Source organism: Rhamphochromis longiceps, linkage group LG7 (assembly GCF_057381845.1).
Source record: "Rhamphochromis longiceps isolate RC_006_pf linkage group LG7, R_longiceps_female_GT1.1, whole genome shotgun sequence".
Lineage (NCBI taxonomy): Eukaryota > Metazoa > Chordata > Actinopteri > Cichliformes > Cichlidae > Rhamphochromis > Rhamphochromis longiceps.
In genome coordinates, this window is record NC_140563.1 from 60,705,184 (window position 1) to 60,762,614 (window position 57,431).

The 57,431-nt window shown below is 40.6% G+C and overlaps 1 protein-coding gene across 1 annotated transcript; it reads right to left on the bottom strand.

The window, feature by feature from the left end:
- Positions 1-6,710: 6,710 nt before the first annotated feature.
- Positions 6,711-21,751, bottom strand: det1 (DET1 partner of COP1 E3 ubiquitin ligase). Its single transcript, XM_085414675.1, has 9 exons — positions 21,565-21,751; positions 20,624-20,946; positions 20,205-20,471; positions 19,901-20,113; positions 19,595-19,818; positions 15,617-15,746; positions 12,863-13,053; positions 9,486-9,677; positions 6,711-7,550 (listed from the first exon to the last, which is right to left on the bottom strand). The coding sequence occupies exons 2-9, from the start codon at positions 20,870-20,872 to the stop codon at positions 7,361-7,363; spliced, it is 1,656 nt and encodes a 551-aa protein (XP_085270801.1). The 5' UTR covers positions 20,873-20,946; positions 21,565-21,751; the 3' UTR covers positions 6,711-7,360.
- Between the last annotated feature and the right edge of the window lie 35,680 nt (positions 21,752-57,431).

Consider the following 57,431-nt stretch of genomic DNA (forward strand, 5'->3'; position numbering starts at 1 on the left):
AAATCAGTGTTTGTGTATGTGTACGTGTTGGCACCCAACTGGGTGTGTCTGGGCCAGAAATGAAGTCAGTTAGAAATGATCTCCTACAGTCAAGCTGTGTATTTGTCTCAGCAGGGTGCCGGGCCTGAGGACTGTGTGTGAGGCATCCACCTCTCTCTGTGCACGTCAGAGACGGCTGTAGCGCATGAAGGTGTGTGTGAGCACACATCTACGAGCCGGGGGACACCCCGACCTTTCAATCAAGTATTAGCTGTCAATATTTGGACCTCCTTCCTGCTCCCCCCACTCATTAGGTGGTGGTGGTGTGATTTCATGCTTCTCACCAGGAGGCCTTCGCAAAGTCTCAGTCTGCTGTACAGACGGATAAAGTGCTAATTTGTGTGATATGAAATGTTGACACTGTTATAGTGTTATATGTTACAAGGAGGGACAATATGAGTGTGGTCAATAACATGACAGATGAAGGATATGAAAGGTGCAAAGGCAGAGGTTGTGTGGTGGGCTCTAAACCTCATTGATTTACTATATTAATTCAGAAAGATAAGCACAGACAGTAGAGACAGCCAGTTTCAAGAAGAACTGTCGGTTCACATTATCTATCTATCTATGTATGTATGATTATTTAGAGAAACCAGAACATTGTTACCACCTTATTTGCAAGTTATAGTTCTTTAAAAGAAGGAAAACATGGCTATGTAAGAGACTAAAACAGAGTAATACAGTTGAGAAATGCAGCAGTCATCTGCAGTGTAATAAAACTGTGGCCCTTCTCTCATCATTGGGCATTCAGTCTGCTCTTTATATGTCACAGGATAATGAAATCCCCTCCTGGTAAATCTGTTCTGACCTTTTTTCCCCCACTCACCTAGTATCCATATGATTATCTGTTCTTTTCTTCACCAGCCCGCTGATGTTTTTCACCAGTCTGTAGTAAACTTGAGCCCCACGTTCAAGTGGCTGCCTCCTTTGTTTTTTGGCATTCAAGCTTTTCAGTGGAACACAGCATCAGGAAATTCTGTCCAGGTTTCAGACTGTGGATGTGGTCATTAGATATATGGTGTGTGAAACAGAACAAGAACACTTATATAAATAAAATTAAATGCAAGTTGTGTCATAATCACATCTGATGTCTAAAGTTTGAAGTTGAGCTCATTTGAGAGGCTCCATAATTAATCAAAAAGAATATTTTATTTTATATATTTGAAATTGATATCTGTCCACTAATCAATAAAAAAGTAGAGAAAATTATTCCTGAACCCAACTCAGTACTTCCAAGTTTGACCCCAAATTACAAAAATTATCTATCTATATTTATTTATTAACTTTAAAATAAATTATCCATAAGACAGAAAATATGATATTTCTTCAGCAGATCTCCAAGCCCATTAAAATATCTATCAGGTTATAGAACATACAAATAATATGAGTCCACTGCGTCCTTCACATTACAAGCTAACTCCTGATAAATTTTCACACAGTCCCTTAAATAACATGTCTAAACGTAAACTTTACAGCCTCTTGCTATTGCTAATTATTAGCCTGTCAATGTGCACCATGGTGACTTTGCTCAGAAAGGTGCAACAAACAGACTTGTACTTCACACAGTGCTGTTCATATTATAGTTATGACTCAGAAACACTAACAGACTTTGAATGTGCTCAGTAAGTACAGGGAGTGCAGAATTATTAGGCAAATGAGTATTTTGTCCACATCATCCTCTTCATGCATGTTGTCTTACTCCAAGCTGTATAGGCTCGAAAGCCTACTACCAATTAAGCATATTAGGTGATGTGCATCTCTGTAATGAGAAGGGGTGTGGTCTAATGACATCAACACCTTATATCAGGTGTGCATAATTATTAGGCAACGTCCATTCCTTTGGCAAAATGAGTCAAAAGAAGGACTTGACAGGCACAGAAAAGTCAAAAATAGTGAGACATCTTGCAGAGGGATGCAGCAGTCTCAAAATTGCAAAGCTTCTGAAGCGTGATCATCGAACAATCAAGCGTTTCATTCAAAATAGTCAACAGGGTCGCAAGAAGCGTGTGGAAAAACCAAGGCACAAAATAACTGCCCATGAACTGAGAAAAGTCAAGCGTGCAGCTGCCAAGATGCCACTTGCCACCAGTTTGGCCATATTTCAGAGCTGCAACATCACTGGAGTGCCCAAAAGCACAAGGTGTGCAATACTCAGAGACATGGCCAAGGTAAGAAAGGCTGAAAGACGACCACCACTGAACAAGACACACAAGCTGAAACGTCAAGACTGGGCCAAGAAATATCTCAAGACTGGTTTTTCTAAGGTTTTATGGACTGATGAAATGAGAGTGAGTCTTGATGGGCCAGATGGATGGGCCCGTGGCTGGATTGGTAAAGGGCAGAGAACTCCAGTCCGACTCAGACGCCAGCAAGGTGGAGGTGGAGTACTGGTTTGGGCTGGTATCATCAAAGATGAGCTTGTGGGGCCTTTTCGGGTTGAGGATGGAGTCAAGCTCAACTCCCAGTCCTACTGCCAGTTTCTGGAAGACACCTTCTTCAAGCAGTGGTACAGGAAGAAGTCTGCATCCTTCAAGAAAAACATGATTTTCATGCAGGACAATGCTCCATCACACGCGTCCAAGTACTCCACAGCGTGGCTGGCAAGAAAGGGTATAAAAGAAGAAAAACTAATGACATGGCCACCTTGTTCACCTGATCTGAACCCCATTGAGAACCTGTGGTCCATCATCAAATGTGAGATTTACAAGGAGGGAAAACAGTACACCTCTCTGAACAGTGTCTGGGAGGCTGTGGTTGCTGCTGCACGGAATGTTGATGGTGAACAGATCAAAACACTGACAGAATCCATGGATGGCAGGCTTTTGAGTGTCCTTGCAAAGAAAGGTGGCTATATTGGTCGCTGATTTGTTTTTCTTTTGTTTTTGAATGTCAGAAATGTATATTTGTGAATGTGGAGATGTTATATTGGTTTCACTGGTAAAAAATAAATAATTGAAATAGGTATATATTTGTTTTTTGTTAAGCTGCCTAATAATTATGCACAGTAATAGTCACCTGCACACACAGATATCCCCCTAAAATAGCTAAAAATAAAAACTACTTCCAAAAACATTCAGCTTTGATATTAATGAGTTTTTTGGGTTCATTGAGAACATGGTTGTTGTTCAATAATAAAATTATTCCTCAAAAATACAACTTGCCTAATAATTCTGCACTCCCTGTATGTCCTTACTGCTTCTATAGGAATTAAGAGGGTAAATATATTAACTAATTATAAGCAAGTATCACCAACTCTGTAAAAGCAGAACTTTTGGCACTTTTCTGGTCTGGATCATTTAGTTGTGAGTTAACACAATGTCACAACCTGGGAGTGGATGTCCCAGCAAATTCACCTCAACACCAGATTGTGCAATACTCCCAGAAAGTGTAACAAACAAACAACAACTAAAAACATGTAAATTTAAAATTACGGGCCTCAGAACATGTTAAATGTTAATGTTCATGACATTACAATTAAACAATAAAGGAACAAGGACGGCATGTTTGGAAAGGCTACCAGGAGAAAGCCTCTCTGAAAAGCAATAGTTCGGTTTACAAAGTTGCAACTGATCAAACCACAAAACGTCTGGAACAATGTCCTTTGGAAAGATGAGAGCAAAGTGGAGATGTTTGGCCCCAGAATATGGTCATCGAGTCATTGCAGTCATTGAGTCGACCATGAGCTCCTCTGAATACGAAAAGTATTCCTGAGAAATGTGAAGCAACTTGTCTGACAGCTAAAGTTTGGCCCAAATTGGAGGACAATGATCTCAAGCAAGCAGAAGGACTGAAAAGTAAAAAAAATCGAGGTGTTGCAATGGCCCAGTTAAAAGTCCAGACTTCAACCTGATTGAAATGTTGCAGAACCTTAAGAGAGCTGTGCATAAATAAATTCCCACAAACATCAATGAATCAAATCAACGCTGTAAAGAAATTCCCTCACAACCAAGTGAAAGGCTGATAGTAATACAGAAAACAATTACTTCAAGTTATTGCTGTTAAAGGTGGTTCCTCAAGCTACTGAATCATGGTGTGTATGGTGTGTACTTAGTTTTTCACAGGACTGCATAGAGACCTGTGAAGAGTTTATTTTTCACATGCCTGTATGATATGTGCAGTGAGCTATGTTCTCTTTGACTAACAGCCTCCCGGGCTGAAACAGGACCAGACACCATATCCATCTTTTCTCATGCACCAATTATCTCATTCCTCCTCTACATGTCAGTTACATTTTTGCAGTTCTCTAAACCAGCTGTGCATATGTGAAAGTCCCCACACTTGTAGTTCACAGCTTTTTTCCCTGTCCTGTCAAAAAAAGAAGGAAAAAAAAGAAAATCCAGCATCCGATTGCCACTTGTCAGATTTCAGATTTAATCTTTGGAAGTTAAACTAACTCTATCCTTTTAGTTAATTATTTACCATTTAGCCATCAATCTGTCCAATGCTGTATTAATTATTATAAGCGAACTATTTGAACCATTTGTTAAAATCTTTTTAGTTTTAACAATGTATCCATTTTTTTTTATTTTAAGATAAATATCTCACCATTTATTAATATATTACCTGCTGTTGCTGTTCTTCTCATTTATCCACCAGTAGTATAGACATTTAGGGATTGAGTGTGGAAGGAGGTGTACAGTCCTAAAACATTTAATGAATTGGAAGCACCAATTTTGACCACAAGCAAAGTGGAGAACTTTGTATGACGATTACTACCATATCTCTGGTTTGGCCTCAAATCTACCTGAGCTATTAACTCCTATTTGCTCTTAGGTGCAACATTTTTAATAGTTATCAAAGTTTATAAGTTCTATTTTGCATATTGAACTTTGGAATCCGTCGTTGTGTACAGTCAGGCATCTTCAAAATGTGTTTTAAACTTCAAGTTTTCATTCACACTTGAGTCCTGTGAAGACATGAGGCTGGTCCAGTTCAGTTTGAGGTGCAAAACGTGGTTTAAGGGCAGCATCAGGGTTACATCACGAGTTAGAAACAAAAGAAAGAACGTACTCTGGAGTGATGGAAACACATCTCTGTGCATGAATTTCCTAATGCTTTCATAACATCCCAAAGCGCACACAGCTTGAATCATTTTTGCTTTGATGATGAGCTAACAAAATAACATCACCTCAAAACAAAAAATGTAGAGAATCTGGTCGTTGTGCATCTGTGACTGCTGTGAACCACACTGAACATGGAGTGAAGGGCTCAGATTAAACAACAGAGTAACGCACAGTGCTGCACCAGCCTGCACATTTTCACTGGGTTCTGCTGTCCGAAACATTAAATGCAGCTGTGTGCAGTTAGATCTGTGAAGACTAGTGCTGCAACAGGAAACACTTAGGATTGTGGCCTTTTCTGGATTACATTGGTTGCGCTGTTGCCTAGACAACAGTAATTAGAAAAGACTAGGTTACCAAGCAGAGAGCGGTTATGTTTCCTTAGCAACCAAGGTCAGGGAGAAGGCTCTGTGTTTACCTGATTCTGAGGAAGGAGACAGATACAACACATCTGTCATTGTAGTAAGTACTGGGAGGCGTCAGATTCATGCAGTCATCTATTTTCCCTGCTTGCACTGAAGACTGTAACTTTAGCACCACAGTAACCTGACTGCTTTTTAATTCATCTGTGCAGAAAATAGAGCTTGCGTCAATTTCCAGCCTAACTGTCAGTGCAAGCTTTAAAACACACGGAGAATACGAGGGGGAAGGAATCTGTTACGAGAGCTGAGGAGAGCACACATTGTGTCCTCCTATATGTAGGCCTGTGTGTGCCCGCTGCGTGCTCTTCCTGTAATTAGTTGATTATCACAGCTTGTCGTCACACACAAGCTTACACAAACACGCTATAATGACAATGACATAACACAGCCTCCTTAAGTATCAGTCTACCGTTTTGTCACTCCTCTGCTCACTGCTTCTATCATCCATCTTCCCTTTCCCTCGAAGCCCTTTTAGTCCGTCTGTCAGACAAAGACACACACACACAAGCTTCCCATGTCCACGTGTAACCAGAGGCTATGAGAACACTTAATCCCTCAGCACCTGCTTTCCATACTACTGTGACCTCTCCGCAGCTGGCTCGGTGTGTGCCTTGTTGCCTTTACATGTTCATATCAGTGCCAGGAAGGAGGAGAGAGGTGTTAATTAATTTGCATATTTGTAGATTTGTTTGTATCCGTGCATTTTAGTGATACGTTTAAGCTTAAAAACATGGCCAGCGCTGTAGTGCGGAGAACAGATGGAGTGGGTATAACATGGCATCGTTATGATCCCATACAGTGCAGCAGAACAGACTGCAGGGATCAGCTTTTCAAATTAAATATGATGACACTTACACTGTGTCCTGTCTGCTCTCTGTATGCAGGTCCAACGAGTGCCAGCATCACTTCTGGTGCTTTATAAAGCCTCTAAAGGCACAGCTAGTTAAAAAAAAAAAAAATTGTTCAGGTTTAGAGATGAAAAAGGAAAAAATATAGAAAATTTCATTTGGAGAAACGATGCAGATTACTTGTTTCTGCACTCTAAAGTGTGTGAATAAATGAATTCATATAGAAGAATCTGAAGCAAAGAATAAACAGGGCAATTATTTATAGGGGACAATAACGCTGCTTAAATCTACACACACACACACAAAAACACACACACACACACACACACACACACACTACCCAAAATGTAGATCATTTTATTGCCATAAAATATATACAAACAGTAGCATGTAAATTAAAAAACAAACTGTAAAACTAATCTAAAATAACATGACCTCTTTCCACATCCATGTGAGGAAAAAAAAAAAAAAGTTTTCTTGACTGCTGCTCACCGACTGGATAAGAAATTCGGACCTGAATGTGCACAGCAGGAAAAAGAAAACACCTTTGGTTCCTTCTAAGAGGTCCGGCTACCTACAGCTCCCACCTCAGCTGCACATCAATCACTCTCTACACATCTCCATTTACACTTATTCCACCCTCTCCTCCCTACAGGTCGCTCTTTGTTTGGTGGAGGAAGGGGCAAAGAGAAGGCAAAAGGGAAATGGCAGAATTGCAGCCTTCTCACCGAGAGAGAAGAGGGGCTGAGGTGCAGTGAGTGCTGCGTGATGGCAGGGGAAAGAGGAGAGGAACAGTGGTTTCCATCAGGAGAAGAATGCAGAGAGAAGGCTGCTGATTTCTCTGGAGGAGGAGACGGCGACTAAGAGAACAAAGTGTTTTGTGCCTCCCGATGGAGGACATGTTTGTTGTATTGTCACCAGTAGCTGCTAACAGAAGCCCAACAGGCCCGCAGTTTATCTCCAAGTGTGAGTCCATTTTTACGCCAGCTCCTCACGCACACACGTGTCTCATGTGGAAGTTGACCACGTACTCTGCGTTGGTGCGCTGGACAGAAATGGCAAAGGGTTCAAAAGGGTGGAAGGTGAAAGCGACCAGGCGACGCACAGCGTGATTAACCGGCCGTCCCAGCAGGCCCGCCTGGATCTTAAACTTCAGCAGGCCGGAGTCACGTGCATAAAATCTGGTGGGTCAGAGATGAGAGACACAGAAGCGGCGTTAAACTCATTTAGTCCAGTCTCTTCTTTTCTAGAACGCTCTATGATGAAAATCCAAAGTATTGTTCTTTCATCTTTTTTGGGGAGCAAGCGGCTAAGACTATGACTGATTAACCTGTCAATAATTTTGCTAATCAGTTGATAAGCTTAAAAAAAAAAAAAAAAAAGGTGACAAATGGCCCTAATAATGGGTCAGGCAATCATAGCCTAGCTGTGAAAACAACAGTGTCCATTGCTTATTTCAAATGACTTTAAATTTCAGTGAATGTTTCTTCTGCACTTGGCTCCAGTCTTACTAAGAATTGACTGGTGTGACAGCATATCACAGCTCAACATTAAAGAATTTAAAATTTGCTAATTCTCATATTTTTTGAATCAAAGTGTCTGATCTAACAGCGGTTTTTATAACGGCACGCACATCACCGCATCCAGCGCCTCTAAGACAGAAGCTACAACTGAACGAAGCTGGTTATGAAGGCACCTCTACAACTCTTATAATTATTGGCCAGAGCGTGCCAGTCAGCTGTTTTTAATGATTTCAGTATAGAGTGCATAACTGAAAATGATTTCATACGCTGTAAATAATAACAGTCTGTTACATTTTGCTGATAGGTCAGTGAATGGTAAATCTAGAGAAATGATGCGGATGTGATTTTAGCTCTAAGTTCTCCACAACAGACATTTTGATGTGTAATGACAGGAAAAACACAGGTGTAAGTTTGCTACTGCTGCCAGCTCTGGTGCTCTCTAACGAATGCCAGGTGAGCTGAACGGTGCTGGTCTGTTAGCACAGGTCCCACTGAAGGACACCAGGCTCTCACTGTGGCCTCATGGAGTTTGTTTCTGACAGTTTGGTCAGACACATGGCACGTGAGCCGTCCGTTTTAGGTTATTATGTAGGGGTCTGGTAGTGCTGCTCCTCGCAGAAAAGAGCAAATACTGGTTTCTGCTGCTGTGTTGATGGCCTTCTATAGCCCCAACAGCTCCCTCTTGTCTCTGTATCCTTGCATTTCTTCCACACTGTTGAGACTATGATAGGAAACAGAGCAAACCACGCCATGCTGGAGGATCTGAACTACCTGTGCAACCTGCGAACCAGCGAAAAGCAGAACTGGAGAAAAATCAGTCAGGACATATAAGGACACCGCAGTAGTCTATGGCCAGCACCTGCAAAGCCATTGCCTTTTTGTGCGTTGCCTGTTGCACATTCTGCAGTGCACCTGTTGTCACTTCATTTACTCACACAGGTGAAATGGGCTGACAATGGTTTATGGTTTCTAACCAGACAGATTGAGATCCCTGAGCCATTCCCTTTTTATCTTGAGTAATGTTTTATTTTCACGCCTATGTTTTCATTTTATTACTGGGATATATAAAGATAATGCCAGTGGGAACAACAAAAATGGCCTCAAATGATTATTTTTTTCTAAACTAACAAAAAAAGAAAGTTACCATGTGAGAAGTTTTGTTAAATTTTCTTTCATATTTTGGTTGTTTTGCATTTTTCCAGAACATTTTATCGAAATCGTTGATGTTTAATTTACAGCTGATTAACCATTTAGTTAAGCGACAGTGTGTCCTCCACATCACTACCCAAGTTTCATAGTCAGTAAGGCTGCTGGATTACGGCACAAAAACCACCATCACAATTATTTGGTCAAAAAAATGTTAATCTCAATTGTTTATCACAATTATTTATTACGTTTATAAACACAAAAATGTCCTTTGGCACTGGATTTCTTTAAATATGTAAATGAAAAACAATCAGGATAAATTAAAACAAGATAGTAGTGGAAATCGCAGTCAAGAAGGAGAAAGCCTAATTTCTGGACATTAATTAGCATGAATCGCGTCACGCATTAAGATTACAAGAGGACTGGTCATCCTGATGAAGTCCATACCTGATGGGGTGGTCTCCGCAGGTCTTAGGCCTCTCCATAACTGACACCCACTTGTCATCATAGCTGAAGAGGGAGAGGTCGAGGTAAGGGCTGCTGCTGTAGGACTGTGCGCTGATGGGCAGCTGACCCAGCAGCCGACGCACCGCTTCGGTATGGCCGCCATATTTGGCATTCACAATAGTGTCCTTAAATCTGAAGCGGCAGACAGACAGCTCAACATTAGCTGATCCTGAATTGTCTCGTTTCCACTGCAGCTGAGTTTATGTGCAAATTCCCCATTTATTGAATAGATTTCCATAAATGGCATTTAAAATAAAAAACACTTTTCTGAGAACTTCTTATAAATTGTAGTCTCCAAACTCTCACTATATATTTCCAGCACTCAGCAGTGACTCAGTGGTCTCACTCCTCCTCTCTCCCTTCACTCTTCTAAGCTCGGGATCCATATTTTTCAGACGTGCTCTCACTTTGTTTCATACTACATTATCTCCAGTCTTACCGGCCTGTCTGTTTCACTCTACCTGGCTTGTGCTAGACTGAAGCCCTCTGAACTGGGCTTCACTGCCAGTAAGTAGAGATGGCACGATACCACTTTTTTATGTCCGATACCGATACCGATATCATAAATTTGGATATCTGCCGATACCGATATGAATCCGATATAGTGTTTTTTAATCAACAAAACTGTTTTTTAAAATATCTTGCTGCATTTTGCAAGTCTGCAAGTTCATACTCAAGTTTAAAACAACAACTACACTAAAGCTATTCTGTTATACCTGTATACAAAAAAAATATTTCATAGTTCAGCAATACTGATCAATCTAATAAACTTAGACCTACACCATCCTCCCTATTCTGGTATTTTAAAGAGTACTTAGCGTAAATATTAAGCAACCTAACTAATAGGGTTCCAACTCCCAGCAACAACAAACATAAATAAATAAAAAATAAGGAACCACCCCTCACGCGCCACCTCATGATGCTTAATCGACGTAATCAACCTTAATTTGATGCAGTGTGAAAAAAAATGCACAGAAATCAATTATTTTTCAAGAAATATTAAATAGATTCAACATCTTTCTTCAACAAAATTGCAGACTGCACAGATGGTACCTTCCCAAAGTAAAAAGTACTATAGCTTACTAGGGTATATATTAGACTTAATAGTCACTATATACAGTAATTGACTTCTATTCATTTTACATCAAATTAAAACTTTGGGTGTCAGATAATTATTTATTAAAAGCTCGACATTTTAAATGAGAATAAGAAAGAAAAGTATGTCTTTGTGCCCCCTTTTCCCTGTTCATGCCCTATCGGCCCCCCTGGCTAAACTTTGCTAGATCCGCCCCTGCACAGTTACCAGCGTCAGCTACGTAGAAAAAGATCCTGGAGTAGAAAGTAATATTAAATAAATTCTAACAACAGCTTATCAAGCTTAAACGTGCTGCTGTTGTTCAGCCGCTGGTTTCCTCTTTCTGGTGCAAAGTGGGCCAAAAACAAACAAGAGAGACGGACTCGCGACAGAAAAGCCGATCAGCTGATCATTTAAGCAGTTTCACGATTGAAGTAGCAGCCGGAGAGCGAGAGGCAGTCGCTTGTTAAGCTTAACGTGGGACTGCTTTACAAACATTCAGAGATGGACTTACACACTTGCTTTACTTCTCTCGGGGATAACTTTGTCGGAGATGAAATGCCGGGTTGCTAGCGAAGCTCCAAATGCTATCCAGACCACCAACAGGTCCGGCATGCCACAGCCGCTCTATCACGTGATGCATACTGCTCCGACTGCTAACGTTCTGAGGTGAGTTACAGCGTGTTGCAAGTTTTGCGAGGTGCTTTCGTGATATTTAATGGATCGGATTACATTTTTTATTTTTCTCCGATATCCGATCCAGTAATTTAGGTCAGTATCGGACCGATACGTAATATCGGATCGGTCCATCTCTAGTTGTAAGTGGTACAAATCGGGTTTGCGGAATGTGCTCACCAGCTTTCAATTTCTCCCCTCCTCCTGTCTGACATCAATTTTCACCACTCTAAAATCCAATTCTGAGCTCTTTTCCTCACTCAAACTATCCTTTATCGTCTCCTCCTTCTCCAGCGCCCTTCCTTGCCACCCCATTCTGCTTTACCCTCCACAGGAGGATTTTGTCACCTATGCTGGCCAGTCAAACCACCAAATTCAATCACAGTTCCTCCAGCCACACTAACCGTCTTAATGTCTTTCTTCTATATCCAGATTAAGTCCTAAAACTCCTTTCCTCCCTCCTTTAGGCGATCGTTGCTGATCTGCTTCACTTCCTGACCACTGTCTTAAAATCCTCCCTGACATTTGATGCTGTGTGGCATTAGGAACATCTGTTTATAGCTTGGGTTTTGAAGACAAACATGAATATATTTGGACTAGTTGTCAGCTAATGCTAGTAAGCTTGGTTAGCAGCAGTGTCCACAGATAGCATTATGGGTACATAACACAGATAGTGGCTAATTAAATAAAAATACAAATAAAAATGTCATGACACGTCCAGAGACCTGATTCACAGCTTTTTAATGCCAACATTACAGCCTGGAACAAAAAGTGGTTTTGGCCTGTATGAACAGTTTCTTCCTTCATAACAACTGTATGGTGGGTAAATGTCTTATACACTGACAGAGAGCTGTAGCTAATAGCTCGTAGCTTGGCCTCATCTTCATTAATGTGAGTCACTGAACTGGTTGTATTTGTACTGTTGGTGCTTTCTGGTATCTTTCTTCTCTTCTTTGATCCCTTGCTGGCATTAGGTCTGGATCGACTCATGCGCTGCTGTGGGTGCCAATGGTTGTCGAATTTCCTTCACAACCCGTTTCCATGCATTGCGATCATTGGCCTGGCCTCGTCGAGATTTATTCTGCAATCTCTGATGTCATCTTCTGGTATATTATCCACCAAATAATACAGCTTACTGTGTGGTGCAGTTGTTACTGTTGTCTGTTACTGTGTCTCTCTGTTAGACCAATACAATCTGTATTCGCTAACCAGGCACGTTAGAAATAGATGGCAACTTAGCTATCTAATGCTAGATGATCTATCATCATCTTGTCCAAAATATGGTTACTTCTGGTTATAGAAGAAACCAATATGGCAGTGATCAAAATGCTAAAAAACAGCTCCAAGAGTCCAAAACTAGATTGTGATGGTATGGTGGCTTATGCCGTTTTATATATACAGTCTAAGGTAAGAATCTTAATCTTAACTGAAGCCTAATCTGCAAGACTCACTTTGGCAGAAATCTTCAAATGAGATAAAATGTAGTTTTTGGCATTATGCACCGACTTTGTTAATCATCACCATGTGGCTACTTTTTCATCATTTCACTTTATTTTTTAGTCGGTACCTTCTCTGGACCTGCCGTGCGTAGTTATTTGATGAAGCAGAGCAGGGGAACTGGACAGCTTGGCTGTGCAGGGTAGCATTTCTGAACAGGTCGCAGAAATTCTCAAACAGCTCCAGCAGCTGGTCGGAGGTGTTCTCGAAGACAGCCAGCACCTCCGTGGACACCATGTTGTACACAACAAAGAAGGATGGCTGTGAGAGATCCAAACAGGGGAGTGGAAATTTAGAGAAACACAACAAATCATTCTGTAATTATTTACTTTAATTAATTTAATCGGTAATTAATACTTTGATGTAGCTATGTTTTTCAAAACCATGATCAAGGCCTTTAATGGAGAGAACAAAAAAAAAAAAACCATAGTCAGACACGAGACATTCATTCTAGCATCATTAAAGCTTTGAAAGCTTCAGCATGTTTACATTACAGGGTCACTGCAAGTTGAATATGGCAATGTTTATAAAGTCTTCAAGGTAGGGCTGCTCGATTATGGCAAAAATGATAATCACGATTATTTTCACTGAAATTGAGATCACGATTATTTGACGATATTTATTTAACCCTTTAAGACCTACTATGGAACCAAGTCCACCAGAGCTTATATATATATATATTTATTTATTTATTTATTTTTACATGCTGTAGTGCCATTTGTGGGAGCATTTCAAGTTGCTATACATCAATACAACTGTTATAGCCCATATTTTAATAATATGTATGCATTAAGTCCATAGTAATTACATAAATTGCAAAAAAGTGCAATAAACTACAAAAAAAATTGAAAATCGCTTTTGTTTTGTTTACATATATTTCTACTTGGAGAAATTTAAGAGGTTTATCCCTCAAAACTTTAAATACAATAAAGTTGCAAAAAATAGTTTCCCACCACAGGAAATTTATTTTGAGTGTCTTCATAGTTTTATTTTGGAGATACACCAATTTTTATATACTGCAGGAAAAACAAAAAACAATCCTATGATGCAAATTTGCAAAGAAAACAGCAGGTGCATCATTTCACTGTGGGAAGTGTTACGAACAGCTGATCGGATCGGCAAAGCGTGTTTCTGGAATATTATGTTTTTGTTCCTGCAAGCGCTTTTTATGCAATTTTTGCAAAGCTATATGTGGAAGGAAACCATGACCGAGGACAAGCTGATGGCATAAGATGTAAGTACAACTCCTCCGGTTTCATATGCAAAACAAATTATTGCGCTAGCTTACACGGTTCAGGTTCTACAGGGATTTAAAAATAGTTAGGCAAAACGGAGCGTGCTGCTCTGACCGGCTTTAAAGGGTTAACAATGACTTTAAAAAAATAATATAAAATAGTGTGCAACACCACTGAAGTTTTTTTTTTTTTTTAAACTCTCTTTTCAACCAACGGCAGTCACTCTCCAAATAACTTCTGCTTAGCTTTCCGAGCTTCCCTCGGGTCCTCTTAATCAGCGGTCTCCAACCTTTTTTGCGCCACGGACCGGTTTATGCCCGACAATCCGGTTGTTCAGTCTGACGTCACTAGCCGTGTCTGGGTCTAAACTCCGCTGCAGGTCCATATATCAAACGATCACTATGGCATTACTGAGAGTTGAAAAACTGTCTAAAGTATTTCATCTTTAATAAAATGATCAGCCTTCTCCTCTACCAGGTGTAACAATTGAGTTTAACATCCAGGCATCCATGAAAACGGAATTTATGACATTTAACGGAGTTAGAAGTTAGCAGGGAGTTAGCTCGCTAGCTTCTATCTAAATACAATATAGCATGTCCTGACTGCGGGGTTTTGGAAACAAATTAAAACGTACAGCTCTGCTATCACTTCCAGCATAAATGAAGACAGAAAACTAAACAGCAGTGACGTTTGTAGGGTTACTGAAGTTGGGCTAGCTGGTATATAATGATGTGCTACGTGACCGCTAGCGACACAGCTATGTTAGCATAATATAAACAAGCTAACTTTTTTTCCACTCGATAAAAGTTAATGTGAGTGTTCTCGGTGGTCAGGAACAAATGTAATCGCATGGCAGGATGCTGTAAAAGGACCAAACTTCAGCCAGGAGAACAACTGAGATAATCCATCCACAATACGAGGTTAGTCATTCATATACTGCTGCATGGGCTGGGCTGTAGTTACATCGTAAGGTTTTAAAAACTGAGCTTAAATAAATGATTAGCGGTAATAAAAGCCGAGGGAGGTCAACAGTGGTCGCTGACTGTTTTAGGAGCTTTTTGAGATCAAATAGAAGAAAATACATAACATTAAACATGTTAACAACACAAAAGCCATATTAAACGCAGACTACTTTAGACCCGGAAGTAGGATTCGTCGCGTCATCACTGAACAACCGGATATTTTCACGGACCGGCCTTTAAGGTGTCGCGGATAAATGAGGGAGGGGCTAATAATCGGCTCAGTCATTTTTAATGATCGTTGAAAGCCCAGATCGTAATCGTGATTAAAATTCGATTAATTGAGCAGCCCTACTTCAAGGGTAAATTAAAAATGGCTGATTAGCTCAGAAGTCAAATGTGACATTTCTTGAAAATAAACTGAGCATTAATTAGGTCTATTTGTTGCCACAGTGAATTCAGAACTGAACAGAATCTGTAGGACAAGCGTATCCTTGGAGACCTGAAAGAGGAATTCCTGTTACACAGCACAAACAACAAAGGACAGAGAGAGAGAGGCTGGGGAAAGCAACAAAGAGAGGAGAGGGAGGAATTCAAACTCAGATCATATTTTCTGTGTGCTCTCTCTACCTGCGAGGGGTCGGTAACTCTGAGCGTGACCACGTCTTCGCTGGTGTATTTGATGAAGAGGTGATGCTCATCCAACAGCTGCATCTTCCACATCCTTAAACGTTTCAGCTGATCAAAAAACTGGAAAAACCTGCGAGAAAAACCCCAAAACAAACAAACAAGGAAACTTACATGCTGGATGGCCTTTAATTAATCATAGATGCACAGTGGACAAAATCATGAAGAGTTTCAGTGCTTCAGCAGTTAATTTACTCACACAGCATTACACAGAAAATAAGATAACACTAAATAAGCTGAGCTGAAAAACCTTGCCAATTACACAAGTCAGAATTTTGCCAAGCAAATTTAATTTAACTTTTAAATATGAATATTTGTCTGCTCTTTCTTTCTTTTTTTAAATTTAACACAGTCACCATCTTACACTTTATTAGACAGTAAATGTGAAGAGCCAGAGAGGAAATTTTGGGTAGAAAAAGAAGTGGACTGGCATGCAGTAAAGGTCACACGAATACGAATTAAACAGATATATGGCATGTGTGCCATGTATGTATAAGGCCGCCCCTACTTCTTTTTAAATCTGTCTGGCAATCAGAAAAACATGCATGAATTCAGTGATAGCCTGATTCTGTCTGAGTGTTTTTCCTGTTAAAAGGGAGTTCTTCCTTCACACTGTCCCCAAGTGCCTGTTCAAAAGACAAATGTCTGATTGTTGAGGTTTTCTCTCTGATATTGTAAGATCTTTGCTATACAATATAAAGCGCCTTGATGTGACTCATTGTGAAGAGGGATATAAACAAATCACAGGAGCAATGAGGGAGGTGTTCTGGTAGAGCAGGGCGATATGACCAAAAAATATTTATCGTGATATACATTTGAAAATTTGCGATAACGATAGAACTGACGACATAATTGTCACTGGACAAAATATTTTACAACTCCACAACTTTATTTAAACAAGCAGCTGTTTTTTGTGCATTAAAGTAATATAAAAATTTAACAGTGCAAACGCAAATTCCTTGCTGACAGTTTAACCAAAAGGCATTTCCAGTGGAAACTGGCCGACATATCCTCAGCATAACCATGTATAATATCCACTGAGGTTAAAAAGAAGTTATACACACACAGTACGGTAATATTATGTTGAAGCACAGCATATATCACTCCGCGAGGCTCCTGCCTATGATAGCCGTAATGCTCCGACAATCCATCAAGCGGTGCGGGTTCGTAGCTCAGCAAAGTCGTACTAAAACATTTGACAGATTTTCGAGCGCCGTGTACCACATAAAATCGTTTCGAGGTCAGTAAACACAACCAGAATTCATACATAAAGCACACGGGATTATAAGGGGCACTGTCGATTTTCAGAAAAATCAAAGGATTGATTTTAAGTGTGCCGTATTTTCCAAAAAACACGGTAATGACGACGGCCCGCTAGCATGCTCTACCAAAAATTGTGCTTTGTTGTGTATCTGACGGACGAAAGCTAAACCAGTTCCACACTGAAGTTGCAGCAATTTTACAAATCAATTCTGGTTCATCTGTTTCATTCAACGATCCGCTTTTGCCCTCCTCATTCTCCGTCGCCGCCATGCTTTTTCTGCCATGTGCATATGAAAACAAAGGCCCTGCGCGTTTGACCCATATTCTATCGCAATATTTCATTTTCTTATCGTTGCCCAACATTATACCGGTATAATATGGCCCAGCCCTAGTTTCTGGGAATTATAGTATACATCGAGTGTACAATGGCTTTACTTTTCAGATCAGAATCAACATCCATGACTTTGTATAAAATTCAAAATGGAATTGACAAACAGATGAAAATACATGCCAAGGAACTGGAGATAATTGTGTCACTCTGTGACAGCCAAGAGATAAGACGGTGCTGTTTCAGGCTTCAGATTTGAGCTACAGCTGATGATTAGTTTTTCAGTACTGACTACGACTCAAATCAACCACTTGATAGATAAAGTTTAAAAATGCGCATCACAATTCTCCAAAGCCATACATACCATTTGATTTTAACGTTGAACCAAAATTAAAATACCCCCAAAATCTTTACTCTAAGTTAATCTAAGATTAAAGAAATGTTCTCATTAGAGAGCCTGGAAACAATCATAAACATCTATCACAACCTGTGATGACATTTAGTACAACTCCGTCTGCAGACAACAAAGGCTTTCTTATTCGTCCATACAGGCATAGAGATACAAAATATGGCAACCAATAATCAAGAAAATTGAATTATTTTTCTGATAATGGAATTTGAGTTGATAATTACATCCAATAATGTGGAGCCTCCTCAACATCCGGCTGAGCATCTGATTTTTTTGCCTCTCTCTCCTCTGCCATCTTTTGCTGCCCATTTATAGAAGGGCGGAGTGCCTCGCATGCATTGAGGACATAAGTGAGTGAAGAATGGCTGGAGTGAATGACAATCGGGCTCTTTCTCCATATTCAGCAAAATCCAACACTGAGAGATGGCACAAACAATTTATCGTTTGAAGAAGAAGAACATAAACACGGCGAGTCCTATACTCGCAGCTCCTTCTACATCCACCTTTGGTGTGCTTTCCCAGAAGTAGATGCAGAACCCATAAACAACATACAAGCAAACACACCCATCATGAAAAGTGCGTACATATGTCAGGATGTCAGTGGTGCAGTTTGAGCTTTTGTTGGCAGAGTTAGGACCAAATCTAAGGAGGCAGAGAAATAATTTCAGACAGCCAACTGTCCTGGAGCAGAATCTAGCTGTGTGTCTAAGGTAACATAGGATTATAACAGCGTTATTTTACCATTTCCATATCAATGTATATTCAGTGGCAGTCCGCATTTTGAGTTATAACTGCGCTTGTTGCCAAATGCAGTGGTCTGATTGGTCCGATTGGTTTATTCGCATATTGAAAGGATAAAAAAAAAAAAAAGCCACAAATTTGTTCTTTTAAATTATGCAGTTAGTGTGAACAGCTGCATTAGGAACAGGTGAGTCTGAAAGATCTTTGTGACACACAAAACATTTGCATGATTTTTTAGTGTCCGTGTTTAAAGGCCTCAAGGCTCTGTCAGCATATTCAATTCAATTTTATTTATACAGCGCCAAATCACAACAACAGTCACCTCAAGGCGTTTTATATTGTAAGGTAGACCCCACAATAACACATACAGAGAAAAACCATAAACCAAAAACAATCATATGACCCTATGAGCAAGCACTTTGGCAACAGTGGGAAGGAAACAGGAAGAAACCTCCAGCAGAACCAGGCTCAGGGAGGGGCGGCCATCTGCCGCAAATCCACGGCAGCATATCCACATAGATATACATTTTTCCCTGTCCACATTTGTATGCCATTATTCTCCACAACAAAGGTTATTTTTTATCAGATCTTAAATTATGGAGCGGTCCTTAATATTTGGCTGTTTGGATATAAATTAATTGGGTCTAAATATTGAAGTATATACAATATCAGATTGCCCTTGAACTTGAGCTTGACATCCCTTTCACTCAAAAGTGCCTAATCTTGCTCTCCTAGCAGTGCACAGCAGCATTTTCCCCACATACAAACTTAATAATAAATAAGCAAATAGCAAATTACACTTAGCGGAGATTCCACCTCTACTGTCTAGAAAAGCAGCTCACAGTTATTCACCCCCTCTCGACATCTGCTACAAGTTAGACAACCATTTTAACCACAACCAGGTGGAGATCTGATGCCACCACACTCAGCTTATCAAAACTGCAGAACAGGCAATAAAGTTTGAGTCTGTCAACAGTTTGACAACATATTGGAGAAGAAGATTATTATCTCTGCAGGAAATGCTGCACAGGAACAGGAAGCTCTCCACCCTAATGTTTTATGTGGCTGAGGATTTAGTTTTAAGTTATAAGTAAGTGAGTACTAGAGATAAATAACTGTAAAGGGCTTTCTGTCACTATATGCAGTTCATTCAAGTCGACTGATCCAACATGATCACTACCTCCTCTTGGCTGTGGCGCTGCCGTCCTGCTCTGCCCTCCTCCAGAGGTAGACCAACAGTCTGTGCTTGAGGGAGTTGATGGTTTTGTCGGTGTACAGACGGGCGAAGCCTGGCTGATTCTCAGCTTGAGTTTCCGTATAAACAGCTGAAAGAGTCAAGAGGTCGTCCTCATAACAGAACCGACCGATAGTCCTCACATCCAGAAAAGTTCCGTCTGGAGTCACCTGACACAGCCACAAAAGCAAATTATTAACGCTTTATATCACAGACTGTCCCATCACTGCAACATGCTATTTAAGCACTCACCTGGAAGACATGGATGGTCTGCTGCTGGACCGACAGCACAGCCAGGATGTTCCTGTAGAGGTAGAGGCCCTGGTTGTGTGACAGGATGATTTTGTCACACTTAAAGGACCTGGTGTCACATAGCCTACCAGTGTGGAGATCGATGATGTGGAGAGAGTAGTCTTCTAAAGGAGACCGGGGGTTGGGAGTCACGGATTCATTGTTGCGGTACACCTGGTGGGAGAAATGTAGATGAAAGGAGCAGCAGGAGAAAAATAAATCATTTCTGCATCTTCCTTTTTTAAATTTTTTACTAAGCTGATACCTCAAAGAAGAATGGGGGCGGCTCCTCGGGAACATAAACAGCCGATCCGACAATGACATAGCGGCAGTCGTCTGTGAAGAGGCTGCACTCCCGGTTCAGGTGCTCTCCATTCGAGGCCACATTTGTAACGTGGAGCAAAGAGAAAAAGCGCTCAAACAGGCGTCCTCGTATGTTGAGGGAGCGCTGATCGTTGGTGGTGAGAAGAGTCTCTCCTTCTTGGCCTCTAAGCAGATCCTGAGCTGCCTGGCAGCCTTGGTATTCGTATATCTGTATGATGAACAACAACAACAATATTTTCTGGTGAATTTCGTATTTCAACAGATTGTGTGAGTTACACTCTGGACCAGATGGAAGATAAGAATCACACAAGATATTTGGTTTAGGGAATGTGAAATAATAGAGGGTTTGTCTCCTCTTACCTCTAGGGAGGTTTGGTCAGAGGAGAAGGCGATAAAACAACGTCCATCTGGTGAAAATTTTCTGAGGAAGCAGGGTGGCTTCTCCACATTAACCACAGTGAAGTTGGGGAACAGGTTCTGGTGGAAACAGCGCACTCGGTACCAGTGAGCTCCAGGTCGACCGGAGCAGATCCTACGCTTCTCAAGACGATGGACCACATTCTGATTTTGGATGCGTCTTGGTTTCAAGGTTGGGAAGTCCTCATCCATAGTTGTCTGACTCTTAAACCCCCTCACAGTAGGTAGTTGGGTTGTTAGCAGTTACAGGTAAGCAGCTACATCACCTGTTACATGTGTGTTTTAAGGGAAAGTGAGAGATGAAAGTGTTAAATGGTTTTGATATCTGTCAAAGTGTCAAAGTTTTAGAGATGGCGAGTTTTACTTTTACATGTGCACCTGCTATTATGACAGAAAGATAGACTATAGCAAACTACGCAATCCAAGAACTTGTAAAACCTTTAAATTTTCTTCCTGTCTTCATGTTCAGGCCTGTGAAACAGACTGTGTGAGATTTTGGAGATATATGCCCAAACTAAAACAAGAGTGATTATTTCACTTTAACATCCACGTATGGCCCATACCATCAGTAGCTGTCACATTTAGGACAACACAGATGGTTAACAAAAAGCAAACTTAACAAATGGGTCCTAACATTTTAAGACAAACATACGACATATAAAGAATGGGCTAAGTTAAGTAAACCATCTGTAAGACATGGTTTCTTCTCTTTTTTGCGCCTTCTTTGAGCCTTTAACGTAAATTGCGTACCTGGACGTTTGATAAAATGATCAATAAAAATAAACTGTTGCATGTCTAAAAAGAAGCTTTCTGTCTTCTCCAAGTCCAGCAGCTTGTGTTAGCAACAGCGTTAAGTTTGGCTGACGAGATCGAGTTTAACTTACCTCCGAAGCGTTCACAACTAGCCACCAACGTGAGTCTCCTCTTATTCGCATACGCTAAAATAATTTCATTCAGCCCACTGAGTCATTGTAACCTGCCACGTTTCTCCAAATCCCAGAAAGCCCGAGGAGTCTCTGGATTCATGAGCCGCTGTGCTTGTTGTTAGACAGCTTATCAGGAAACGTAGAAGAAGACCGCAGACGCCAAAGGGCTGCCATTTAAAACAGCGCCCCCACGTCCTTCCAAGGTGAAGGAGGATATTGCAGTCTGTGACAACGAGGGACTACAAAGAGTATTGTGCAAAGCTAATCTTTGACATGGCTGTAGTGATACTTTTGTACAGTGTAGAAAACTTGCTCAGATCTTTGCCCTAATACAGATGTATTAGCATACATGAAAAGCTTGAAAATTATTTGGTTTTTAACAACTTTTTTGCAAGACTCTAGAAAAGAGAATGTCATAACCCTCTAATAAATGTAATGTAGTGTACACTCATTGACATTTATTAGGTACAAATCGCTAATACAGGGTTGGGCCCCCTCAGAACTGCCCTAATTCTTCATGACATTCTTCATGACACAGATTCAACATGGTGCTGGAAACACCTGAGAGATTTTGGACCATATTGACATGATAGCGTCACACAGTTGTAGCATTTTTATTGGTAGTACTAGCACATCAGTGATGCAAATTGTGTTCCACCACATGTCAAATGTGCTCTGTTGGACTGAGATCTGGTGACTGTGGAAGCCATTTGATTTGGCCAGACAACATTTTTCCCATCTTCTACTGACCAGTTTTGGTGACTCAGTGCAAACTGTATCCTCAGTTTTCTGTTCTTACCTGACAGGAGGGAAACCCAGCATGGTGTTCTGCTGATGTAGCCCATCTGATACAAGAAGGACCAAATCATTGTTTGTTCAGAGATGGTTTTCTGCAAGAGTTTATATCTGATTTACTGCTGTCTTCCTGTCAAATTATACTGGGGATACTGTCCATGATTTAATAAGCCAGTAATCACCATAAACAAAGCAGTACATAATTACTTATTTACTGCTTTGTAGCATTAAATAAGTAAAGTAACAACAAATGTAAAAAAAGAAAGTGACAGAGTACACAGTACTATATTTGTCATTGTAAGATTTTACTATACAGAATACCAATGCTACTTATTAAAACACAAAGTTCACTTTGATTTTTAAAAATTATTAAATGGCAGTAACAGACATACCTTTGTGAAATAAATAAATAAATCGATTATTGTTATCAAATGACACGTTTGTGATTACACTATATAAGCTAAAGTGTAGCCAACTTAACTTAAATGTCTTTAATCAAATGACAGTTTATTTTTCCCCAAATTTTATTAACAATATAGAAAACATACAGGGGCCGATCAGCAGTCAAAAGCAACAAAAGGAGCAACAACACAAGCTGAAGTATAAAAATATTCCAATGCCAGCTAGATAAAAACAAAGGAAATGCAACAAAATAAAAAACGGTGCTGTTTATCTTACCATTACTGTATTTTAGAAGCAAATATAGTGCCTTGTACTCTATAACATTTCTTTTTGTATTTTACTCATTTTAAAGATTGACTGAAAGGCATTAAGTCATTTTTGCAATAATTCCAAATAGGCTTAGTTTACAAATACCTACATTTATCAATGAAAACTTTACTGAGAAAATTAAATTACTAATCAAAAAGTCCAACTTTCAGTCCTTAATACACATTTTTAAATTCACTTTCCTTTAATGTTAGTGGGGCCAGCACTCCAAAAAAACTCCACTGACAAAAAACAAATACACAATCCAAAAAACCAAAACCACAAACACCAAAACAAACCGGTGGTTGTATAAATCATGTTAAAAATTTTTTAAATGTGACTTTATTTCAATAGCCTGTTGTTTCAGAAAACCTATTAGCATGATTTGGAACATACTCTCTCACTAACATTTCATATAGATTAAAAAAAAAATCACTTTATCAGCTTTTTGATTTGCTTTCCCCCGCTGCCCGCTGCTTTCCTTCTGTGAGCATCTTCCTTTTCTTCGGCTTAGTTAGCTCCCGCCTGTCTGGTGCTCACTCTTTTGATAATTCTGCACGTGCTAATGCGGACATCAATCCTTAGCATCAGATAGCGAACTACGAGAGGAAGTCGGTATCGATATTTTTGTCCCACCATTACTACTTCATTTTTCTGAGCATCCCAGTGTATCCTTTCACTGAACTCATTTTTAAGTGGGTAATTGCAGTGGACTGCATTTTGATGAGAACCTTATAGTGGCCAAAAATGAGCCAAATGCACACCTGCTGATTTCACTGAAGTGCCAATTTGCTGATCGGTAGGTGGGTTTGCAGGTGAGGAGCAAGTGCTCCCAAAGACTTTGAACATGATTATAATTGCTTTGACTAAATTGGCATAACAACAGACCTTTGGCCACTGAACCTACAGTGTATATAACTGTCCTGTTTGTTTAGCCTATGTCATTTAACTGATTTGTTTATAGCAGCACGTAGCATACGTGAACCCAAGGTGACCTGTGCTTTGCTCCCCATAATGATAGATAATTAAATTATGATTATCCTCTTTCAATGAGGCATGTTCTTGAGGATGGAGAATAGCATTATAAAAAGAAAAAGAAAAATGCTCAGAGCACATTGGTCTTGGAAGACTGCTAATGGTTCTTTGTGCAATTATCTCTGACCAAAGAGTCTCGATTAAATGTTGTAATTTTCCATAAAAGCACATGTAGTGGGCATAAAAGGCCAGTTTGAAAAGAAAAACGAAAAATGAATGGAGAGAAGAATGTGAAATTATCCACTTTAAAATCTAATGGCATTTTCCTTTTCAGCTATGTCTGATTAAACCTTCGCTTCAAGATGTGGAAGACGTGTGTCTGTATGTGTGGTGTTTGCGTCCGTGAGCGCTCGTGTTTGAGCGGCGCCCGCGTTTGTGTGCCTGAAAATTGTACACGCCCGCATATGTACAGGTTTTTGTGTGCTGCAGCAAAAAATCCACACGGGAGTAATTCAAAATAGGAACTATGTACCATGCTATGGTTGTTCTTCTGTTATTTTCCCTCTAATAAAGCGCAGTACACAGGACACTCGCCTCAGCTTTTAGCATCAGCCCATGAAGTAGAGAGGAGATGGTGAGTGTGCATCTGAGTGTTTTTATACACTTTTTTTTGGCCTCGCTACGAGGAGACACAGTGCTTATTTAAGATCATTTTTTCATCCCTTTGGGCTTTTTACAGCCCAAAATGGATGGTCACTATTTTTCCTGCTTTTGTCCACATCTCTTTCTCCAGGTGAAACAGCACAGATATTTTGCTCTTAACTGCATGCTCTCGGCACAATCAACCTACCTCAGATTCAAGAAATGTGAAAACTTTAAATTGTCCTCTTTTCAGCAGACTGGGGGAAAATGATGGGGAGTAAGAAAACAAGATTCTAATGTACGGTACTGTGCAAAAGTCTTGAGCCACCCCTCATTTCTTTACACTTGGCTTCGAAAGGAGGCAGATTTTCTTTCAATGGTTTAAAATGGTCTTGGATTTCTATCAGAGTTTTTCTATGTGTGTTTGCTGCTTTTTCACTTATTTTCAGTCCAGGCCTTGTAGCCGACCATTTTTAGAATGTTTTTTTGTTTGTTTAAGCCACTCAACAACATAGACTTGGAAAATCTGGAACTCTTACCACTCACCCATGAATAATTAAAGCATGAAAAAGACACCTAACTCAAGGGATGGACTAGCGTTGTGTACATAACTGCACATAACAGATAATTTTGCAAAGAACAAAATTTTAGGCACTCTTATTACTCACAGCCTGTTACAAAAGCACATTGTTTGTTTGGATTTATTTAGCTGAATCTGTAAGAAATGCCAAAAGAAAACACAGTTTGACAGACATAAAATAGTATTTTTGCACTCTCTGATTCCCAAAGAGTTACTAAGAACTTGATGTGCAGCGTATTCTTAAAAAATATGATGAAACGGGACAAGAAGAGGACAAAAGAAGAAGTGGCAGGCCTAAAAAACTATCCACAGGAGAGGAAATCTGACAGTCATGTCCTTAAAAATTGGAAAAAACACAGTAAAGGCCCAACACAGGACCTGAGACATCCATCTGCCCCTTCAGTTGATCTACCATCCAGCTACTATTCAGTGAAGCCTCATATGAAATGGTGTCAGTGGGTATGTCGCTGTTAAGAAGCCATTCCTAAGGAGGGGAAACAGGAGAAAGGTTGAGGTATAACACGTGATGCAATGAATGAAGGTCATAAATGAAAATTTGAAGTCTTTGGTTCAAATCATCATTATTTTGTCTGGAGGAAGCCAGGAGAGAGGTACAGCAGTGAGTCTGTACATGTGTAAAACATGGTGGAGGTTCTGACATGTTTTGGTGTTGGACATCCAAAACTGATTTTGTAATGAACACGGAAAAGTAGCAAGACTGTGGCTCAGGTCGTACAACAGGTCATCTACCAATCAGAAGGTCAGTGGGTCGATCTCCAGCTCCTGTTCCAGTATGTTCATGCCATCACTGGAAGCAATGCCAGGCTGCAGAACACAAAAAATTAAATCATTGGACTGTAATATGCATTAATCAGATGTTCATTAATTGAAGGCGCTGGAATGCCGCCCACTTTAACCCCTGGTTACCTCCATCTTTACATGCAGTCCATAGTGGTACAAATATATATATATATATATATATATATATATATATATATATATATATATATATATATATATAGTCAGAAGGTAGTCAGAACTGAGGGGATTGAACTACCAGAAGGCAACATTGCAGACATAGAGGACAGTTACAAGTACCTGGGGATCCCGCAGGCAAATGGGAACCATGAAGAGGCCGCTAGAAAGGCTGCAACCACCAAGTACCTGCAGAGGGTCAGGCAAGTCCTGAGGAGTCAGCTGAATGGTAAGAACAAGATCCGGGCCATCAACACATACGCCCTGCCCGTGATCAGGTACCCTGCTGGGGTAATAGGCTGGCCAAAGGAGGAGATAGAAGCCACTGACATAAAGACAAGAAAGCTCCTGACCATGCATGGAGGGTTTCACCCCAAGTCCAGCACCCTGAGGCTGTACGCTAAGCGGAAGGAAGGGGGCCGGGGACTGGTGAGTGTCAGCACCACAGTCCAGGATGAGACAAGGAACATCCAAGAATACATTGGGAAGATGGCCCCAACTGACCGAGTGCTCAGTGAATACCTCAGGCAGCAGAAACCCAAGAAAGAGGAGGGAGACGAGGAACCATCATGGAAGGACAGGCCCCTGCACGGTATGTACCACCGGCAGATAGAGGAGGTGGCTGATATCCAGAAATCCTACCAGTGGCTGGACAAAGCTGGACTGAAAGACAGCACAGAGGCACTAATCATGGCAGCACAAGAACAAGCTCTGAGTACAAGATCCATAGAGGCTGGGGTCTATCACACCAGGCAAGACCCCAGGTGCAGGCTGTGTAAAGATGCCCCAGAGACAATCCAGCACATAACAGCAGGGTGCAAGATGCTAGCAGGCAAGGCATACATGGAACGCCATAACCAAGTGGCCGGCATAGTGTACAGGAACATCTGTGCCGAGTATAACCTAGAAGTCCCGAGGTCAAAATGGGAGATGCCCCCAAGGGTGGTGGAGAATGACCGAGCTAAGATCCTGTGGGACTTCCAGATACAGACGGACAAAATGGTGGTGGCTAACCAACCGGACATAGTGGTGGTAGACAAACAGAAGAAGACGGCCGTAGTGATCGATGTAGCGGTTCCGAATGACAGCAATATCAGGAAGAAGGAACACGAGAAGCTGGAGAAATACCAAGGGCTCAGAGAAGAGCTCGAGAGGATGTGGAGGGTGAAGGTAACGGTGGTCCCCGTGGTAATTGGAGCACTAGGTGCGGTGACTCCCAAGCTAGGCGAGTGGCTCCAGCAGATCCCGGGAATAACATCGGAGATCTCTGTCCAGAAGAGCGCAGTCCTGGGAACAGCTAAGATACTGCGCAGGACCCTCAAGCTCCCAGGCCTCTGGTAGAGGACCCGAGCTTGAAGGATAAACCGCCCGCAGGGGCGTGCTGGGTGTTTTTTATATATATATATATATATATATATATATATATATATATATATATATATATATATATATATATATATATATATAAATAAATCACGACTAGGGTAAGACTTTTGCACAAACTTGTTTTTTTAAGGGGGAAAGGACACCCTGTTTTTGGCACAAAAAAGTAACGGCGCTGAACAAAATGCATTTGCCATTATTATCATCATTATAATAGAAATTTTTAAAAGAGCATTTGCATTAAAGGACATGTGGATGAAAACTATAGAGCAAATTCCTTGGCTTGATAAAGCTCCTATATAATGGCACTTAGAAAAGGTTATTCGAATCTTTGGGAGCAAAGAGAAATACATTGTTTTACCATTTCCTCCAGCTTTTGTTTTTTTTGTTTTTTTTAACTTCGACAAGTGTGTTTGGCATTTAACAAAAGCTTTTAACTTTTCGATCCAGTGTAATTTCAGAGCACAATAGGACATTTAAACACTGTAACTTTCCAATCCTTATGCACCTGAACTTTTCATGTCTTTTGTGACAGTGGATGATTTCTGCTTTTTTTTTTCTGAGAAATTACAGTGATCACAAATGCATTATGGTGGACCAGTTTGCTGCAGCCTCTTCAGTGCTGCAAAGTGTAAGCTGCCGGACTGTGTAAGAGGTGGAAGTGGAGAGATGGGCGAGGGATGTACTTTTGTGTGTCTCCTTTATGCACGGACTGCTCAACGAACCAAACCCGGTACATGCTCAGGTGCTTAAGGAGCCACCAGACCCCTAAGACTGGACTCACATGTACTGTATGCATCTCAGGCTTCATGTTTTTTTTTTTTTTCATTCTGTATATATGCAGATGTTCATTACGTTTTTTTTTTTTTTTTTGAACTTTTAATTGCAGAGCAGGAAAACAGCAGTCACCAGCATATACATACACAGGACAAAGATGCATCTACATGTATAGCAGGACGTGGGAGGCAGAAAGAGAAAGCCAACAGCAATATTAATAAACAATGAAAAAGGTTAACAATCGTCCCTTTGTTGCCAGGCTAAATCCCGTAAGCCCGATTTCAACCTCTGAGCAGAAGGAGTGTTCAGGTGGGCCAAAAAAGGGTCCCATATGCGATAGAAAAGGAAAGGTTTGTCCTTAAGTGCTGTAGAGAAGGCTTCCATTGGCATGATACATATCACAGACTGTAGCCACTGGTTGACAGATGGGGCCTTATCAGAAATCCACAGTACCATAATGCACTTTCGAGCGTAGTGCAGCAGTATGTGAAGGAGATCTTTGCTGCGAAAGCCGGCAGGTAGCTCATCGTTCAGTCCTAACAGGCAAGTCCTTGGACCCAGATGCAGTCGGCAATTAAATATAGTACATAGCTTGTCTATAAGTGATCTCCAAAACTGTAGAATAACAGGGCAGCTCCACAGACAATGAAAAAAGGAACCAACAGCAGACTGACATTTGTTACAGAGATTAGGCAAAGCTGGATACATTATGTGTCTCTTCTCGGGTGTAATATAAAGCCTATTTATAAGTTTAAACTGCCTTTCCCAAATAGAATTAGATGCCAAGGCTTTAAAAGGACGACAACACAACTCATCCCAAGCTTCAGCATCTATAGCGCCTACGTCTGATTCCCATTGGCCCTTGATTTTGTTAGAGTTATCCATTCTAAGATCAGAGAGAATGTTATAAATCTTTTTAGTGATACATTTTAGTTGGGTAGTTTTTACCATGAGTGATTCTATAGGAGAAAGACCAAACCCTCCATTCAAATCCTTCAATTTAGAAGTAATATAGTGCTTTACCTGAAAGTACTTCAAAAAATCCTTATTGGTCAGACCAAACTTGCTTTTCAGTTGATTAAAAGTAAGAAGAGAGTTCTCATGAACAAGATCACCCACTGTATTAATCCCTTTTTGAGACCAGTCCGCAAAACCAGCCTGAAGACCAGGTAAGAAGTCAGGGTTTTCATGAATAGGAGTAAGAAGGGAGAAACAATTATAATATCCTTCCAGGCGCCTGACTTTGCGCCAAATAACGAGCATATTCTTTAGCACCATATTATCTTGTGTTAGAACTGTGGCTTTACCTGAGGAAATATATAGCAGGTTCCGCAACGGAATGCCCTTTAAAGAAGCGGACTCAGCGCTGAGGTAAATGGAATCCGGATCGTCCATAAACCATTCTGTAAGAAATTTAAACTGTGCAGCCAAGAGGTATTGTGGGAAGGAGGGAGCGGCAAGACCGCCTTTCTGAACAGGCAAACACAGAAAACTGTATCTCAGCCTAGGTCTTTTCTTACGCCATATAAAAGAAATAATTGAACCATTTAATTTTGACAAAACCTTTTTGGACAGAGCAAGCGGTAACATCTGGAATAAATACAAGAGGCGAGGGAGGATATTCATCTTGACCAGATGAATACGACCTAAGAGAGACAGAGGGAGGCTGCACCACCTACCCAAATCGCGATTGATGGTCTGAATTAAAGGGGTGTAGTTCAGACTATACATTTCTTTTAGATTCGGTGAAATCTTTACCCCTAAATAAGTGAAACCGGAGGGAGACCAACGAAAAGGCTGAGAAATGTTTGGATCAACCTCATTTAGAACAGAGAGGGGCATAGCCTCACTTTTAGAAAAATTGATCTTGTAGCCTGAGAAGGAGCCGTATTGGGAAATTAACGCAACTAATCTAGGAATTGAGTGAGCAGGAGAATTTAGAAAAATTAAGACGTCATCTGCATAAAGTGAAATCTTATGTTGAGAATTGTTCAAACAGAGTCCTTCAATAGCAGCATCCTTCCTAATGGCTGTGGCAAGGGGTTCCATAGCCAGGGCGAATAACAAAGGGCTCAGCGGACAGCCCTGTCGACTGCCACGTTCAATACTGAAATTGTCTGACCTATAACCATTGGTAATCACTGCCGAAAGAGGGGAAGTATAAAGGATCTGGATCCATTTAACGAAGTTGTCACCTAAACCAAATTCTTGAAGTGTGAAAAGAAGAAACGGCCATTCCAGACGGTCAAAGGCCTTTTCAGCGTCAAGTGAGATGACTAGAGCCTCAGGGTTAAACAAAGATGAGTGCTGAATAATGTTAAGTAGGCGCCTCACGCTATGTGTGGAATACCGCCCTCGTATAAAACCAGTTTGATCATTCTCAACGATCGAAGGTAGTATTGGCTCAAGACGTACAGCCAGGACCTTAGCAAGTATCTTCAAATCAAGATTTAAAACAGATATAGGCCTATAGGAGGCGCATTCTTCTGGAGGTTTCCCCTTCTTCAGAATTAGCGAAATATTAGCCTCCATTAAGGAGGGGGGGAGAGTGCCTGCCTCAAAAGAGGACAGAAGCATCTTATACAGTGGGGAAGTCAGAATCTTACTAAATTTCTTAAAGAATTCCCCCGTGAACCCGTCTGGACCCGGGGCTTTGTTATTTGGAAGCATCTGAATAACTTTCAAAATTTCACTTTGCGTTATAGGTTTACATAAATCATCCCTTTGGATTTCAGTAACTTTAGGTAAATTTAGTCCTAAGAAGAAGTGATGCATACCTTGTTCCAATGTTGGTTTAAACTGGGAGGTATATAACTGCTTATAAAAAGTTTTAAAAGTATCATTAATAATTAAATTGTCATATTTAGGTAAACCAGATGAGTCTCTAACACATGGGATATTACAACCAGCACCCTTATTATGAAGAAGATTGGCCAGATAGCGGTTAGGTTTATTAGCAAACTCATATAACCTCTGCCTCATGAAGAAAAGAGATTTCTCAGCCTTTCTTGTCAATAGTGCCTCCAAAGCTGTTTTAACCACCTGAATTTCATTCCTTAATTGCTCTGAAGGTGATTCATTATGTTTAGCTTGCAGTTCGTGCAATTCCAGTTCCAATTTCCGTTGTTCCATCTGATTTTTCCGCTTCAGGCCTGCTGAATATGATATAATCAGTCCACGGGTATAAGCCTTCAGGGTGTCCCAAAGCAGGCCTGGAGAAACTTCAGGGGTTGCATTGACCTTTAAAAAGTCAGGCTTCATGTTTAACTTTTTCAAGAACCAGCTAATAAAACCACCATATGAAAACATCCTGATAGAGCAGGCAGGGTGCAGGTTATCTGTATCACAATGGAGGAGAAGCTGATCACCGAGGTGAGTACCACTATGGACTGCATGTAAAGATGGAGGTAACCAGGGGTTAAAGTGGGCGGCATTCCAGCGCCTTCAATTAATGAACAAGAAAATCTGATTAATGCATATTACAGTCCAATGATTTAATTTTTTGTGTTCTGCAGCCTGGCATTGCTTCCAGTGATGGCATGAAGATACTTGCACGGTAATAAGAAAATAATGACATCCCACAGCCCGCTCATTACATCCCTTTTTCCTTCTCGTCCCTGTGATGCGTTTGCAAAAAGTTGTGGTCACAGCTGTGGTTCAGCATCTGGCTAGAACTACAGAAGAGAAGAAATCGTAAAGGGAGTAATATTTTAAGTGTCAGGTAATTTCAAACAAGTCCAACTAGCAACTTGTGCACAGCTTGTCTCACAGTGTGTCTGTGAGCTAAATGTACAGCTGCTGTATTTCACAGGAAGAGAGAGGAAAAAAAGGTTTATGTCCCCTGAGACGCAGAGAAAGACCGGACAGGAGAGGAAGATGAGAGATTATTTTCAAAGGTGGGGCCTGGCTCAGCAAGCAGCATTTCATAAACTGGAAATTTAAAGCTTATCTGTAATGTTCTAGTTCATTTTAGAGTTTTTAAATAAGATGTTGGATCTATACGTGATGTGTTTTTGAAAAAGAAATCCTTCAAAGCTTGGATAAAATTGCATTAAAGCAAAAGTTATATATATATATATATGTGACTTATGTATGTATGTATGTATATATATGTATATATTGTACTATTCTTAGTTAGCGTATTGTCTGTCTTGTCTTAATGTTGGTTTAAAATGGAGCACTGTAACAAAAAATAATTTCCCCCAGGGATCAATAAAGTATTCTGATTCTGATTCTGAAGTTGTATGAAAATACTGTAATAGGCATGTTAGTGCAGGCTAAGCGGGTTCTTTTGTGGTAATGCAGCATGTTGGATTGATGGTGTTCAATGTAAGATTACAGGAAGGTTAGCAAACACAAGTTTATAATCAAGGTGATGCTGATTAGATTCACTTGCTGAATTTTAAATTTTATGCCAGTCTTATATGTCGGAAATCAGCCGTAAATCTGAAACATCTGCACAGATCTTCTTGAATTCAAGACGTCGGCTGAAAGCAGCATCACATCTTTCTACCTAATCCACCAGCACTCACAAATTAATACCACATTACACTCAATCGTAGGGTTCCCCCACCTGCCAAAATCCCACTTACACCTTTTTCATCTTGGTGTGGCAACTGAAGGCTGGATCTAACTGAGAGACTGAAAAGACACGTACACAATCAGTCATACGTCGGGTAATTCTCCTAAGCAGCTGATTTGTATGTTTACTGTCAATCGAACCAAAGCAAACATTTCAAATGATTGGTGTAAAATAAATAAATAAATGGAAAAAAGCTTTTTATTTTTTAAACAGAAGTGTTTTTCACACATTGTTTTAAAAGCAGCTCCTCATGTCCTCAAATCTCTGTGCAGAGTGCAAAGTTAGTCTGACACACAGAGGGAAAAAGTCACATTAACTGAAGTACGGCAGCTGGAATAAACTATTAGTATAATAAATAAACAGCAATTTGGAAGCTATTTTTGGTGTTTTATGGAGTGATGCTTTCTTTGGTAACTCTATATTTGTCAGACAGACAACATCCAGTAAAGAGCACAGTTATTTCCTATCTGTTGCAACAGGCTGGGAGTGTAAAGTCACACTTTTCACTCTAACATAAAGAGTGATTGAACTACACGAAGACTGCAGTGATATGTGTTGTTAATAAAAATAAATGCAATGCAACAGATACAAAAATAGAACATATAAACCGAAAAATAAAAGCACACTGCTGATTTCAACCTGGGAGCAAAATGCAATCAAATAAATTACAACCCACTCTGATACATAATGCCTCTCACCATCTACCCTCGGCCTCGTGGCTGAAGGTGTGGGTGTGTTTACAAAGAGTATTTTAGCACATGTGATAAAAGACACATTTACTGACATGAAGCTGTAAATCTGAGTGTGTTTCCTGCTGCAAGATTTTGGTTCCACACAAATTCCATCCAGCCTGCGGCGTGGGGAGGGACAGGCCAAGTGTTACTTTGATATTTAGTGGAAAATTTGTTTCCACCCACAAACACATCTCATTTAGACAATACAATAAAATAAATAAATAGAAGTGTTTAGGTTACCACAGAATTTGTCTCCACTTGTTTTTTTGTTTTGTTTTTTTATCCATCATGAACAATTTTGATCAGATACTTGGTTAAAATAAAAAATAAAAAATCATCTTTGAACGTGACTTCTTCTTTTTTTCAAAGGGGGGGGGGGGGGGATTAAGCTTAATTAATTTCCACATCTCTCTCAATTAATCATACATTTTCTCCAACCTTCTGTTATTTAGTTTAGCCGAAAATAACTCCTCGGCTTCGGGAAGCTGCGTTCTGGTTCTGTTGTGTAATTGGTTATGAGGAACCCTCCTGCTAAATGTTCCACATTTTCAATTTCAATTTTCTTCAACTGAGGCATAATTTTAGATGTGGGTTAGCACAGGGGGGTAAAGGAAGCATAGTGAAAATGCAGCTGGTGCTTCTTTGTCAGTATGCAATATACTTACTTGGCTACATGCTTATGTAATGTGAAAACTTCCAATTATCCATTGATTTTTCTTGATTGTTGCATATACCAGGAAATTGCCATCTTACAATGACAGTTATAATTTCCTCAGATAGGCATGCGTCCCAGTTTTTCCATTGTGTTTGTGGGCAGAGCAGAGAAGAAGCACGAGACATCAGGGCAGTACTGATCATGAACAGGACGCAGCCAGTTCCTTCCACAGGGTCAAACTTTTCCCTCACTGAGGTTACCTGCGCAGGATGAAAAGTCAGGGACACAATTATCGTGCCATTTTCCTCCCCCTAAGAAAAATAGACTATGCTCAAAGAAAGAGCTTTAAAAAGGTCACCTGAACTTGCCTTACTACCCTCTCACTTTCCCAATTCAGTCAGGGGCGAATGGCCTTGGTGGGGGACCGAACGGCTGTACACATTACAGCCGCGTCTCAACGGCTAGAGCCGAAGCAGGTCTGTAATTTCTGCCATTTGAGAGTGTGAGCTGAAAAGCAGAGTGATGGCCACTTTTCTGTTATTATTCCTTTGGTGGAGTGCTAGCTGAAGGAAACAACCACGCTTTAAGAACATGTCCATCAGTCACTGGCAGTATTTGGAAATGGTATTTGTAAAAGTAACTCTGCTGTGTTGTATCGCTAGCTTTGAAAAGCATGTCCAGTTGCACATGTTATAGTATAGTATAATATCCCACCCTGCATCTGCCTCCCTGGCCTCCTGCATTATATGGGAGCAGCTGCAAAATGGCAGAGTTTGCTTTTTTAAGATCCAGTGTCGACAGGTTCTCAAGAGAGTTCTTATTACTTGGACGTGCAGCAACATAGCAGCAGTGTTAACTGGGTATTTGCATGGAATTATTCGCCTTAAAAAGCAGGATATTTATATTCAAAAGTTATGTGGAGAAAGCAACAATTTCTGATGTTAAAACAAGTCCAAACACTGATTTAACATTTAGGGCTGAATTTACCATCTACAGTTCTTCTTGAAGCACAATAAATGCTAAAAGAACAGGGACCAAATTATCATATATATAATGTCTAACTGAATATAAATAGACTGTATTACTTGTTTAGATTACCTAGCTGAGCTTACTGCAGATAATCAATGGTAAATTGTCATGCTGTACTGTAGCACACAAATCAAGGAGAATAAAACAGCATCTTACTCATTTTACTTTGTTAATTCCAGTTGTCGTATTGCAATGTTCTTATTTTTTTCAAATGATGTAATTATAAGAGAACCTTTCTGTTACTGTTTTCTATAACTTTCACTGCCTTTGACAAAATGTGAACCTTATATAATAGTACAACTTTCCAGCTATTTTCTCAAGTTCATTGTGATTTGTGTGAATTGTTTTGCCTAGTTTTTGGATTTTGCCCGTTGCCAGTCCACCTTTTGGAACTGCTCCCATTCGTTGGTGATTAACCACCGCTGAATTTGGCCCACATTGGTTTTTCTCCACCTGGCAACTGCTACATTTGCATTTTGTTTGAGTAATAAAAATCAGAGTCTAAAATTGTTCATTTACTATATGGTTAGTCTCTATATAAAACAACTGTCTTCACAAAAGGTCCCTAAGAATAAATACATAACAATAGTATGATTAGTTATCATTTGAGAGTGCAGCACTTAACATAAAAAAAGGTTATTATCAGATTTAAACAGTTTTTTTGGTTTGGTTTTTTTTTGTATCATGACATCAGGCTGTTTATATTAATGTCCCTATTTAAGAGCCTTTACATCTATTAGCCACCATCACTCTGTTTTATCTAGCTTATGGAAGTCTTTTCAGCCTCCAACTCCAATTAAAAGCAATTTATGAAATTACTATCACATCGCAGAGTGCTCCAGCTTGCCATGCTGCAGGTATTATCAGCCATGCTTATGAATTAAGAAATGAAATACAAGTTGATGTTTGTGTCAAAAGGAATAGCCTTTGCATGTCATTATTATAATAGCGCTGGCTGTCGAAGCATAAAATTGTTTACAGGCTGAGACGACAACATGAAAGGGAGGTGTGAGTGTACAAGAGTTTATTCAATAAGGACTGTAAGTGACAGACAACATAAATTGACTGAACCATTAGTGTAAAAAATAAATAAATAAAATCCAGTATTTGGACTTTTAAGCTCAGGCTCTCTTGTCGAGCTGCAGCTGCGCACGGCTGTCTTTCTTCCGCCTCCTTTTCTCGACATCATCTCACTTTCCCTCTTCTGTTTTCAGACCTGACTTCATTTTAGCAGGTAAATGAGTTCTTAGTGAGTATTAACTAAGATCAGTGGTGGTTATCTGATCAGAGACAGTCACATGGAACATAGACCTCTCCTTTTTCTCCAGCCACCTGCACTGCCTACTACAAATAACCCATGTGCCTATGTGTGTGTGTGCACAACTGTGTATGGTATACCTGCATTTGTGCATGTGACCCAATGCTCATGTAAGTATGTTTATCTATGCATCTATGCATAACTGTGTGTGTGTGTATGTGTGCGTCTCCAGGGGCTGAGGGGTCGACAGATGCTCCTTCTCAGTGAACACAATGAATTACTTATAGGCCGTTAAGCCAAACACGGCTCGCTGGCCGCTGGTTTACCCAACACTGATAGGGCCATCTGCCGTGGTGGCTCTACCTTCCCTACTGCTCTTTACAGACACGTAACAAGACGCTTATCTGGCAGGGTGGGGCCCCACAGATGATTAAAAACATCAGGACTTTTACAATTGTCTGTGTGGATTTGTGCATGTGCCTCACTATTTGTCTATGCAGGTGATTTCTGAACAATGGTTTAAAAAAAACAGAAGGGTTGGGTGGTGGGCTCAGGCTAAAATTAGGGCTAAGTCTAGATGTGAGGTGTGGAGTTAGGTTAAATGAGGCAACTGAATGAAGACTGAGACTTGCATTATGTGCCTGCACAGTTTTTTTTTTAATTCTCAGATTGTCCTGTTTCAGCGGGAAAAACAGGAGCAGAAAACATGAAACAAAGGGTAAGTATTGATACATTACAGCCTATTCATATTATTAAAGCCTGATCTTGGTGATAGACAAAGGCATACCTGGACTAAGAGCTAAAAGAGAGTTTGGATTCATAGAGCGCTTTTCTAGTCTTACCACTTTAGACTACAAGCCACCTTTAAAAATCCATTCATACTGTTCTTTATTGTTTACTCTAAACTTGGAAGCATGTCTTCATGCACATCATTGTGCCCCACTGCAAAATGACAGCGTTAACCTACCAAAGTTTAGCACGTATGCTAACATGGTGGTCGTCCTAGCTTAACGTTGTAAGCTAATTGCGTTCATTGTAATTAGCATGGAAAACAGAACAGCTAAAATTGTCATTAGTTGTATAATTATTAGTTCAACAACCCAGTACTGGAGAAAAATCATGTCACTTTTAAATATCTGTGTCTAGAAACTGAAGCACATGCAAAAGTACTTTGAACTATGAATCTTTGTGCTAGCTAGCAGGGAGCGACTCCTCAAACAGAAGCCCAAGAGAACACATTGCTACTGCTCACTCAAGCTGATTATTTTCATCATCAGTTTATGGTCTCCTTCTGGGAAACTTGTTTTCTCATAGCAAAAATAAAATAATAAAAAAAAAATGCCAGGCAGCATTAAATTGACATTTTGATTTTGTTACCCCCAAATTCCAAGTTTGGCATCTCAAACATTTAAGTTGCTGACTCAAAATTTTGTTACTTCTGAGTAAGTCAGAATTTCAAAATAACTAAAACTCTGGCTTACAGTTTGTAAACCAAAAAACATCTCAGTGGCAGAAACGAGCTTCCACACTCCTTAGTTTAAGTCTTACTAAATACATCAGTCAGAAACAATGCTAAAGCAGGGTATGTTTCTACCCACCACATACAAGTCATTGCTGTTTGGTCAGCGATCACGATTTCGGTCTGCTCTGTCCCTCATTTATCTTGTTAGGTTTCAAACCAGTAAAACAGCCAATATGCTCAGCTTGAGGATTCAAGTAATAATTAAGGAACGGTTTGTTCCCAAAGTTTGAGGATACTGATAAGTCATGGTGAATTAATTTTAATGAACAAATTCTAGGAAATGTTGGACAATATCACAGGAGACTTCCCTTAGTTTCTTGTTTCCTACTGGAAGAATTTCACTTGGTTGCAGCGATAGCAGTGATTTTTAACAGTTAATCCGTGACATTGGGTTAATAAAACACCTTTGTGGTGTTTTTGATTGGAGGACTTGTTTCTGTCAGGAAACTTACAGGAAGTAAATTTTTTTTTTACCTGAATCTGAACTGACAAACAAATGCTTGTTTAATTTTTTTTATGTTATATTTGACCCACAGTTAGTCAATCAACAATTTATATGAGTTTTGCTTTTAGTTTACATTTTCAGGAGGAGTTCATGCTGAGCGTGTGGGTGCAAATGTCTGTGTGACTGAGAGCGTAGGTGAACAATATGTACATGATAGTGTCTGTGTGTGTGTGTGTGTGTGTGTGTGGGAGTGTGTGATTTTTTTTTGTTGTGGTTGCCATGCTAACGGGACCCTGTGTACCCTCTAACACAGAATTATAAATTTGGGAGGTCTCCCTGAAATTATGTTTGGACCTACTTCAAGCGTACTGAACTGTAGTTAAGTGCAATCTCATATTCAGCTTTATAAATAAAGATGACAATAGAAAGCCTTCAAGCAACATGTTGAGTCCTAAAAAGCACAATGCAAAGGTCTCAAAATGCTTTTTTTTTTTTTACATTTATTCGGCAAAAATAAAATTGAAAGAATCTTACCATTAAAAAAAACAACAAAAAACTGGATACTGCCATGTGCAGGTAAAACGTTATAAATTTGTGAGATGCTTCCCCACTGAGTTCTTGAATCCAATTCAAAGCCCATTAAACAGACCCAACATGTGCATTGTTGTCTAGCCAGATATAAGGTAGTTATCAGTGTCATGATCCTGGGTCCTTTTGACCCAGCATTTTGTGTTTTCTCTTCGATTTTGGTTCTGTTCTTCCTTTGTTTAGTGTTTACTCTGTTCTGCCCGTGTGTTCCTGTTTTATTGTGAAGGTCTGCGTCTTATGTGAGTGTTTTCAGTTTGCCTCCCTAGTCTCGTTATGTTAATCACTCCCAGCTGTGTTTCCCACCTGTGTGTAATCTCCCTGTGTTCTCTGAGTGTATTTAAGTTGTATTTTCTGTCTTAGTAATTGCTGGTTCGTCTGTGTTGTTTCCCCTTGGTCTCCCTGCGTCTTCCCATATGTATTTCTCCGGACCTCCCTGCATCCTCGTTCTGGTTTGTCTTATTAGTTTACCCAGTTTAGGTTTCCAGTTTCATGTTTTGTCGCCACCGCTGTTTGTACTTACCCACCCCTGTTAATAAACACTCACCTGCACCAGAGCTGCTGCCTTTTGGGTCCTTCCTACATTCCACACGGCTTGCCCCGGCAATCCGTGACAATCAGCCTCTTTCAGATCAGTTTCCAGATTGTGACTGGACATTTAATTTTCTAATGAAGCTATGTGCTGTTTATACACGTACACACACATGCACAGCTGCAGTGCCAAACCTTTGTGTGTAATCTTCATGCTATCTGCTTTCTCTGAGAGTACAGCCATTAAAAAAAAGAAAAACAGAAAAAAAACCTTTGCAATATAAGAAGTACAGGTGGAAGTTTTTAGTGACAAGATTGAATTCATCAGGACTGCCATCTACCACCACTAGTGCTGCAGTGTGGCTGTTCCTTCCTCTGAAAATACTAAATGACAGTCCTGATTATATTTCATTTTCCCTAAACACTGTAATGTTTGTCAAAACTGAAAATAACAGCAGGTCATGCAAAACACCAGAAAAAAAATCACACTAAACTGAAACATTATCCAAATTTCCCCATGGGAGACCATTAATCTATTATTTCATCTAACAAATGTCACATCGTTTTTGGTTTCCTTAGCTTAAATGGAAGTGTGTTGCAGATATTTGCTGCAGTAATCACATGCCATTGTTTTTGTCATCGTGTGTGTGTTGATGTTCTAACAAATTAGGGTTTATCTGTAGAGTTGGCATTTGTGCTACTCTTTGTAATAGCACATCCAATGCATTATAAGAAAGAATGATGTGTTTGTTTGACTAAAACATCTATAGGCCAATCACACTACCTTTTACAAAGGTCAAGGGTACAATCGTTGGTATCTTGTAAAGATGCCGTTGATCGTTTCACGTTTCCAGAACATCAAACTGGATAGTGCTCAAAGTTGTCTGAAACCTTCAGGATACGCTTTCTAATGCTTTCTCTGGAACTGCTCTACTGTTAGTGATGGCTCTAACTGACATGCCAAGTCCAGCAAAGCCTCTTACCTCTACAGGGAAGCACCTCATTCTCCAGCTTTCTCTGTGGCAGTTCTCCTACTGTATGCTACAGATGAACTTGCATGAATACAGTCTTCACTGTTTCCAACAGGAGGTTTGGTATTTGTAATGTGCATCCTTGAGTCTTCCTCACAGGTCTCTAAAATCCTTTTCTAAACTTGTTTTGAGTCTCACTTTTTTAACCTTGTGGTGTCTGTTGATACTTATGGTGTGAAATGACGACATCTGTGGTGCTTTTTGACACCATCAGCATCTTCTTAAGATGTGCTGGAGTGTATCACTCCCATAACACAGACCATTTATTTAGTCTGATACCATCAAACAAAGACTGAGGGTTTAACACAGACACAGAGGGCAATCAGGTAGGAGTGGAAACACAAGGGAAACACAGCTGAAAATAATCAGATGTGACAAAAAGAAAGGGAAAACTAAATACAAGGCACAAGAGACAAAAGACGACCAAAATAAAATAGTCAGCAGAGTACCCAAATTAGCCTGCACTAACTTTCCTGTTGAACCTTTAAAAATATGAAATATTATTAATTAAATGCATGTCACACACATATCACAAAATAACATTAGCAACACATCATGCAACAATGCATTGCTTGGTTAAAATAAATAAAGATGTGAATTAAACCAAACAACAAATTAAAGGAAATAAAGGTTATACTTAAACTTTAAGTTTGCAGTTTATGCAATGTCTCAGATTGTTCAGCAATCAAGTGACATCACTTCCTTCATGGCATCATCTGAAAAGCCTCCCCAAATATTATTATGTATTAAACTCACATAATAATAATAATAATGGATTGGATTTATATAGCACTTTTCAAGGCACCCAAAGCGCTTTACAATGCCACTATTCATTCACTCTCACATTCACACACTGGTGGAGGCAGCTACGGTTGTAGCCACAGCTGCCCCGGGGCAGACTGACAGAAGCGAGGCTGCCATATCGCGCCATCGGCCCCTCTGGCCAACACCAGTAGGCGGTAGGGTAAAGTGTCTTGCCCAACGACACAACGACCAGGACAGAGAGCCCGGGGATCGAACCGGCGACCTTCCGGTTACAGATACGCTTCCCACATGATCTCCCTCTAACCTCAGTATGGTCAAGCTTTCAGTGTTTCTTGTTACTGTAACACTATCTTCATCCATATAATATTTCTTCCATGAACTTTAAAGAGAGCAGTAGCCACAGTCTCCTTCCTTGTATCCCTGATTGATAAACAATGCTTACTATTTCCCTGGGAGGCTTTCTTTGTCAAAATTCCTTAACCTTTGCTCAGATTCCTCGGTGATGTTCGTGACTGCCATCCCCTCTCTTAGTGTGTTGTCAAAGGTCTTCCCCGAGCTATACTCCGGCTTTTCTTAGACCGTTGGGATTTGTGTTCCTGAGATGGAAAAATTGCATTTATCCATGACTCCATGCCCTTTGTCAGCATCAGTGACCTACATTTCACCAACTCAGAGGTTAACCTTATTCATCCCTACATTTGCTGTGGCTCCTTCGGGACCCATCTTGCTTAGGGTACTGATTTTGAGATCACTGTAAGGTTGTCCATGAAGGTGCACCAGACCTGGACTAACTAGCTCAACTCATGATCCACTGATTACACCATCATACCCATTGCTAAACTGTGCAGCCTTTTTATGGTTTCTAAAATCTTACGGTTTTGAATGTGTTTCCACTCTATTGGCACTGATGCTGACAAGACTTTCCTGGGAATTTGCAGAATTTGGCCTTTGGTACATAACTTATCCTGAGAGCTTCTTCTACTAACTTACCACAACACCCAATATTTACTCTCTCCACTCCTGAGTTTACTTGAGAAGCTGTGCAGCCATGTCTAAATGCTCTAACATGCCTGCCTCAGAAATGGCATTTGTGCACCTCAGTCACACTGTACTGAGTCCTAAAGGATTCTTTGAATCACTTTAAAAAAGGGTCTCTCTTGGGTTTGAGCAGGCAGGTGATTCCAATGGACGATACTCTTCATCTTCCTTGGGAAACCATGCCTCCGTCTCTGCAAACCTGCGCTGCCTCAGATCTCTGGTTCTGAACAAGATAATCCTGAATCTCACCGACAGGGCAGTGCTAGTAAACTTTATAAGAGGTCCGGGTGCTGACCCAGATCTTTCCGTTATTACGACTTCTTGCAGCTTTTCACAAAGTTCCTTTCCAAGGTTGAAAGCAAAGACGCAATGCACTGATTTCTTTTCTTACATCTTTGATGGTACATATTTTCATCATAGATTAGAAGATTTTTCTAAATGAAACATTGGATTTGATTTGTTGGATTTAACATTGAATTTTGCTTTCAAAAACAAACAAGTTGGCGTCTTCCAAGTCTTGTGTTTATTTATTTTTTATTGAATTAAATGGACAACGTGATCAAAAAAACCTACTGGCACTCTTGGAGCAAATTGTCTGTGAAGACTGTTTAATGTATGCTAAATATGAGCTTAGCATAAAATAATGAAAGCAGAAACTCAATCTCAGTTAATCAATGAACTGCTTATATCTCTGTGCAAACAATACACTATTGATGGTTTTAACTGGGCTGCTACTTATATACTTTTCTATTCTGACTGAGCACTTAAAGCTCTTCAGTACAAGCCTCATTCATCCAGTCACACACAGAACTTTGTCTACCACTCACACACACACACACACACACACACACACACACACACACACACACACACACACACACACACACACACACACACACACACAAATGCACTGGAGGAAAGTCAGGGTTTAATATCTTGCCTGAGACATGGCCTTCCAATTAGCCGATGACCTGCTCTTTTTTGTGAGCCACAGCCACCCGGGTGAATGAGCTTATGTAGTGCACTATTTTTTGGAGTGACTCCTCAAAGCATCAAGTTAAAAAACAGCAAGTAATCAAATGCTTATGATTAAATTTAGAGGTGTTGTCAGGTGGAATTTTGCTGACACAAAGGCTGCCACTACTGTCTCCACAACTTCAGTGTCAAAATGTGTTTCTTATGTCATCTTTACTGACTTTATCTGTGTAAGAAAGGGCTTATTTTTGTCTTATCTTCGGATTGGCACGGCAGAGGCAGCGGTGAGTGCAGAGTACAGTATGCTGTGTTCATAGTAAGCTGTCAGAACGACACTCGTCATCCCCACTGTTCGCTGCCCTTTGTCAAACTAGCAGAGACTCACATGAAAGGGCTCTGACTCGCCCTATATGTATGTAAAAGGGAACACAGACCAACAGGGGTTACATTCAAGTTTGGCAAAAGACCCTGCACAAACGTCCATATGAGTGTGTGTGTGTGTGTGTGTGTGTGTGTGTGTGTGTGTGTGTGTGTGTGTGTGTGTGTGTGTGTGTGTGTGTGTGTGTGTGTGTGTGTGTGCGGAGTCATTTCAAAAGCTCCACACACACAAAAAACAGAGAAAAAAAAAAAAAAAACAAGCACTCAACAACACAATAGCATTTCCCACAATGGTTTCTGAGTCTGGGAAATTAGAAAGTACAATGATGCACACAGCACACAATGGCCTTACAAAATGCTCATTTGTGTCTGAAAATACACCTCTTTTCTATCGTTTCTGCCATCACTCTGCCAGGAAGACACACTGTGACATATTATGTGTAGCTGTCATCTGCTTAGCAAGTAGAGTTCACACGAAATCTAACATCATTTTAAAAAAAATATTTCTTTATTAGCTTCAGATGCAGTTGTAGTGCTGCTTCTTACAGCAAGAAATGAATAGGGTCACTGTATTCTGCATGCTGCAAACATTGTGTACTGTGTGCATCTCAAATATTTATGTAGGCATTCACTGCTTTTCAAAACATCACACTGTTATACCTTAATGTGAAATATATGTGCTGCAGCGTTGCATTTTCTCGTTCTGTGCAATAAATTAACATTTATTTGGGTTCTTTGCAAAACAAAAAGAAAAAAAATTAGAAAATATTTTTAATAGTTGAGATTAAATTGTATTATTCAGGAAATGCAGTTTTCTTAATTTAGATATTTATTTTTAACCACTGCATTCATAATTTACAGCCTTCAGGATGTAACATTTAGCCTTTAACCATAATTATGCTGGTAAAGCTGGAATGAGTATTAGTCATATTACACACCTTGTTTTGTGATTAAAATATGTTCTGCAAACCACATCATGTGGCAGAGGTTTTGCTCTGGTACTCGCCTCTGATAATTTGGCATTTCTTTTTCAAATCTGTTAATATTTATTCCCAAACTGGAAGAGGTTCCAGCAGATTCCAGACACAACATCAGAGGTCTCTGTCCAGAAAAGGAACACCCAAGACACTGCACATTTATCTATCGATCTATCTGTCTATCTATCTTAAACTATTTCAGTCTATAAAGAAAATTTTAAAAAAGAAAAGAAAATTCGTGCACAGTGTGAGTCAAATCTTTTGTCATTTGAAAATGGCCAGCTCAGAAGCTCAATCCAAAGCTGTCATGCTTTTTTGTTTCCTTTCTATTTTTGGCCAAGAGCATTAAAGTGTATCAAATATGCAGTTCTCCATATATTTATATGCTTGTGTGTTGATGTGCAGAAGCACGTATTGGATTACATATTACCTCATTTTTACTAGTTGTTTGCACAAAGGGCAGGTTCACAAGATTTTCTTCTTCTTGCACCTTTTTCTTTTGACTTGATGTGAGTGTGGAAGTTAAAAAAAGACTAAACTCAGATAAATCCATATGCATACAAAGATATTAAGCTCCAAGCTCTTTGTGGATCTAGGAAGGTTTTCTTTTGTCTCAGAATCCCTGCTTAAATCTAAAAAAATATTTTGTATTCAAGCTGAATTTTTTTTTTTTTTAGAAATCTTTTTTTCCTCTCACGCAATTTAAAAAAAGTGTTCAGAGAAAATTAATAATACTTCCCTTTGTTTGCATGATTTGGTTTATCAGACAGGCTGCTTTTATACACTAAAGCTGAAACAACACAATGAGAACAGTTAAAACTATCCAAACCAAAGTGTGCATGCTGTCCTTGTTACTTGAATGGCTGAAGACTGTGAGACCTTTTAATTGATAAAGAAAGCAATGCCTACAAAGAAATACTTCAAAGCACCAACATGAACTTAAATAGTGCCATTTGGCAATAAACGATGGCAATAAAAACTGCAGTGAATGTAACTGGATTATGGTTATCGTTGCATTTGAAGAGTAAGGAGTTACATCTCGAACCTTCATGTGAGATCAACACCAGTTTTCATTGAAATCTAAATGCAACTTCTAACAATAATGCTTTCCTCTCGAATGTAGTTGTGTAAAATAAAGAGGTACATCTATAGTGGTGTATCAGGAATATTTTGCAGTCTCCTTCTGTCGTCTCCTTTGTGACTGACAGTGATAACAGAGTAAGCGATGTGGAGTGTTTTTTTTTAGCACATGTATTCATCTCCTCGGTGGATATCAAGAAGACATGAAGTGCTTCTGTAAGTTTGGCTCATTCTGTGAATTTGTGTGCGTGTTTGTGTTTAGACTGTCTTACTTCTTCCCTTCAGTAGTAAGTGCAAAAATAACCCAGCATGCCACTGTATGTTTATTAAATGTCTATTTCGAATAATAATAAGAGTGGGAAACAGAAAACGCTTTCACGCTGGGCACTTGCACTAAAATGTGATTTTGTTTTTGTTTTTTTGCGGTGAGATTTAAACCTCCTTTTCCTCTTCCTATGTCCAGGACATAATGTTGATATATTTCCCCCCACAGTTCAAACAAAGTCAGGGAAAAGATGGAGGAGGGGTTGCTGGGTTGAGGGTGAGGTGATGGGCGGGGTGACGTCAGGTCCCATCAGTCTGACAGACCTCCTATTGGACCAGTGCAGGCTTTTTAAAGGTGCAGGCAGAAGCGCGCAGGAGAGTCGCTCTCCTCCACAGACGAGCCGCAGCTCTCCAGCTCTCCATCCGGCAGAGAAGCAGCGGAGCCGGGCTGAGAGTCGCCAGGTGAGCGTGGAGACCTTCGGTGTATTCTTTGGGGCGTGGGGGGAGAAACAGACTGTAGAGAGAGTAGGGGAGGGGGAAGGAGAGGGTTGTAGGAAACTGTCGGAGCGTTGGTTTCAGTCAAAGGGGAGTATATGGGTCAGAGACACGCCGAGTGACATCTGGTTGTTTTATATCAGCCGTAAGATTCAAATTTCTGCGCGTAATTGTGTTTTCTCTCTTGCGCTGTAGACCTGACGAGGAAGCATCTCCGAGACTGACCCGATATATCAACAGGTAGGTGCATCCACCTGTTTCTATTTAATTCTTTTTTTTTTCTTTTTTTTTTACATAACACGCCACGACAAATATCCCAGTCACACAAAAAGTGAGCCATCCCTGCTTGTGCTGATCTCGAGACGACGGTGCCCCAAACACCAATAATGGCAGCATTAATTAGGGAGCAAAAAAAAAAAAGTTCTTTATGTCGGCTCTCTGCGTGGTCCCCGCGTCGTTACCTCCTCATGGATTATCAGCACCCCCCCGCTTCGTAGCCTGTTTGGGCTTCCTGGGGTCAAGTGACAACAGCTCAATGTTGAAACCCTCAGACGGAATCAATAGCCTGCTCATCTCCTGTAGGCCGGGGGACATGAAAGACCGAGAGAGAGATAAGCTTAATTGGTCTTCTTCTTTTTTCTTTTAGACATAGTTCAAAGTGTGAAGCGATGACAGTAGAGGTGAAAATGAAGTGCAGTTGGAAAAGGTCCTGCAGGGGCCCTCTTTACAACAAGGTAACCGCTCTGAATTGAACTTTTAATAGTTTCTTCCTTGCAGCCTTGTAATTAATTATCTAAAAGCTGAGCTGTGGCGAAACCACAGCTTTTTAAAAGTGGGAAAAAAATAAAGAGAGAGAAAAAAAGAGAGAGGATGGCAGTGTGTGTTTCAACCCAGGCAGATTAGAGGTTTCAGCACCAGAGCGGCGGACAGCTCCACACATCTGGCCACATGGCCCCCAGCAAGGACGCCAGAGGTCTCTTCTCTGAATCCCAAATACAGCAGACTAGAGAGGAGCGCAGACGGAGCTGGTTACACCGCAGACAAAATGTTTCCTCAAACCTTGACGTGTCATTCCAGCATGTTATAGCTGATAAAAGTGGAGGGAAGAAAGGAAGAAAAAACCCCAGAGGAGTCTAGTGATGACAGCATGAGAAGTGTGAAGGCCAAGATGTATCATGCATATTATTCGTTTTTGTCAAAGTCCCAAATTATTCTGGGTGATTCGCCTCGGGATGTGTCAGTGACAGGCAGCCTCCTTCTGGCAGGGTCTGAGGTGTCAAAATGGAACCTGGAGTGCAGCCAGGATTTCCTATTGTGACTTACCCCCCACTCTCTTCTGCATGAGTGCATGTTGGGCGACTCACAATCTCCATACGTACACCCCCACACGTACACACGCACACATGCACACACACGTCGGCACCAAATGGTGTGACACAGCACATACAATCTGTAGCCATGAGAGAAATTCAGTGCTAACAGGTGTTCAAACAGGCCGCTTGGTACATTCTTCCAATTATTGCAATTAGATGCTGCCTGGTTACCACTCCATAATGTATAACTGCTGCTGTGGAGGAGAGTGTGTGTGTGTGTGTGTGTGTGTGTGTGTGTGTGTGTGTGTGTGTGTGTGTGTGTGTGTGTGTGAGAGAGAGAGAGAGAGAGGGTGACACAGACAGACACACAGGGGGAAACAGCAGGAATGAGCAAAGGAGAGAGAGGGAGAGTTTTTTGATGTGGCAATTGTCTTTGCTTTCTGTGGAGGGTAAGGAATAAAAAGCAAAAAGCGCACGTCTGAATTATATGCTATTCAGTGAACGCGCTCTGAATTTATAACTAATCCCCTTTTTTTTGCCCTGAGTCATTATCAGCTTTAGCAGATTGTCTCAGAACTGGAGGCAGCGGTGTTTGATTTTAAATAAACAGAGCTCCCTCTCTCTGTGGCAGAGGGTGTGTTTTAGACAAACTGTTGCTTTTCACTGCTTTCGTGATGTGTGCGGAGATGGGCAGCATACTGATTGGAAAGAGGCCTCATCTTGTGCTCTTTATTCTGTCTTGATGAAGCGGGGATGTCTTCAAAAGTCTTCATTTGTCCAATCAAGAGTTTAAAACCCTTAAAATTTCAGCTCAAATCAAACGCTTGACATCTTTGCTTCTTTTTTTTTTTTTCTTAAAAAAGACTTAATCAGTAATCAAAATGCAGCAATTTCATGTTGATCAACTTCTTCTGGATTCAAAAGCAGGTTAGAAGGCTACTTATTTGAGGGCTAAACAGAAGAAAGTGTCTGATATTTGAGGCATTTCATCACGGCGGCGAGCGAGGGGACATCTTGATTTGATAAGTGATTGAGCCGTCGTACTTTATACAGAGCAGAGGGCAATCACAGCAGGTCTTATCAGGGAACAGGGGCAAAAAAAAGAAAAAAAAGATAATAGAGAGCCATAAAGTGGGAAAGCACAAAGCGCCACGCGAGCAGCATCTGTGTGTGTCCATAGGTGAGAGTACATGTGTGTCGTATTAAACAGGAGATGTTTGTGGCAGCTGCCGGCCTTGTTTGAACAGCAATCACAATCAGCAGCAGCCAAGCGTGTGGTAGTGACAGCGCTGGTGGGAGACTCTCTGCCATCGCTCCCCCGCTCTCCACCCTGCACCTTCTGCTCCTCCTTCTCGTCTTCCCTGCGCCTCTCTCTAACCTCGCCTCGCTGCCTGTCCTCTCCTCCCTCCCTCTCCCTCCTGTTGCTTCTTCGCTTCTCTCTTCAGCTAAAGTGGCTGGCATTGCATCAGTTCCACCGCAGTTGAGGCCGGATCTGAATTGATTCTCCGTCCTCTCCGGGAAAGTTATTACAGCTTCAGATCTCTTTCAGAGAGACTTCAAAAAGGCTCCACGGAAAGCCGTGAAAACAAGGTGTTCCTGTGCCTCTGTTCTGGTCTTGTGTGGCTCCTCTTTAATGCTGCCTCGGTAGTGAGAAATATATGAGCGCTGCTAGACTGCTTGGCTACCTGTGATGAGAGCGAAGCAATGCGCACATGATTTGCCTGCGTGTCCCTGGTGGTCTGTGAGGACACTGGGTAGTTTCAGCAACAACAACAGGATTCAAAAGAATCTTTGAGTATAAAGAGGAAGTTGTTAGGCTAAGATTTTTGTCTTTTTTCTAACAATTTATTAAATAGTGTATTTAAAATAAATGTGAAAATGCTAAGAAAAACTACAAAATTGAAAAGTATAATTAACACACAGCATAAGTAAGCTATTTGTATAGATTGGGAACAATGGGACATTGTATCTAAAAATATCCGATTTTTTACTAGTCTCCACATCCGCCACCATCCTGTCTTTCTACACCTGCTGCTCACTCCTGTCTTTGCTACACCTCCCCTCTAACCCCCCAGCCGGCTTTGTTTGTTCATCCTCCACTGTTGTTTCCCTTCCCCTCATCTACTTAGGGAACAGCCTAAATCCATTGTTTGATGTGCCCTTTTCATTTGCTGGAGGAGAGGAGAGAGAAGGAAAGTGAGCGAGGTGAAGGTGGCAGGGTCGCTTGAGGATGGAAGAGAAAAGAGGAAAATTATGTAGATGGAGGGAAGAAGCGGGAGTCCTGAAGCAACAGGCTCATAAAGCGTGTTTGTGAAGCGATTTACTGACACGGTAAACACACGGCCAGGATGTTTTTTTGCTTTTTTTCATGATTGCATTTTAATCTCTCTGTCAGTGCTGCTACAGATCTTTGGCAAGACAGACATATATAATCAAAAACATCTCCATCTTGTTTTCTGGAGATAAGGTTTTAGGATTTATTGGCATTATCTGGGTTTTTAAAAACATGTCCATTAATAAAATTGTTGGCATCTATTTAAATGATAAACTTCACACAGCTTGTCAAAGCATTTAATTTTAAATTTATGCCACTGCTCTCTGAAGACTGACAGTCACACTGTCTGACTGTCGGAAATCGCTTCATTGCATTAACACGAGACTCCCTCTTAAAGGGACGCTCAGTAGTTCACTCCTGCAGTAAACCTACTCTGTTATAAACTGAAATAAAGTGCAGTTACCCGCAGTTGCAGGTGCTGCTTCTCACTGACTGCCAGTCAAAACAATGTATCCCTCCTCCTAAAGCATCAAAAAGACATTGGTGCCTAGGTGAGATTAACAGCAGCTCTGTAGCTAGCCTGAGGGGTAAATAGTTGTGTGTTAAACAGGCTAACCTGCCTTCTCTAACCCTCCAGTTTACTGGCGTTACTGGTGTGCAGCTTTTATCTTTATTTAAACCCAAAGATAAAGCAGACCTCATCCAGAACGTCTGTAGATGTAAAGTAGAGCTACCAACAAGCTGCCCACATATAGTGTTGGATTAATCTGTTAAAAATTTGTTCCCACTGAGGAAAATTTACATGAACACCCCATCAAGCCACAGAAAATTTTGGTAGGATACACCACGTGGCAGTTTTTGGATGTCATATGGAGGAACGAGGCAGAAGAAAGTACAGTTATTGTTTAAAATAAGATTACCTTGATTATTGCCCCAAAGTATTTATTATGTATATGTTTCATTTGTATTTTGGTAGAAAGTAAATGGCTCCTGTCATTCTGATGACTTAACCAGCTAATTACATGTATCACATTAAACAAGTTCAAAACTTACTTGTAGTAACCTGCGTTTAACTGTCAGTCACTATATTTTTGTTCCCAACCACAAGTTTTCTCACTTTTAATACAAAAAGAATGTCTGTGCTGTTATTAAAGCTATCCCTGCTAACCCTGATAGACTGTAATGCTTTTTCTGGTCCACACTGCCTTTCAGTGTCGACTCGGGGTGAGCCTGGCTGCTTCAATTCAGCCAAATTTCCACTTCATTTGGACCAGATATCAGGTGTGTTGTGACATTTTGGCCAAACCAGACCTAAACAGCATTTGCTGGGACATTTCTCATGCTAGGCTCATAACTTTCAGACACATTTGACCCGCTTTAACCCACGTAAGGTGTGGACTCTTTAAAAGACGGAAATCCTCCAGTCTTGGTGTGGCCTTTGTGTCATCGTTAGGCAAAACAACTAATGCCCTGGAAATGTGTTGGCAGCTAATGTTCTGTTGCTTATGTAGTGGGTTTTTCTTTTGTCGTTCTTGTTGTTTTTTTGTATTGTTTTTCATTGTTTTTTTTAATTAAAATAGTTGTATTAATGAGCAACTGTTTTCCAGTGACACAAGTTGTGAATATGGGAATCTCTCCAGCACTGCCTTGACTCCTGCATGACGTGGGCACAGCTTAACTACCCTTTACTGCTTAATAAACAAGCCAAAATAGCCCAGGAAGTTTAAATCTCATTGCAATCTGTGGGGAGGAACAGAGATCCCATGATTACACTCTCCCACTGTATTGGCCTACAAAATTATTTTTCACTTGGGAAATAATTAAAAACAATTCACAAGTACAGAATGTCTCAGAAATTTGACACATGCTAACTGACTAACTTTTTCAGGTGATTTTGCTCTCTTCTTGGCAACAGTTGGCCTTAAAAACAGTAAATCCAGCTAAAAAAGGTGAATAAATTAAGGGAATCCTGCGCTGACAGATGGTGCATCATAATTATGACTGGTTGGGTAGGAAATAGCACGAGATGCAGCAAGCAAAAATGAGACTGGAGTATCAAAATGGGGCTAACGAGCAGGAGACTGTTTACCCATCGTCTTTTTTATGTTAATGCAGATCAAACTGGATAAAGTCAGTTTGTGTAGAGTGACATTTGATCCTCATCTGTGTCTCCTTTCTTATAAAAAGGCAGAATGAGACCATTTTTGTCGTCTAATGACTTGATCGGTTAAATCTTTTTCCTTCTTGAGACATGCAAATAGTTTAGAGCTCCTCGTGGCGTGAGGTTGAGAGTGAGGACCGGCTCATGGAATGAAAAGACGAAGCTGTTCTCTGACAGACTACAACAGACTTGTCAGGCTCGCCCCGCTGCACTGCAATATGAAAGGATTTATTTCAATAGCACTTAACAAAGGACTGCCAGCAGAAAGGAAAACACAGGTTAATGCAAATAAAGGATCGTGCTTGAAAAACAGAAAGGTTGAAGACAGGAGCTGCTTCGGTGTGTTGTCAGGGTGAGGGTGAACTCCATCGGTCCAGCAAAAGCATGACTCCAAATATAAAAGCTTAATTTGGGGGGGAAATATAACCGAGAGACACATCCACGTGCCTTGAAATTATATTTAATTTCAAATAGTTTTTTTTCTGCGTGATAAGCAAGTATTTTCAGGATAGCAGGGCGAGGGGGAAAATATAATTAACTTTCGTGTTCATGGACAGAAAAATTCATGCACCTGTTATCTTGCATTGCAAATGCAACACAACCACATCCGTGTAGAATTATTATCTGATTCATGTGCAATTTAATTCAACGTTAATGTTAATCTGTGCAGAGACTGGTGCATGCCAACGACACAGGTTGGTAATGCATTTGCATTTTCCTGCTTCAGACCTGCGTGTGGGTATATGTGCAGAAGTGTGGAGCACAGCAGCACTTGGAGTTGCATATGTCTTAATTGGGAACCATTCATATCGCTGTGTATCAGACAGGATTTTTTTTTTTTTTTATTGAACGCTGATGTGCATTTATTTAAGTAACTACAGTCATAGTTTGTACACATTATTCTTGAACACATTTTATTCATACCAGGCCTGTTTTACCTTACTGTTGGTTAGCAATGTGTCAAAACTACAGTGTCATTTTAAGTACAACGACACAAAATTAAGCAACGACAAAAAGAAAAACGCAAAAACATCTCAGGAAATACAACATTAAATAAAACACACAAGCAGCATTTAACAAAAGAACAACGCTACCAAAAAGACGATATATATTAGCAAGATATTGTATCTTTTTTTTTTTTTTTGCCTGTCCCGTTTGGCTCTTTTGCCATCAGAATTGTTGTCTAAAGGCAAAGAAAGATGCCCAACGGAGGTCAGACAGGATTTTAAAGGCGAGAGCTCGTATAGGAGATCGTTGTTCATGTTAGATTGCATTTAAATGCTCGTGTTCTCATCCCGCCTCTTGGTCTACAGGAAAATGCAACAACATTCTTCTAATTATGTATTTAGCTGTGCAGATCTCTGCATCTCTTTTCTCTGTGAATGACTACTGCAGTTAACAATTCACATTTTTTTCACTCCAAGGTCACTGCAGAGCTCTTTAGCGAGAGGCAAAACGCTTCCTCGTCCACCTGCACACTGTGAGTAACCGTCAGCATATCGGCCATCTGCCGCCTTGTTTCTCCCTACACGTTGCATTGTATTGTTCCTCTGAGCTGTTTGGATTCAGCTACATGTATCGCTGTTTATTTTCTGAGCGTGCGACCTTTTCTATTTTTTTTGCACGCTCCTCCATGTGTGAAGTCTGTTACGAGTCTTCGTGCAGGTGCGAAACCCGACATGCCCCTACTGCCTCGTTAGGTGTACAACTTTAATTGGACTGTGTGATTTTGTGTTGTTTTTACGTCATTTTTTTCACAGTGTGTGTTTTTTGTTTATTCCTGACTGTGCGTGTGCGTGTGTGTGCACAGGCAGCGCACTTCTTCAAGCATGTATTTCTCAAGTTTGTGTGTGCGCCTGTATGTATGTGTGTGTTTATAATCCAAGGCCATTCAATAGCACCACGTGGATCCATCCCATATCCCGGTCGCCATGGTTACCAGGGCCACTTATCACAGAGGGTCCCGGCAGATCAAACAGGTGTGCATCCTGACTATGTGTCTCCTCGACGACGGTTGCTAGGAACCTTTGTTGCATGCAACATACAGGTGCTTGTCACCTCTGGCGAAAACCAGCATGAGCGCAAAAACATTGTCGTGATGTCCTGGTCTGATCTGGTGTGTGTGTGTGTGTGTGTGTGTGTGTGTGTGTGTGTGTGTGTGTGTGTGTGTGTGTGTGTGTGTGTGTGTGCGCGCGTGCGTGCACTCGGTGTCCTTGTGAGAAACAGTGTGAGGTTCGATTCTTCTGAGAGTTTTTTGTTTTTTTTGTCTGTCTTCACTTCATGGAGCTGCTCCTGCAGGACCTGGTGCTTAGGTTAAAGTTTAAAATCCATCAATGAATGTTTGAGGAAATTCAGTCTTGCACTTTCATGAAAAAGGTGAAGATTGTCCTGACTTCTGTTAGTCAACCCTGTTCCCATGATGCCAATTTACTGAGTTTGAAAGGCAGGTTGTAACAACCCTGATTGCATCATATTAGTATTATTTATAAAGAGCTAAAGGAAACATTTGGACACATTTAATTAATCTGGATAGGAGAAGGAAAAAACCCAACAATAGTATTGTTTGATGCTGATTGGTGCACAGAAATACATGACATCACTCTTTTCCAACTAAGCCCTTCCCACTTTAAACATGCAATCTTATTAGATCAGCCATCCGTCCATACATCCATCCATTTTGTGCCTCTTATTTGGCTCCAGGTTGCAGAGGTAGCAGTCCAAGCAGCAATGTGAGAGTAATTTTAAATATACTGCTCATAAAATAAATAAAATGTAATAAATAAATGATGTAATGGTCAGTGAAAACTAAAATCATCAATCCGTTGAAGGCTGAGTTCAAGTGTTCCCTTATTTAAACATTTTTTGAGCCATAAATTATTCTAAATATCATTGTTATAAATGTTGAACTTAGGTTTAGGAGCGAAATTCCACCTTAGGTGTGAAACCTGACTTCAGTTAGTACACATCTGTATTAAAGCTGCAGATGTGAACGCTTCCTCGTGCAGCTTTAATACAGATGTGTCTTTAGGGTTGGGGGGGACGGATGACGAGGAGGAAATGTGAAAGGAAACAATAACGGGACAATGAAATGAAAGGACGCAGAAGATTTGAGGAAAACTACAAAAAAACAAATAACTGTGTCACGCTGTGAACTCAGCGAGGGCGTTTTGACTTGGGCGCCTTGCTATGTCCACCTCCCCTTCTCTGCCCCCCCGTGCAGACTACCACCGCCGCCCTTTCACCCTAAGCCCCGCTGTTTTCCACCTCCACCCTCCTCCACATGCAACACCTGTCCTCCTATTCATCCTACTCCCGACATCTCCATCCTCCAGCACCTACTTTAGCTTTGCATCCTCTGGAGGAATCCTGCTGTCGATATTTCCCTTCACATCTCCTCCGCAATCTAATAAACATTAAAAGGCCAAACATAAGCCCCCACCCCACCCTCCCTCCCCCCAAAAAGAAAAAAAATCCCTTTCTTCCTCTCCACTTAGCATTAACACACAAGAGTAAAGCTATTCCTGATATTAAAATCATCATCAACTTCGGGTCTCTCACAGTTTGCTTCGCGCTTCGCTTCCTCCGATAATATTCACGAGATAATTAGTATTGACAGGAAGCACATGGTCTTGTTCAGTCAGCTGTTGAGTCTACAAGTATCCTCATAAATCCAATTGACAAGTGGCTTGCAGTCTGAGCTGCCCCCCACCTCTTTGTGAGTTTCTGTGTGTGTACACAATTACTGCAGGCAGACTGGATCTGAACTCACCTCGGGGGCATTTACACCTGCAGTTGATTTTGATTTTGTCTGTTTATGCCATCATTAAGTTTGGTGCCAGGTGAATGAGGGAGACTTAAGTGAAGCGCGGAACAACACGCAGTCTTTTTTTAAAAGCCGGATTTCTCTCGGTCCTCTTCTCTTGCGCCGCTTTCCTCCCACGTGTGCTTCACCTTTTCCATATGTCGCTCATTTGAGCTTTAATCCCCACATAACACCTTTTCTTTCTCTTGCTCTCACTCCCCCCTTTTCTCTCCCCTCTCTTGCACCTCTCTTACAGCACTTCCCTCAGATCTCCTCTCCTCAACAAGGCACCCCTCATCCTCTCCTCCTCCCTACCTCCTTTCCGTGCATCTCCCCCGTTCTTTCCATTCGCGGTCCTTCCACTAACCCAATAACCTCGGCTCTCAAAGCTCCCCTCGCCTCTCCACCTCACCTTCCCTGCTGCTTTTCCAGCAACAACCAGCCTCCCCCTCAAGCCACCTGCACGCCGCCCCCACGTCTCTGGCTGCTTCTTCCCCTGCGGCGAGCCCCCATCTCAGGCCACGGTGTACAGGATGCTCCCTCGGTGAGAGGTCAGTGGTCTGGCTGTTTTTCCTCTGTTCTCCCCCTCAGCGTTTCTCCAGCCATGACTGCAGATCACACAGTCTTTCATTCACTCTTGAATAGCCTGCCAAAGGGTTACATATATATTTATATGTCCAATATTCTTTTCACAAATACAGTTTAGCTCATAATACTTTAGAAAGCTATTTGATGCTGTATTTTATAGTCAGTGGTAAGTGCGATCTCCTTGGGGATGAGGTGATTTTATAGCCACTCTGATGTGAATTATTATAATTAACTAGAGGAAAGATCTTACAGTTTAAATAACAAATTTTAAATATAGCAAAGTAAAGACAAGAACGTAAACCTAAAACTTAGCCAACGAAATAAAAATGAGCTTCTACATTCTAATCGTCGTTCGCTGCGATTGCCATGAAACAGGAGACGTAGCCTGAACTGATGCATTCACGTTTCTGTCTGTCCTATAGGGCTGATTAATTGTAAACCAATTTAAACACTGTTTTCAGTTGCAAAGAGATGAGAATTACCTGAAGCACAAAAAAGAAGAGAGAG

Excerpts from the sequence above, each read along its gene's own strand:
- det1 (XM_085414675.1), bottom strand. The coding sequence starts at position 20,872 with ATGGATGAGGACTTCCCAACCTTGAAACCAAGACGCATCCAAAATCAG. Across the intron at positions 9,678-12,862 it reads GCACGGCAGGTCCAGAGAAG|ATTTAAGGACACTATTGTGA; the intron begins GTACCGACTAAA and ends CTGCCGCTTCAG. Across the intron at positions 7,551-9,485 it reads TGCGGAGACCACCCCATCAG|ATTTTATGCACGTGACTCCG; the intron begins GTATGGACTTCA and ends CTGACCCACCAG.